This window comes from Labrus bergylta, chromosome 10, assembly GCF_963930695.1.
Source record: "Labrus bergylta chromosome 10, fLabBer1.1, whole genome shotgun sequence".
Classification (NCBI taxonomy): domain Eukaryota; kingdom Metazoa; phylum Chordata; class Actinopteri; order Labriformes; family Labridae; genus Labrus; species Labrus bergylta.
In genome coordinates this window covers 2,955,994-3,028,082 of record NC_089204.1, presented here as the reverse complement: position 1 = coordinate 3,028,082, position 72,089 = coordinate 2,955,994, and the positions used below count along the sequence as shown (strand labels likewise).

Sequence of the window (72,089 nt, the reverse complement as noted above, 5' to 3'; positions counted from 1 at the left end):
AGATATAGAAATGTATGTGTTTTTAGTGCGCTCAAAATTCAATTTACGTCTCAAAGCGCGGTTAAGAAGTGCGTGCCTTTGTGTGTGTGTGTGTGTGTGTGTGTGTGTGTGTGTGTGTGTGTGTGTGTGTGTGTGTGGAGCACCTCGAGCACTGCTGTCATCCTTTTGAGAACAAAAGCACTCAGCGTTACAAGCCGGTCCAAGCCGAGTTCTGCCCTGTTATTTATGGAAAACGAGGAGTGTATGGATTAAACAGATGATGCCAAGACGAACAACAAAAAAAAAATGAAGCCATGATTCATTTCCCAAACCATGGAAAAGGGCCAAAGGACAAACAAATCAATGGCAGTTTGGATGATATCTGGCCCTAAGCATTGACAGGCCCTGCAGTGTTTGGCATGAATGTAAATGTGAAAAGTGCAGTTTTCTTTATATGCAGAGAAGCAGGCCAAAGCTACAATATATGCTATTTTGTCCTGATTAACGTAGCTCAATACGTGCATTTGAAACAGTCATAGCTGTAGTGAAGCTTCCACCAGCATGCCGAGTGCTAAATACATTTATTTTTTTCCTCCTTCCTCAGCCGAACGGATTAAGCCTGAAAAAAAAGTGATGCTGATGATTTTAAGAGACAACGGCGAGATCCATCAAATTAGAAAGCGGCCAAAACAATCAAATAATGCACTGGATAAATGATGTCATACTGTAAAATCTATGGCTTATTGTCTGGGCAGAGGGCCAATTCACATCGCTACACTGGTTATGCAAAGCGGCAGGAATGCTTTCGAACGTGAGCTAGTCATCAATATACAGCAGCGGCAGCCCGCTACTGTTATTCAATGTAAATTTGATATGTGTTTGTGTGCTCAGGGCAGCCCCGTTAAAAGCCACATGTGAGGGAGGATGAGGAGGAGAGCGGGGAGGGAGGAAGAGCGGGAGAAGAGACGAGCTCTGGCTGGCTGCCACTCATCTGGGCACCTTCTCTAAGCAGGGCAGAAAATCAAACACGCCAGGAAAGAATTAAAGGAGAAAGAGAGGGAGAGAGAGAGAGGGAGAGAGAAAGAAAAATGATTTTTCTTATAAATAGCAGGGCTTGCCAGAAGGCAGAGGAAATGAGAGCAAGTGAGCGCCGTGGAAAAGAAGGGCTTGAGCTTGACACGGGGCTTAAAATTGAGAGGGGGCGGGAAGAAGGGACCTACTGCGCGAAAATGTCTCCAACCAAAGCAAGGATTAGTGTTCCAACCTCCTCCACCGCCAAGATCCGCCAGTACAACTAATCACCTTCACAGCTTCACTTCTCTCGCTCACTCTGCTCCTCTCTTCTCTCTGTCCTTTTTTTTTCCCCCACACTCTTTTCATTCCCCCTCTTCTTCTCCTCTTTTTTACCTCCACTCTCCTCTTGCTCTTTAAAGTATCATTTCGCCCCTCTCATCGTCATTCTGGCTAAAATTAAAGCGGAGTATGTTCTTGCCAAGAACGATTAGCCGCCGCAGCCTAACTGGGCGCAGTAAGGTGCTCGGGGTTTTTTAGTCAATCAAGAACAGGGGGTGGGGTGGGGGTGGGGGGGTGTTACAGACGCAGAAACACACTGCAAACTTCAAAAGCCATCTACATATATGATGACAAGGGATGTCTCAGATAAACCTCCTCCACCCAACATCCTCTCCCTTGCTTTCTGTCTGTCAAATCCCCTCTGTCACTCCATCCTTCACTCTTTGACCACCCCCCCCCCATCCCCTCACTCCTTCTCCACCTGTCATCCTCTCCTTTTCCTGGGTTTCTTCTTCCTCTCTCTGTCGCTGCCATCCATTTCCTCTCTCCCCAGACAGGGACCCTCACAAAGATGGCGACGATGACAAGAACGACGGCGCATAAACATAAACAAGTCAAATTGATCACACAGACGATGAGCCAGTCGGTGGATTTTTTTGAGGAGTTTGCGGCGGAGGGTTGCGGGGGGGGTGGGCATAAAACAGACAGGAGCGATTAAGCTCCTTTTTCTCCCTCTTCTTTCTCTCTTTCTCCCATCTCTCTTTTTCCTCTTGTAGAAGGTGAGGGGGGGGGGGGGGGGGGGGGGGGGGGGGAGCGGTTGCAGAACCATCCCGGAGAAAGAGCCACTTCATAAGCAGATGCCTGGCATACGATTGCAGCCGGGGGAGTGTGTGAATTCATTCTCCTCCGCTATAAATACACGACGCTGCTCTGTATAGGTGCAAGCGCAAAATGTAATTAGGCAGTGAAGGCAGAAAAGCAAGCTGCCTTTCTCTCTGTTTGCATATTTTGTCCACAAATAATGTACCACAAAGGCAAAGAGAGGAGAAATCTCTCTTGAATATTCATTTACAAAATAACGGTTTGCTGATAAGGCCAAGGTATGTGATAATCAATTAGCTAAATGTTCTACAAAAAACCTGGCAAGACGGAATCAAGGCAGCAATAATAAATATGCACGCATGCAGTGGATGTTGGCGAGGCGAAATGACGACTTCAGCAGAAGTCGCTGAATATCCATACGGCATTAGCCTAGATAAAACATCACAATGAAGGAAAGAAACGGAGCGGGATGTGTATTTCTAATGAGTTTGTTTGTTTCAAGTGTTTTCACAAAAAGAAGGAGTTAGTTTTACATACAGTGAGCATAAACGCACCTGCTGGTGCCTGTGTGGTGTGCGTGGGATTAGGAATATTACGGGAGAGGAGGCCAAAAGTGTGGATGGAGTAGTGAGCTGCACAAAAAAAAAAATGCATGTATTTTGGAGCACAGTGAAGTGCCATGAGACTTTTGTCTTTCTTTCCTGTGAAACAAATTCAAATAGTCCCGAACGATGGTTACAAGCTTAAGGTATACGTTGCACACTGTGTCCTGAGAGTCATCTCTGCAAGGCTACGACTCATTTCTGCTTTTAACAACTCATTGGACGCACTTTGATTTATTTTGACATTTTGAAGTTGTTTGAAAAAATGTGATAAAGCCTGTCAAAATGTTCTGACATTCAAAGGTGAAGTTCTCAAAGTGATCAGGGGTTAAAGGATCGATCTGTTCTGATGACTCTGTTCAGTCTTTCACCAAACATTTAGATATGTACAGTATGTTTAGACAGGCTTATGGGTAATCATGTTCACCCAGTGTACTTACTGGGAATGATCTGTTTTTTTGTGCCAGTTATTGCACCTGGTCATCGCAGGATTTTACGTTGTTGCATTAGTCTGTTATTTCTGTATGTAAAGCACTTTGTCTGTTTAAAGTTCTTTATGAATAAAGTTTTCTAATTACTTAATTTAAAGCATGAAAAAATTATACATTTATTTTATTCTTAAACTCAGAAGAGCAGCACATTTTCAAAGACAATAAGCAGTGAAAGAATTAAAGTTCAGCATCTTTGTTTCAAAGTTCACTTTCAAACAAACATAAATACTTTACAGGTAAAAAAATTATGGAGAGACTGAAATGTTCTTTTTTCAAAAATGACAATGACCAAGATAACACAAACACATTGTTACGTTAAAATGGCAAACAGGTGGATAATAAATACAACTCAACACACACGAACACACACAAACACGTCTGATATTTTTGTACAGTGAGAATGGAGAACGGTTCCCCTTTAATGGAAGAGAATTAGGGAATTTAAAGGTTTTATTTTGGGGTTTTTTATGCTTTTTGTAGAGATAGGACAGTGGATAGAGTCTGAAATCAGGGATAGAGAGAGAGTGGGGTGTGACATGCGGTAAATGAGTCACAGGTAGGATTTGAACCCGGGCCGCCCGCTTCAATGACTACAACCACTCGGCCATCTGTGCCCCAAAGTCTGTTTTATGAGGGGAAAAAGGTAGTGGCCTTCAATCCTCGTCTGAACACTTTTCTACACATTTTTGGGGAAAATATTTAAAAAAAAAATATATATATATATAAAGCAACAACAACTATGAACTTTAGAAGCTTTAACAAAGGACCAACAGCTCTATTTTATTAATGCTTTAAAATCGGCTACATCAAAAAATAATCAGTTCCGACAATTTTCACGTCATGTCCTTTCTTCTGATTGATCTGTTCTTCTGTTTGTTGATCAACTAATCGATTATTCAGTCTGATATTTTTCTATGCATACATACGAGGCACTTCCATCTGAATTCCTCGACCCTAATTGTTCTGCATGTCCAGTGTAATTGAATTGTGCTACAGGCAGAGCTGCAGCGTTATGCATTACAGTTATTACCACTACGCTGTTGTGTATGCATGTTAAACCAATTACTACACAAATAATTAGGCCTTGTGTCTATTAATAACTACTCACAAATACTAAAGTGTTAGATATCAGCAGTCGGCTTTAATAAGAAGTCTTAAATGTCACTGCCAAGGCTCTCCTACTTCTCTTGTCGGCCCTGTGCTCCTCTCATGAGCAGGGCATGTCGCCCTCTACTGGCCAGAGGGAGAATTACAGCTGACCCTGCCTCCTGCAGCCGACCTGGCAGGGAACAAAGAGGCAGCGCTGTGCCAAAGAGGCCTATCACTCTCTCCTCCAGAGGGGAGGAAGAGAGGGGAATGTTAGGGGGGTGGGGGCCAGTCGTACTGGAGCAATGCAGCTGTGCTCTGCGGTCGACTTCCAGCCAAACGGGGGCAAACTGTTTCAACGTGTGTGTGGAGAGGAGGTGGGGTATGGTGGGGACGGTGGTGGTGGTTGTTGGCACCGAGGGGGTGAGCTGGGAAGACATCTGTCATCCTATCGTCAGTGCTGTCACATCATAGGACAAATGGGCTGCAGGGATTTTTTTGCAGCCCCAAAAAACAAGGGGTGGCAAAAGGTATCAGTTAGCATGTGATCTATTTCTGCCCTCTGTGCCCCCTTTGAATAAGCCTCGGCCACCGTGCTGCGCCTCATCAAAGGGTTGGAGAAGGGATGGAGAACGGTTACAAAGTGAGAGCAAATGCATATCTGTCAAATCAAAATGAAATCTCAAAATCAACTCAGCACCATGAAGCTGTTCTGCATGTGAGCGTCCTTGGCTGAGGCCCAGAGCCACGTTTAGGGGGTCTGCAAGTCCCCCCGCTTGTGAGCGAGGACGAAGAGTGAGTGAAGGGAGAGTGGCATGTTTAATTTCCCCCCTCCTCTACCCCACATCGCACCGCCAACCCCCCCTTTTGTTTTCTGAAGCGGGACTGCCGCAGCACCGAGGCAAGGTCCTTCCATAATGACACCTTGACTGTGAAGAACTTCATCCACTCCGCCGCGCTATCTGGCGCCCGCGTGACAAGACGGCTGGCTTTGTTGCCAGGAGAGTGGAAGAGAGCTTTGAACTTGCAGACTGACAGCGGCAGGGGAAGCCGTTCCAGGCGTAAATGTAAATTACTATTACTTACACGTTTAACCCAGCACCTACAACCCCCCCACCACCACCCCCACCTCAACTCACACACCTCACCCCATCCTCTTCCCAGTTCACTGACTTGCACTTGGCTTTGGAAGGAGGCAGTGGTGGTAGTAGTGGTGTTGGTGTTGGTGTTGGGGGGGGGGGGGGGGGGGGGACAATTCTGACATCATGTTGCCCTCTTTTGGTGGGTGGCTAGAACTGCACCTCTAACCTCAAGGCAACAACTCAGCCTGTCCTCTCTTCTCTTTGTACAAAAAACAGCTGAATGGTCAATAAAGCAAATATCTCCATAATTATATTCACTTCAGGTTCATAATGAATATACAACACAAACCCACCAACCACAAAAGGTGGATACAATCTGGACCAAAATCTCTTGACAGCAAGGTGAAAATGAAATGCATGAAATCCAAGGTAACTACAACAAACTCTGTGAAGTGTTTTCCTCTCAACTTTACATTCATAAAAGCCACCGCATCTAAAGACTCATGTTTTCCACAGCCTCCCCGTGAATCACTCACACAAAAAAAACAAACAGCTACAAGCTTGAACAACAGGTTTTTTTTTTTTAACGGGTAGATTCACTGTGTAGTGACTATTTCACACATTTCAGCCTTTTTATTCACCATCTTCTCATTTCACCTTCAAATAACTGAAGTCAAAGAGTCTCATTACAGCGTCTCTAAAAGTGAGCGACAACACTGACTAATGTAAACTGGGCTCAAACAGAGATGTCCTCTGAACTATGGCAAAGCCTTTCAGAAAGTCTCACATGTTAGATTTGCGTTTAAACATGTTAAAATCAACGTTCAACATATGAATCAAATCGTTTGAGAAAAAAGTCAAACACTGACTTCCTTTCAAGTGTAGTTAACTTTTTCACAATGGAGTGACAAACCCTCATGTGATTGAATTTAGTTTTATTGTGGCTAAGAATTATATCCAAAGTGAATAATACTGTAAAACTAAATTTATCATCATCAAATCAACTTCTTCACATGTGATTTGTTGAGTGGATGTTTTTTTTATTTTTTACAAGCAGTTGCCTTTCCTCACATGTAAATAAAAAACACTTCAAATTTACGATTTTAAGACTGAATCGTAAACTTTAAATTCTCATTTTTTTATTTGATCTAATGTGGATTAGGGTGTCTACATGTGGGTTAAAGAGCACATTAAGCTCTTGAAATCGGCACGTCCGTCTGTAAATTGCTCATTTTGAATGCAAACTGCAAGAGTCACATGTCAGGCATAATTTAACTGAATATTTTGTTTGTTTGTTTTTTCATATTGATTCAAACCTGTACATAAGAAATTCAAATTGTTTAATTGAATCACACCTTATTGTTTTTCTTTCCTGATGTGATGATCCATTTCCATAAGTGGAAACATAATCCACAATTTATTTTTAAATACAAATGAAAATGTTCTTTTTTTTTGGCCTTTGAACTGTTGGCATGAAACTTTTCAGGAAACCTCTGTTGTAATAAAATGTTTTAGATATTAGGCAGGTGGATTCATAAAGAGCACACCATGATAATCTAATTCATTACTTTTAGATTTTATTTGTATTTTTAGCTTTTTGTGCTTTTATATCTGTCACACTTTTGTTTCACAAAAAAAAGAAATAATCCCATGACTGCCTTCTCTTCACATGACTCCAAAAAGGATAAATAAAGATGGCTGAGTAACCAGAGGGACACACTGCTGAATAAATCAAAACTTCAAACACAATCAGTGCCTGGGCTAACTAGCGTTAGAGGGTTACACATGCGAGGCACGTTATGAGAAGACAGGTGAAAAGAGATACCATATCAGAGCTTAATGATTGGCCACAGATTGGATTTTAAGTATAAAATGACACTGTGAGCGTGGAGCGTGGATTGAGGCTTGTGTTCTGCTGTTGATCTTATTTTGTCACTCCACTCGCCGAGCTGAGCTCACTGGCAGCGCCTGTCGTCAGGCAAAGCTCCAAGCCATTTCCCCGAGATGCATCTCCACTGAATCAATAGGGCCCTCGCAGCATATCATTAGACATAAGTATTATAATTACTTGCGTTATTAATTTTGCCTTAATACCAGGGATAACATGATATGTAATTCAACCCTGTTGAGGGAAGAGAAAATAAGATAATCACAAATGCATCTCTTATGAAAATCAATGTTGAAATGGATATTCCAATAATGCCAAACCACTGCCCCTCTGTTTTTTTCCTCATGCATATCAGCCAATAATTTTCCGCATTCATCTGGAAAAAAATATAGAAATATGTCCGACATATTTCACATGGGCGCCCCTGTCCGAGGCAAAACAATATGGATTTGTGTTGCCTCGCAAACAATTTTAATAAAAAGCTATTGATTGGGGATCGAGCGGCTAGCCTGTGGGCGCGGAGCACCAGACCCCAGTGGGTCCAGATCATTAATGTCCTCAACTGCTGGCTTCACTGGCGCAAATTTGTTCAATAAGGGTCTGGCACGCTTGCTTCAGGGTTTGATTTGGATACAAGCGCGTCAAACTGTTTGTGGCTGCTCCACAGGCCGCAGACTTGAAGACACAAACAGTCTCGACATGATGGTGGCATGTGTTGGTAATCTGTACGAGTATTACAATAAATCCCATTTGATAATGAGCGCTGATGCATAAGAGTGTCTGTCTTTGAACGCACATTACTCCTACTCCGCCTAAACACTCATCCCAAACTGGTCTATTCAGAGGAACAGGAGTAGTTCAAAGAGATGGAGCCACAACTAAATCCATGTCTGCTTTATCTCTCTCACACACACACACACACACACACACACACACACACACACACACACACACACACACACAGTACAGCTTGTCATCATTTGACATCCTCCTGACAGAGCAGAAATAAAAAGAGCAAAACACACTCCTCTTCTTTATGTCACCAAAAGTGTGTGTGCATCCACAATATCTACATGCAGGCAGACACACACTTACGTATATACTTTCTTGAGCAGGTATCAAAGCTTTGGCGCAGCGAGACAGTTTTAATTACCAGGTACTTTCCTTATGCTTATGATTTCAATTTCTCCCTGCAAAGCCGGTAATGATATTCAAAACGCCTGCTGGCAACTCCGACTCCTTATTCTCCCCTGTCTTTCCTTCCCACTAAGATGTGAATACCCCAGTTTATAGGCTTATTTGTCCTCCAGTCACTTTGTAAAATCTTTATTCGGCCGAAGATATCTTTTTAAATGCGAGCCTCGCTGGAAGGAATGGCAATAAAGGTTTTTGGGAGGGTGGGAAGAGAGATCAATGCAGAATGTATTAGCCGGCACTACCGAGACCGACTCCAATAATAAAAGCATTGATCCTTTAAAGTGAAGCTTATTCCGGGTTCGGCGTGGTGACGGGAGGATGGTCCATTCCAATACTGCACACGGGCCAGATGGAGAATCACAGCAGGCGGTTTCACCCTCCCTCCCCCCCCCCCCCCCCCCTTAATATTCACATTATATTTCAAACCCATATTAGATTCAGTCGCACAATTACTGAGGGATTCTTGTGGAAAAGCATGCATTATGGAGGAGCATGTCCAATAATACAGCATATGGAATAACATATTCAATTGGCACTACTAAAGCTTTGCCAAGTACAAAAGAGGGCGAGGAGACGAGAACAGAAGGACATGTAAGGAGGAGAATAAAGTTAAATGAGGTGGGAGACTTTTAGGCGCACTACGGAGGACATTTTCACTTAGAATTATTTTTTTTATTATAGCACGATTCAGATAACAGTTATGTGCGACACAAACTTGTTCCATTTTTTCCCCTTATACTCTAATTTTCTATGAAACGTCTTGTGTTCAAAACATGAGCCGCTAATATTTCCATTAGTCACCGGACACATGAGATCCCAGCAGTGTCTCTGTACACAGCCGTCGGTAGTAAAGCGGCAGCAGTAATCAAGCGTGAGGGCTGGATATATAACAAGCACACTTCACAGTATGCCTAACAAGCACACTTCACACACTAATCAGCTCGAGTGGACTTTGCTTTGCATCCACATCCTGCCGTTTAGTTTCTGCCTCACAGACATGAGCCCCTGGTTTAGATTATGAAATGATCTGGAAAGCATCGATCGATAGATTATTGGGGATTTTCCCAATGTAACAGGTATGGTCTTTGTATAGTGGGGAGGGGGATGGTTTCTGTATTGTTAAGGATAAAGTGCCAAAAGTAAGTTTAGGAAGTACACACAATGTGGCTTTTTTCACAGCACACTCAGTCTTAAGAGGCCTGGAAATGTTGGCTAACCTCGAAACAGCTGCAAAAATTGCCACCTTAAGCACAATAATGCACAGAGAAAAGCATGAGAATGATATACGAGACTATAATCAGAAGCAGCAATGAAGCTGCACCCATCTAGCACATTTCTTAAAGTTGAATTTGTTTTTTTTATTCATTATAAATTATAAGAAATAAGCACCAGTCGCAAGTTGGGAGAGCCAGTGGTTTCTTTAAATGTAAATAACTGCCCTAAACCAAAATGAGGGCATTCAAATCAGTTCTACAAATTTGACAATATATTGATTCAAATTTTTCTTTCTTTTTCTACCAACGGGTTCAGCTCTACTCAGCAGCTTGTGAAAGCGTCATTTTCACCTGAGAAGCTAGAATGAATGTGAGATTATTCCAGCATTTAAAAGTTAAGAGTTGTTGATTTTCTACACTCTGCCAATATTTAGATCCACCTTTAAAAGATGAGTTGTATACTTGTCGTATTTTATGGGATTCCAAAAACACCTCTTCACTTTGTTCTTCTTGTACATAAGGTTGCCTAAAATGTAAATCACTTTGCAGCCTAATTTGAATATCACATTTATCAGTTTAAATATTAAGATACAGATACACACTCACACACACACAGTGACTCCCAGCTCTATACCTATTGCTCCTCCACTCTTTGAAGGACAGGGCGAGCTGGGGGTAGAGGGACAGAAACCCGCCCCCCCTGTAATCCCATCAACTCATGTCAGACAGCAGTCTGGATACAAGCCTATCTGTGAGGCCTGTAATCCACGGCTAAAACACACCACACACACTTATCTGGAAACACACACTCAGACATACACAAAGTCAGCCGTAAACATACCGGGAGAGGAAAGTGATATCTGGTGGCTGCTTGTAGAAAAACACAATATTGAACTGTGAGGTATATAATGAACATAAAGAGGAAAAGCTCGTCACGTCAGCATGTGCGCCAGGTAATAAGCCTACTGCATGGTTTCTACATACAAACACGTATGGATTGGGATATTTCAAAAAAGAGAGAGTAGAAATGGATTAGAAATAACAGAAATCTACTATTTGAATTGAACAGGAAAGGCTGAAAAGTGGAGAGAGGGGTCAAATAATTTTAACGGTGTTAATAAATCAGAAAATCAGTTTTGCAGTGTTTCAGGCACAGAAGAAAGAAAGAAAGAAAGAAAGAAAGAAAGATAGAAAAAAAGAAAGAAAGTGTTTCTTAATGTACAACCTCTCAGACTTTGACAGATCTTAAAATTCAATTTCTGTCAGAGAGAATAAAAGTGCAATATTCTGCCTGTGTATATTTTCTGTGTGACATATGTGCACATTTAGACGCTTCCTCATTCAATGACATGCTTTTCTTTTCGGGACAGAACAATCTACCTTTCTGAAGCCCCGCACCCTCCCATTGTGGTTAGAAATCAAACAATGTAGTGTTCAGATTAAACATGAAAAACGCATCAAAAGAGATTCAGATAAAGTACATATTGAAAATAGTACTCCTAAAGGGCAAAAGACAATATAATCTACAGCTGGGCATGCACAAATCCAATGTCAAGCCATTCAATCAATCACTGGTCCACGGAACAATATGTCCCATTATCATTCAGATACATGCAAAACGCCACAAAGAAGAAGAAAAAAAGAACAAGAGAGAGAGAGAGAGAGAGAGAGAGAGAGAGAGAGAGATAAAAAGGCACGTCGGACAAGGCACCCCTGCTCATGTCTTGCTTCAAAGAGAGAGAGAGAGAGAGAGAGAGAGAGAAAGCGAGCAAGAGAGAGAGAGCGAGACGCAGGGTGCAGGACCCACACGGTGTAGTTCCAGCCAATTGCATTCCAGAGAAGTGACCATGGCCAGTGATAAACAAAGCACCATAGATCATTCCTCTCCCAGACGGAGCCCGGCGCTGGAGGCAGCGGAAGGGAGAGCGGTCAGACAGACAGAGAGAGAGAGAGAGAGAGAGAGAGAGAGACAGAGAGAGAAGACGACAGAGAGCTCACCGCCTATATGCATCTGCCCCCTCTGCTATCCTCTGATGCTACAATTTGACGCCCTTTTTTGCAACTGGAATGCCATTAAAGCCGGCCGCGCCGCACGCCTGCAGATTTGCTTTCCATGACAAGAAACGAGAGAGCGAGCCAAAGAGAAAGACAGAGAGAGAGAGAGAGAAAGAGGGAGGGAAGAGAGCTGCTGCTTCCCTCTCCCACTGCCACTGTGTTGATGCATCGCATTCAACCAAAAAAAAAAAAAAAAAAAGCAAAAACCTTAAATTGTTCCCATTTCCCTTCGAGAACAAAAAGAGGCATTCAACACTTACCCACTCCCAGACACAAGCCTCAGATTCAGTGTTCATTTGAGCCCAGTGTGCGTCACAACAGAAACCTCAGATATTCCTCCAAAACAGATGTGCAAAAAGAGGAGCAGTGAGGTTCTCCCTCTTTTGTTTGCGAGCCTGCCTGGCTAGGTTTCTCTATTTGCATCAGCCGGCTTTTTTACAGCTTTGAAGCAGGTGGATGACAAAAACATCAATCTCTCCAGGCACATTGTGTGGCATGCACGCTTTGACACACTCCCCTCACCAGCTCTGTACAGTATAATCACACATTCCTATTCTCTCCTCACGGCTCCACGAGTGAATATGGGCTCAAAAGGAAACTGAAGGACAAGTGTGCATTGTTGGAGTGTGCTTTTGTTGTAATCATGTTTTGATTGGATTAAAATGGGAATTCGCTGTATCTCCAGAGTTCCATTATCCGCATGTTGAGGCAATTTTTGAACACTGGTTTAAAAAGAGGTTTTGGCTGATGGATGAAAGTAACTTGACAATAATCATGATCCAGAATCTTTTTTTTAAAGATATTTTTTTCGGCATGTTTTGCCTTCGTTAGATAGCACAGCTGTGAACAGGAAATGCCGGGAGGAGAGAGTGGGGGATGACATGTGGCAAAGGGCAGAGGTCGGACTCGAACCCACGGCCGCTGCGATGAGGACCACAGCCTTTGCACATGGGGCGCGCAACATAAGCGCAAGGTTATCGGCGCCCCCCCCTCCATGATCCAGAATCTTAACATTATGTTGATTCCCAGTCCAATGGAAGTCAGGTCAAGCCCGGTTCAAATCAAGTTATGACCAAAGTGCAAAAGTGTTTCTTATTAATATTGTTCATGTCTATCGTATCAGAGTTGTACTTTCACAGATTTTCAGTTAAAATAATATCTCTCAAGTCACTCTTTATTGCCCAATAAGTGAGTGCGATTGTGATTGAGCCTACAAATCGTTAAACCCTGCAGCATTCATATTTCTTTGTTATTTTCATATTCTCATTCACTTGGGGTCAAGCAAAAAAAAAACTCTTACCAGTGATTGTTGGTCTGCCAGAGAGTGTGCTCATGTTCGATGACTGCAGATGATGAATCTGTGAAAACAAGTGCAAATCGAAAGAAAACGAAAAGTCTGATTTTTAGATAAAGACAAACAGCGCCTCAAAGGAAGGAAAAGCTACCTGTAGTTATCGCAATGGGTGCCACCAAAAAGAACAATACTTAATGTTTTGTCTTAATAGAGGGACCATAGACTGTAAACATTAATGTACGAAGCCTGAGTGATGTCATCCATCTGTTACTGCAGGGGGCTCCGGAGGCTCATCAGCAGCAGCAAACAAATCCTGTCTCAGTCTAACTTTCAGTCAACCTGACGACAGGCTGAGAGCTGGAGCTGAGGAGGGTTTTAAGCCTCTTGATGAACCGTTACATTGCTTCAACCTGTTGATCATTTCAGCTACACGCCGAACTATGGATAACACGTATCGTTTAAAAAATCAAAACAGAGCCGTTCACCCCCCGTACAGTGTGTGCCAGTGATGACAATAACTAATCAGGCTGTAAACATGTTCATTTCTGCTTTGAAATCGGCTTTTTGGCCTGCTTTGTGTATGTGACTTCTTGGGTTCCTGGAGCCAGCCACAAGCGGACGCTCGACGAACTGCAGGATTTTGCACTTCCACATTTTTCAAGACCTAAGGATGGCGCTTGAGTGGGACTGACCAGTATTTGTTGTCATTTTATCTTTTTCAGTTCAATAACACCATTTTAATAAACATTCTCTCGCCATACAGCAGATGTGGGTTTGCAGTGAAGAAGTGCTGATAAAACAACTATTTACTAAGTACACGCCTGGAACTAAACACCTGACAGATATGTGCCTCTATGGTAATTTTGATATACGTGAATTTAAGTAACTAAATGAGAGCAATAAGACAATATACAGGATTTCATAGCTGTGTTTAAAGCAAAAACAAACAAAATACAGTATTTTTATGCATTTCATTTGTTAACAAAGTTACATCAAGGTTAAATCTTCTTCTGAGTGGGTCTATAATGTGATGATGCAGGCCTATACCAGTTAACATCCTGGTTCCTTATCAACCTGACATCAGCAGTGGATGAAACATTCCTGGATGATTTCCTTTACAAATGATTTTTTTGGACACTGGCTCTGCTCTGAACTTTCTCTGAGGATAATTACCTTCTCTACATCCTCCTGTAATGTTAGGTAATTGTCTAACATCGTTTTTTTCTTTCTTTTATCAATACAAAAAAATGCCATTAAGCATGGTAATACATTTCTATGTCCAGCTTTAAACTTCACACATACTTGAATCTACAAGCATTGTTTCAGAGACAAGAAGAGTAAGTTTGGGAGAAAATGTTGAGAGTAATAAAGGCTATAGTATGACATCTTAGAAAATGCAACATGATTATTTGGAATTTGCCTTATTCCACACTTATTTGTTACGGGCAAAATGATTATTATTTTTTAGGCTAATTGAAATTATATAGCCAATGACAACACATTAGTTCACACTGCTTACCTGACCAGACTTTATGGCGTATGTTATTTGAACATTTAAATTAATGTTGTAATTAATCGTCTTTCGGTCAACTTTCATTCAATGTTACAACTTTTCGTTTCAAAATCAACGTGCAATACTAACCTGAGCAGGTGACTGGTAGAAAAAAATAAATCAAGCCAGAGAAGTGACGCTTTCTGTATTACTTTCACAGTTAATGAGACGTTCAAAAGCATCAAGTAAATATAATAATTCTCTATGAGTTCTAAATCACTCACTGCGTCTACGCGCTGTCTGTGTCAAAAATAACTACTAAATGGACCTTTTAATTACTCTAACTAAAATGACGAACGTACAGCCAAATGATATGGCTATAAAATGTGTTTACTTACTCTAATACCATAAGAAATACCGAGTGTGTTTTATTGGAATTCCGACATTTCTCAAGGTCTGTGAACGCAGCTGGATGACGTCGCTTGTTTTGCTTTTGATGGCGGGAGGCGAATACTTCAGACTCTCCTTTGCAAAATGATCACCGACTCAAACGAAGGGACTACGTGTTTTATGTTTTATCAAACAACATTTATTGAAATGTCTCATTCCGAAATACTGAAACGTCACCATTAACTACAGTAGTTCCTGTCCGGAAGTCAGCCGTCTTCCTTGTTTGAAATCTGCCTGAAAGTTGGATTTATGAATGTCAACATGGATAATTCGATGGCTGAAGACAACCCAATGCTTTTACCCCTAAACAAGGAGAAAACAGTCTATGATGGATTCATTACAGTGCAGGTACGATGAGGTGTTAAAAACAACGGGGGTACCAAACTACAATCATTACAACAATGATTTTGACACATTGAGATGCTATGTACAATTTGTCTTTATACATTTAACAAATGTTTATATGCAGCATTTAGATTCGGCACATGTGTCATCCTTAAACACTTTACAAAATGCTCTTATTGGCGTCATTTATTATTTGACTGGTGCTTAACATTTTACGTTGTGTTGTGCCAGAGCTGCAATCACTGTCAGTCAAATAAGTAGCGTAATGTTTGATTTTATATTAACTATATGTTAGGTTTAATGCTATGAGGGACAAAAAATGACTAAAGTATAAATAAATAAATGTTGGGAGAAATGCATACAATAATGTATAAATAAATAAATAATTAAATAAATGCATCAATAAATATATATCTATATATATATATATAAATAAATGCAACAATTCATATAAAAATTAATATATAAATAAATATATTCATATATTTATTTATATATTTCTGTGTCCATGTTGTACAAGGAAAAGTAAATATGTAAATTAAATGGGCCGTCCTAACATTACTGAAGTAGGATTGGTCAATTTTGAAAAACAGACAGAAGCAAATTTACATAAATACTTTTCCTCTTACGACCTGGACACAGAAATAAATAGATGTGTAAATGTAAAAATACGGAAATAAATTAATAACTCAATTAATGTGGAAATGTATGCATTGATACATATATAACTGTAGAAATACACTAATAAATACATGTAAAAAAAATATATAAATAGCCTTTTTTATTAACAAAGTGTATTTATTATTTATTCATTGATGTATTGTTTTCAGCATTTATATATTTATTGATGCATTTATTTAATTATTTATTTATTTATACATTATTGTATGTATTTCTCCCAACATTCATTTATTTATTTATTTATTTATTTATACTTTAGTCATTTTTTGTCCCTCATATAATGCTGAGTTGAAGAGTTGATAATGTTGGTGCAGATGTGAAGCAATGCAATGTTAAACCTAATGTGCAAACTTAACAACTTGTAGCCTATATTATTATTTGGTTAATGAAGTTTGGCAGGTCACATGTTATTAATTAATTCATTTTGGCTGTTTAACTTGAGAACTTGTGACAATTAAATGGCAAACGTACTAAACATGCTGCTCAGTGTCTGTCATGTAATTAACAGTCTTGATTTTCTTCTCATAGGAACAAGACTTTCGAATGAGAATTTTACTACCCCCTGATCGTCAGATGAAACAGGCCAGGTATAATGTTAACACCTCACCTTCATCTTTTAATATGACACTAAGACCAATTGATTCTGACAGACCTCACACTCTTTTTACGAACAGATCGTTCTCATTTATGTGCTTTATTTTCTAAATGAGTCGCTGTATTTAATCATAACTTTGTTCTTATAGGCTGCATTGCTGTTGGCAGTTAAAACACCTGTTGCGTGGATATGAGCACATAGTGAAGCAGGTAAACTACATGCAGTGAAAAACCATGGGTTGCATTTGGCTGAATAGTGTGCCCTGTTTTTTCTTTGTTGTGTCATCTGCCTGCTCTGACTGCATTAAGGCTGATTCGTCTGTGATTAACATTTTTTGTTGCGTCATTTTGGCTCCTTTTGTGTTTTCCTGCATCATGCCAGGCTCTCATACTTATGTGCCACCACTCAGGCCGGCCCTCACTCTCAAGCAGAGAAAAATATTTTTCACTGTTTAATTAACATCGCCTGGAAAATGTCCCTATTTGTTATGTGGCCCCTCAGGGTTATTTGGATGAGATTGATATTTCACCCCGGGCTGCAAAGTTCATTATTTTCACAGCCTTTAAGCTATCATTAATTATTAAAGCTGGTGGCAGCCCCCATTAATCACAAACAGTGTGTTTGATTTGAATGGCTGGCTAGAGGAAAAATAGACACTGTCACTTCATTATCCCCCCATTCAAGGATGTCTTTTCTCTCTTGTTTGACTTCTCACAGAGGCTGCAGCAGTCGGCCGAGCTTGTCAGTTTCATTCTGGAGCTGAAGACCGTCTTGGTAAGGAGGAGAAAGACACAGTGGTTAGCACGGTCACTGTGACATTGTCGCTTACGAATAGGAACCTTTAGGCTCTATCAATAGCCTTGATTGTGAGGCACACATGTACATGTATATTTTGTTAGATTAATCAAAAGTGTAGCAGCCTTTGTGCTTGCCAGCAAACAAAGCATGCGACTTATTGGCCTTGATTTATTTCTGCTGTATTAATGATGTTGTGCAGAGTGGTGAAGCTGTGATGTGTATAGTATGTACGGTTTAGAATAAAAAAGGCCTTCTCTCTGGTTTGCTAGGAAGTGTGTCTGAAGAACCGTCCTGAGTACCGCTCCATCCCGCCTCCTCAGTATTACTCTCAGCTCATCTCTGAGATGGAGACCCTTGGGTGGGACAAGTAAGTGACCACTAGGAGCACCAATATTGCAACTGGAAATAGGTTAACACAAAACATGACAAAATAAGTATTAATGCAATTAATATAGGGAGATGCTGGTATTCTTAAACCTGGACCCTATTTTTACATATTTAATGTTTATCTAAGTATGTCCACTAGAAGTGCTTGTTCTCGCCTCTGAGTGACTGTTATTACAGCTGATTAACAATATGCCACCCAGGCACACTCACACTCAAGGATGAACAGATAATAGTTTGGTGATCAAGGACTAAGATTCCGGTTTTTGAAAATGTTTTGGCCTTTCCTAAATAATTTATCAACTTGACTATGACACAATTTCAAACAGATGTCTAACTGGGTATACCATGACAAAATGATGGGATTTTATGCACAAAATATCTAATGTCAACTTCACTGTGATGTCATAAAGTCCAGGAAAAGCTCTTATCTGGTACTCATTTCTATTTCATTGTTGTGCATTAAGTGTGTCAAGTATGTATGAAAGGAATATCTTTAGATTAGGCACAAACATCTACTTGTGCTCAAGGATAAACTCGTCAGATTTAGATGGTCACAAGTCAGCGATTTAACTAAATTTCTGTCCTGATATCACAATTGCAATTGCAGCAACTTTTGCAAACTGAAAGTCTAAAGTCTAAGCAACAGAGTTTGACATTGATTACAGTTTTTGACTTTATATCAATGCTATGTGTAGTTTGACATAGTCATGGTACCAATGAAAGAGCAGAGAAGAACATACTGGGGAACAGAAAATCTAATGAAGCAGTTTCATTACATGCACGCGAGTTCACTACAGTCACAAGATATAATCATCATCCACATCTCCATCTCGCTCACTGTGAATTTTCCTGAATATTTCCTGCTGCGTTCTTTTCACACCGACTCACTCAGTCGGAGTGTAAAATCTGGCAGGTTGCTTTCACACATGAAGCTCACCCTGAACATTTCAGGAAGCTTTGGCGAGTTTTGTTTTTACTGTAAGTCCACTGAATGGTTGCTGCACAGGAAATGAATTAACCCTGTCATTCTGGTCCAAAGGGTGACGGGTATAAACTGCATCTTGACTGGTTGGTGGAAGCAGACATCTATGAGGGGGTAATTCTAGTTTTAGGAGTACCATCATCACTTTTGATGTGCTTCAGATAAAACTACAATCATTGGTACCACAGTAAAATACAAGTGCCACACTACTTCTTATGGCATTGCCACTTCATGTAAACAGTTGTTTGAAATTGCTTCCAGCACGAATCAAGTGATAATTAAATCATTATTTTCTCTCAATATACCAGTACAACATGGTAATGTTCCCATTCCCACTTGCATGGTCCCATGATACTCTGGGAGTAATTTGCTCCGTGATAGAGATCCAAAATAACCACTCGGTTGTTTTCTCTCACCTCTGTAAAAGTGCCTAAAGGAAATGTGTAGTTTACTGTAAATCTCAGATTGTGGGCCAAACATTTTTACTGTAAGTTATTAATATAGACCTTTTTTTTGGTGCATTCTCCCAAGAGGTAGGATTAACATAGAGAGGTGTATAAATGTCTCCAAACCTCCTCTGCTTAGAACAGCTTTACAGAGCTCTCCTTGTAGTCCTCCCAGCAGCGTTAACTGATTGGAGAGCCTGCAACAACACAGCTTCACATTTACAAACGGCTCTTAATGACTTCCTTATTTTTAGTTATTGAGTTATAGTTAAATCCAGGTCACATTTAATAACTCTCAGCCCACGCGTGGTGACAGGCCTGGCTAATATCGTTGTCTCCACTCATCAGGAGAGGAGAAGAAGAAGGAGGAGATGGAGGAGGAGGAGGGGGGCGGTGGTGGTTCGTAGGAGATATCTATTCTCCCCCAGCTCGGATTAAGCCTTGACTACTACACTCATTTTCCACTTTCCTATTAATGACCGCGGCTACAATTATGATATTAGCAAAATGCAAATGGCTCTAATTGAAGACTCTCAGGTTTTAATAGGAGAAGAGGGGGTGAAGGTATGCTTTATGCTGGAAATGGGACCAACATCATTTCCAGTGTCGTGTTACGGTTAGAAGGCATTATACACAGTGGGCCTCAATCTCCAAAGCACTCGAGATTCGCTTAGCGTCTTAATTGGTATGGGCCGTGCTAATAGCCACCAGGGGTTTTCAGCTGTAATTCTGTCTGCTGATTGGGCCAGGTAAGTGAGTCTTTCTCACTCTCCATCTCCCTCCCCGTGTCTCCATTTGAGAGTGTGGTCATCTTAATTGGCTGAAGATGGCATACCACATGTTAATTAATGGAAAATGAGGTCAAGTAGGTCAGCCGCCATCACTCGGTGGCCTCAGAACGTGGCCCTGGAAGCTCCGGGGCTCATTACGGGCACAGCTGGCACTTCATGTTCACAGGCTCTCAGTGAAACGTACAGAGTGTCGTCTCTTCTTCTCACAGTGTTATCGCTCTGTCACATTGTGTTGCTGCTCTTCTGAGGACAGTTATCGTGGCTCTCTGACAGCAGGACTCTGTTGGGTCAGCCAGGCCCCAGGGCTGAAGGGTTAGATGTTTTCTCACCATTTGGTTTATCCAAGAATTGATGTCACCCATTAGTTTGTAGACTGCGGTGTTGGAGCCTTGAGTTCTATGTTTTGCCCATTGCCATCTCGCCTGGAATGACCATATTCAGACGAAAGGGAGGCTGGTTGGAGGTGTGTGTTGGTAACCTCGATGTTATCAAAGTTATACATTTATACAGTCCATTTCAGGCTTGTACATTATCCAGCTAAGTATCTAGTTAACAGGCTTTCCCACGGAATTACATTCTATTTGCTGTTGTAGGACTGAAGATATTCCTGTACTAGTCTAGAAATGAAATAAGACCTTGTGGAATGTAGTAAACGTATTGGTTGCTGGCGGCTTTCTGGCAAACATCTCAAGTAGGGAGAGTCAGCTGCAGGTGAGGAAATGAACTGGGTTCATTTGGAGTCTGATTACCTGCATACACCACCAATGTTAGCCAAAACACCAGTGAGGTATTTTGCCATTATGCTGTAAAACCAACACTTCCGATTAGGGATGTAACTGTACATTTGAATATGGGGCTAAAGAAACCGCTTGAAGTAGTCTCAGCCTCTAAAACTTGTTGGTGTCATTTCTCAGTGAAATTAGTCTTTTTGTGTGTGTGTTGTTTTCACCATGTTTTTTTTGTTCCATCATTTTGTTACGTAAGTAGGCCAGCTAATTAATGACTCCTTTAATGATTTGATGTAAATACAATTACAAACAGTATCAGGATTTATGCAGTTAAGTGTAGTAATTAATGAGAGTGGCCTGGTTAGTGTAGTCCGACTGCATGCTTGGCTTATTAATATTCAGGTGTTTTTGTGTCTTATAAGATAAGTGTGCATGTTCTTCTTTGTGCACATGATCTGTACATACATAACTTACACCGCCCTCCACTTCCTTTTACCCAAACCCTGTTTATACCATTGCATGGATATTCATTTCTAATGCCCTACACACATGCACTACATATGTGTTGCTATCACTGTTCATTAATCATTTTGTCGACACAAAAAAAGAAGCTATACACAAATACACACAACACACACAAGCACAAATGTGCGTGGTGTGCTCTGTCTGGAAACGGCTCACTTGGCTGTTGAGTTGCAAATGGGATGCTCTCATCAGTCTTCCCAGTAGGACGTCTGACTGTCACGCTGTTTCCATCACGGCCAAGTAGCAGCGGCAGCTAGTCTCTGCTATCATCGGTGTAAGAGCTCAGAGGAGAGGAGATGTGTGTAGGCGATATACTGATGATACTTTTTCACTTTGATACTTTTTTCTAAAGTGGTAAACTTTGATAAATGGTCGAGCACTGGTCTGACTAGTCCGCTCTTTATATAGAATGAAATACTTTTTTGAACTGTTAAATGTTGTTTTTTCTGTCTGGTCAAATTCAGTTCAACTTATTGTTGAATTGTTCTTTTTGTATCAAGGCATCAGGTCAAGCCAAATTGTAGGGGTTAGAGTTCGGTTTATCACAATCTGGGAACCCATTGGCAACCATTGTCTGATGGGGATATATGCCTCTGGAAATGGATGTCAGCCGTGAGACGTTAACATTGAAGACGTATGCTGTAGTGTCTTGGTCCATTACATCCTCTGGAGTAGTGCCTGTTCATCTGTTTCTCTTGAGTCTCCGTTCAGCAGTAAATAAGAGTTACACAGAGACTTCACTCTGGCTTCCTTCAGTTGTTTCACTTGTGTGTTGATGTCTGTTTATAAAGACTGGTGATTTATTGTCAGAAAACTGCTGATGGGAGCTGGTATGTCAATAGCACAGTAGTGTTCTGGCTGCTTTGGCTTTCCTTATGGACTGATATCCCTGCATACACCAAAGCCTGCTGATACTTTGTGTGATTGGTCACTTCGGACCACAAGCAGACTGCTGAAAAGAGACCTCTTCCCATGCTGAAAATCCAGACACACAGGTACAGATTCTACAACTTTGTAAAATCTGTAAATAAAAAGTATAGTCGTTAGCAGAATATGGTGGTGGAGAAAAGTAATATTGGATTTCTGCAGCCCCAAAAGTAAACAAAATAGAAACTACTCAAGAATGCGTAGTATCCAGTTGCTGTACCAGTGTTCTGCTCCTGCAGCTATTTCACTTCTAGGGGCGGCTGTGGCTCAGTTGGTAGAGTCGTCGTCTCTCAACCAGAAGGTCTAGGGTTCAACAACATGTCCAATGTGTCCTTGGGCAAGACACTTAACCCTGAATTGCTCCCACTGCTTCGTCGGTGGTGTATGAATGGGATTAGATAATACTATAATACTAATGGTCTCACTACATAGCAGCCTCTACCATCAGTGTGTGAATGTGTAGGTGTGACGTGGTGTAAAAACTCTTTGAGTAGTCAGAAGACTAGAAAAGCGCTGTACAAGCTCAAGTCCATTTACCATTTACTTCTGGAGAAGTACAAGAGCTTGGGTGTTTGTCTATCTTAACCTTAGCAAAGAACAACCCAAATTGTGATGTTGGTGGAACTGCTATGGTGCACTGGATGAGATTGGATTATGAAGATAACACTTACTGGCCATAGGGGGCCACTGTCATTTAATACACTGTGGTCACAGAATAACTTTGTATTGCCACAGGCCATTGGCCTATGGTTAATGAATGAAATCATTTTGTCCTGATTGGTGACATTAATACATTTAAGTGGGTGTGCACGAGTGTTTGTTTAACAGGGAGGTTTATTTAGGATCTCTTAATATAAAGATGATTTAAAAAATAGCGATGGGTGTAGGTGAAATTGCAGAAATTTAAATGTGTAGTTTCCCATGTAAGAAGGACAACCAGAGTCAAGTTGGCGTTATCGTGATATTGTGATGAATTGTAAATGTAAGTTTACATATGAACTTCAGAAGCGTTGCCCTTCACTGATGTTTGGTTTCATAAGTGTGAGCGAGCAGGAGCCTTTGTGAATCAGGCACATTGGACTCCATTATTCCATCACTTCGCTAAATGTGTGTGTGTCATTCCTGAGCACACCGCTCACATCACTCCTCCTTTCTAACTGGACTCCATAAATCCTTGGCAGATATACAGCCCATGTCAGCCTCGGCACAGAGCGCCCGTCGTAAAGTACTGTAAATCTGGAGGAGGACCATCCACGTCCTTTGTCTCAGATCAGTCTTTTGTCTCCGGGTCTTCAGTAGACCAGAGAAGGACTCGAGAGGGGGAGGAAGGAGCGACTCCTGCATAGTGTGCAGGAGCAGCAGTAAATCTGACTGCAGTCTTAAGAGTGTGTGCTCTGGCCTGATCAGTGTTTTGTCCTCGGCCTCATAGGTTATAATTAGCTGAGGGAGGAGGGGGTGTGATTTACAGGTTGACTCAAGCCTGAAACTGTGAACCAATGCTAAAGTCACCAGGGGACGGATGATTTTAAGTAGGCTCTGACTGACTGCCTACTTAAGTCCCTGTAGAGTGAGCATTACATTCATTTACTCAAATAGTGGCAAGTTTGTTCAGAGTTGTATTACTGTTAGACTGTGCACATGTACTGATAGTCTTGATCACGCCGCTACAGCCTTAATAACATACTGTCCTCTGGTTAAATGATTCTCCAGGCCGTGTGATTGGATTACTTTTTTCAAGCTTTGTACTAAGGCTATCTAGAATTTTTCAGTACAACATATTGTAAAACAATACAATCACCGTTATTTTAAGGATCAATAGTATCGAAAAGTACTGAAGCTTTAAAAACAACCTCAGATATTCAGTTACTGTATATCTTTGACCCAAAGCTGCCATGAGTTAGAGAGAGAGAACTGTCTAAATTACACAAATTCATTGTGAATCAAAATGTTGACAACATATTTTTGCAACTTCAACTGCAGAGTGCAGCAGTTGCCTGCCTGCATATTTGGAAAGCAACAAACAATTGGTTACCCAAATTACAATGTCTGGGACTTGTGTTTTTGTTGCCATGGAATCATAAAAATGGTAACTGGTAAATGAACTTGAGCTTATAAAGCACTTTTCTAGTTTTCTGACTACTCAAAGCACTTTTTACACCGTAAGTCACACCTACACATTCACACACTGATGGTAGAGGCTGCTATGTGAAGTGACCATCAGAAGTAACTTATTACAATAATACACATTCATACACCGCTGGCGAACCAGTGGTAGCAACTTGGGGTTAAGTGTCTTGCCGAAGGACACATCGTACATGTGGCTTAGGATGACTGAAGGTTAGGCTGAGACAGCATTTGGCGGCTACTGCCGATGAGCCTCCTGAGCCCCCTGCAGTAACAGATGGATGACGTCACTCACTTCATCCATTAATATTTACAGTCTATGTATGAAGCATGATACTGTATATGGCCTATAATTATGATAATATCCTGATACAGTAACTCTGCAATTATTGTTATATTGTAAGACAATGATACATCCATTATCTGATTGACTTAAGAATACAGAATGCTACTTGAAGGGTCAAGTTGCATTCTTTATTTATTCACCGCAGTTTCAACTCTCATCACAAATCATCTCTTGACTTTTTTTACCTGCTGTCTGACATTTCCTGCTGTTTATCTTTAGTTCATGTTACCCCCATGTATGTCATTAGCACTGCCATGAGGAGTCATGAATTGGTGACGCAGTGAGTCGTAATTGGCAGAGGAATCTGTTTAGAGCCCCAAATATTTATTTAATGAAAATATTGATATTTGGGGTGCCGGTAGCCTAGTGGTTCCTCCTCCAAGCGGGCAGCCCAGGTTCAAATCCAACCTCTAGTTCCTTAACTCACATGTCATTCCCCTCTCTCTCTCACCTGGATTTTTTATTGCTCTATCTTTATTTTATCCGTCCCAAAACATGCATTCAGTGTGTTTTATTCCAGAAAGCATGTCCATGATGTTTCTGTGTTGACTCAGCATAAAAATAAATGCTCTCAGCCTAAGTGTGATTGGATTACATTCCTCCATTAGAGCATTAAAAAATTAGAATTTAAAGAAAGAAAGCATGTAACAAATTGCGTATGTTTATAAAAGTGAAGCCGTCAACTGATGCAATGTCACCGTGTTGGTACCCAGGGTTATAAATCTAAAGAGTTGATGTCTCAATATTGCTCTCTGCTGCTGTGATTAATGACAGATGATGGCTGCTGTCAGTTTACACTGTTAAGTGTTCCCTGCTCTGTGTACGGATGTTGATTTATCGTGTTATATGTTGTGTGTGTGTGTGTGTGTGTGTGTGTGTGTGTGTGTGTGTGTGTGTGTGTGTGTGTGTGTGTGTGTGTGTGTGTGTGTGTGTGTGTGTGTGTGTGTGTGTGTGTGTGTGTGTGTGTGTGTGTGTGTGTGTGTGTGTGTGTGTGTGTGTGTGTGTGTGTCCATCTTCAGGCTGCTCTCTATAGACACAGAGTTTAGGACGGTGAAACTGAAGGTAGAGGATTCCTCTGGAAGGCAGCACGTCCTCACTATTAAACTCAAGTCTAAGGTAAGACACACTCTCTCCTGAACACACACAAACACACACATAGAAACAGAGTTTACCGAAAGGACTTTTCACACTGAAAATTATCCCCCATCAACTGGAAAACTCTACAATTTGAGGTTGACCTACAGCCAATCCAAATCCAAAACAGGCCAACTCCACTGAACGCATATGGGTTGTTCAATTTGCTGATAGCAAATCAGTGATTTACATCTGCACCCCCAAATCTAGGTCAAACTGGAGAGGCTGTGGAGAGACATGATAACCCACTGTGACTGAGATGTAGCACAGATAAAACATCTCCACATAGACCTCAGCGTGATGGAAAACCTTCCTGTATGCATAAAGAAAACCAATACACCCACACTCATCTGCATAGTGTCTGTTTGAGCTCGCTGCTGTTGAGGGGGCTATGTACAACCTCTCCCTGCTGTAGATAAAGGTAAATGTAGGTTTTTTGGAGTATCAGGATGTTTGAAAGTTTCCATGTCACAGATCTCTAAATTGTCAGACACGAGGTGACAGAGTGTGTTTTATAATCCCAGGAACGGAAAATTGTTGATTTTTTGGTATGAATTGTAGATGCATGTCGACCAGACTCCACAGTCATCTGAGTGTACTAGAACATCATTCTCAGAATGTGATAATTTTGTGTGAATTCAATTATTGTAGCATTAGAGTCGCTGGTAAGTCCCTCTAATAGGCTCAAGGATCCCCATGAGTCCCCCCAGCCCCATTATAAAAAAAAAGCACGAGGCTAGAGAAAGACTGTTAATAAAGAATAACAGTCCAATCAGACGTTATTGCTTCTTGTTAACCTTAAAGGGTAATTCCAGTTCATTATGACTCGGATCTCATTTTGAGCCTTGGCCATCATTTCTGTCAGTTAAGACGAAATTGTCCTCACCATATTGTTCTCCTACTCACCAGCTTAGAATGATCGGCTGCCCAATGATGTCCGGCAATTAAAAACACTTACAAAAAAGTATGTTTACCATCGTAAAATTGTTTATTTAAGGGTGACTTTCAGGTCACTCTAGGTCACCGAGAATTTTTTTTTAAAAATAACAGCACACTATCAGGGTGCTAAAAGGCGGAAGTAATACACAGTAAAAAGCAGAAAAGGGCATGAAACAATGATAAATGTTGTGTTGTGCCAGGATTTAAAAGTAGAGAGAGAGTCAGGGTCAACGGATGGCTTGTAGGAGTTCCAGAGACAAGGGGACTGTACAGCTGAAAGCCGGAGACCCCATAGGGGTTAAGCAGGCAGGAGGGAGAATGAGGAGCATGGAGGAGGAAGATCACGTGTAGGTCTGTACATATGAAGGAGATCAGAGAGGTACAGAAGTGATGCAGAGCCTTGAATGTAAGAAGGAGAACATTAAAGATATTTGATAGATATTTGGCAGCAAGTGAAGTTGTCATTTTGATGTGATTGAAATTGCATTAAAGTCATTGTAGATATAAAATGTTTACAAATACTTCTTAAAAGTAACCTTCACATTTCTTGTAAAAAGCCCTTTTCTCATGGGATAAGTTTAACTTGGTGACTTCCTGTAATTTGGGAACATGTGCACTGGATAAGCAAAGTCTGTAATTCATTTCAATTACTTCTGATTGTAAACATTGAGGCGCTGCATGACACCCATCATGTAGTGCACCTTTCGCTTTGCAGGCGTCAATGCCTTAATGAACACACACCCCACTGTTAGCACGATTTGAGCTCGAAAGACAGAAAATGTTCTTTACGGCATGCTGTAAAACATGTCATCCATCAAATCACTCTTCCACATCTGGTTCTTCTGACTGATTTTAGTTTGCTGTTTTGTTTTGCGGATGGCATTCTGTGAAGCCCTGGAGACCTTTAAAAAAAAAAAAAAAAAAGTATCACTCCAAATGACTAAGATGCTGATTCGGACTGGATTACTGCTATCAGAGGACTTCTTGGTTTTGCTGCGATCTGGTGGGTAATTTGCCCTGGTAATGTTTTTGATCACAAAAAATTCAATTCAAACAGGATTAAAATCACAGACGTCCTCTGCAATTATTACCAATCATCAGAGGTCCTCAGGTTATAGTAATTCAGTGTGAGTAGGGCTCAAGTAAAGGCACATCTCTCTGTGTTTATGAACCACATGTTTGTAGATCCTGGCAAGAGCACCAGTATCTCCCAGTGCGGTTGTGTATATTCCAGGCGTAGTGGGAGAGCAGCAGTGTGAGGTGGTGCTTGCCTACTATAGGCGCAGATGACATCCACTAGAGACAAGGGAGGGTGGTGGACCCCACTCTGAGCCCACCTGCCCACCTGGCCCTCCTCACCCCTCTGGCACTGGGTAAAAATAGCTTGAAGTCCTCCAGCTGCTTCCGCCAGATTCAGCGCCAGGTCATCCCTCACCAGGCACAGCCAGGGAGGAGGCAGCACTGGCACGGACTCGTGGATGGGGCTTGGACGACAGGGGAGGGAGAGAGGAAGAGCTTGGGGAAAGGACAGAAAGTCGCTGGTTGGTGAAGGTGAACAGAGAGAGAGAGAGAGAGAGAGAGAGAGGAAATCTGGCTCATATATTCTGACCAGAGCCTCTTACAAAGGAGCTTAAGGAGGTTTGGCTGCATGAAAGCACTAATGTTTATTGTTATTTCATAGAAGACGGGCTCAACACAAATCATGAAGAAGTAACCAGTAGAAGAAAACGGCAAGGACAGACGGAGTTACCCTTTGTTATAATGGCTCCCCTGTAAAATTCAGCATTATCATTCACAGAACTAACTGGTCATTGGTGCCTTGTTTTATCAGAGACTGTCATTTAGTAATTCTAGTAAGAACTATACCATTTTCTCATACACCCACAGCATCCTGCAGAGGCTCCTGAATGCTCAGCTGACCTGCCCATCCCTCTGGCCTTAACGTGGACACCACAGGTACAGTATGTGTATGTTCACACATCCTTTCACCAAACTAATCCTCCATCTCCAATTAAAATGACTAACTTTTATTTTTAATTTGTTTAAAAAATCCTCACCTAAGGCCACAAACTTTCAACTGTAACATCAAGGTGTCAGCTTATCATGCAAACTCTGTCACTTAACTATCGGTCATATGCAGATGACAAAATACAGTGTTGTTTTTTTTTTTTTGCCTTAACGTAGGGTCTCTAATGTGTACAGGGATGTGTGATGTAAGCTGATGTTATGAAGCCCTCTGAGACTCCATGATTTAAGGGATGGCTAGTGTTTTTTTTATTTTTTTTTATCAACACTACGTGTACAACATGCAGAACACAACAGTCTGTCAATTAAATGTTGTCTGACATCAAGGACTTTTTTTGAGATACATTACATGTTTTCATCAACCACATCTGCAGCAATACATAGCTAAGTGAGGGAACACCGGCTTCTCTGTACAAATAACATGAAGACTTTTACCTATTGCACGTAGTACACTTACTATTGAAGTACCTCATACAACTCCATTTAAAAAGAAAGAACCAACAAACTATCCTTTTGAAGGTCACATTATACAAAATCTACTTCACAATGGATTTCTGGCTGTAACATATCTCCCTAGTCTGTCTACAAACCTTCTCAATTGTGAGAAAAGTCCATCCTCTTCATCTTTTGCCTGCTCCACTTTTTAGAAAATGTGTGCTCAAACAAGTCGTTTGGAGATTTTCCCTTCATGACATCACAAAGGGAAGTAACCCCTCCCTCAGGTGGGTGGCACTCCCACAGCTGGGAGTTTTTTTTCCTGCCGTCTGAGTCTGCCTTCTCACCATAAACAATCGTGCATGGAGCGAGAAAGTCCAAGCCATTCAAGTCCTTAAAGAGGGGCGTGGTCAGACACAGCTCATTTACATATTTAAAGGTACAGACACAGAAACAGCCTGTTCTGAGCAGGGCTGAAATAGAGGGGTTTATAGACATGATCAAATACAAGAAACTTCCCACATGTTTTGGGGAGTTCTGAGACTTATGTTAAACTTGTTAAAAAGGAGGATAATATGTGACCTTTAAGGGCGACACAAACACACTTATCCGTCTTATCCTGTGCTATTCATTATTCACCGGTTGTATGAAGACATGTAGCTTTCAGCACCTAAAGTGTAGTCCACTGTTTGCATGAAACTATTTTGATTGAAAAACCAGCTCTGCTCTCTCTTCGTCTCCCTCTGCTTCCTAGTTTTTTTTTTGGTTTGCTTTCTTGCTTCTTTTACTGTGGCTCTGCTTCTTCTCTCTGTCACTGCCTTCAAATATGTGTGTCATTTAAACACATACACACACAAACAGATACACATACTGAGGTATCCAGTTTGATTTCATTTTTCAGTCACACCGACAGATTTCTATCATAAAAACTACTGCTCCATGTCTTAGCATTGCACTGGACCGTTCTATCCAATGTTTCAAATGTATAACGGGGGTGTCTGTGTGTGTGTGTGTGTGTGTGTCTGTGTGTGTGTGTGTGTGTGTGTGTGTGTGTGTGTGTGTGTGTGTGTGTGTATTGAGCTGATACATGGCAGGCGTACAGTGAGGACCAGCTTAGAACAGCGCTACCGTATGGAGCCTGTCTGCCTGCTGGGCCGTTGATGGATCTCTCCCACACCGCAACATGAAGTGTGTGTATATTTGTGTGTGTATCATATGTGTATATGCTTGCATCTGTGCCAAGTGTGTTTCTTTGTCGTATTTCTGAAGGGTGTGTGTGTGTGCGTGTTTGTGTGCGTGTGTGTGCGTGCGTGCATATTTGTGGTGGGGGGAAGGGCCTGTCTGTCGGCAGTACTGACATGTTCATTTGAATGAGTAATTATTGCCTGCTCTGTTGCAGGGCCAAGACATGCCACTCTGTGCGTTTGTGTGGAACTAGAATGGCAAGAGAAATAAACCTGTGTGTGTGTGTGTGTGTGTGTGTGTGTGTGTGTGTGTGTGTGTGTGTGTGTGTGTGTGTGTGTGTGTGTGTGTGTGTGTGTGTGTGTGTGTGTGTGTGTGTGTGTGTGTGTGTGTGTGTGTGTGTGTGTGTGTGTGTGTGTGTGTGTGTGTGTGTATTTGTGTAGTTTAAGTCCTCATGTCCTGCTTGCTGTCCATATAAAAGGTGATTTTTAACAACCAAAAACGGCATAAATTTAGAAACCAAGGAGGTTGCATTGTTAATAAAAAATAAATAAGGCTGGCCCATTGATCCAATGTTAAGACTAAGTGCAGTAGCTGTCAGATCTTTTTTGTTTGTTTGTTTAAGTTTCAGTTTTGCCGACCTGGTTCAAAAAGCTTTAAGGATTCACGTCTTTATATCAGTTATCAGACGTCTTCATCAGTCTGCATGCTTCTCATATTTTACCTGTAAGAAGCTTGTTCATCAGAGTTTCAACTGCACCATTGAAAAACATTTACAGCTGTCTACTTTCTTTGTGTTTCAAGCTCTCAGTAGTTAAAGAACAAAAGGTATAGTATGTCAAACGTAAAGTGGGAGAAGTCAATAAGATTACAGATTCATTGTAATATTAACATATAATGTAACTACGAACACAAATACTCTGCTCCCTGACAACGGTGAAAGGGGCGATGGCTGTGGGTCAGTGGGTAGAATCGGTCGTCTCTCAACCAGAAGGTCGGGGGTTCGCTCCCCAGCTCCTGCAGCCATATGTCAGATGTGCCCTATGGCAAGACGCTTAACCTCTAACCTCTAGTTCTAATCTCCACCACTCGAGAGTCTGAAGAAGATAGCTGGGAGAAAAAAATAACAAAAGTCAAATCATTTCATGAAGATACTTCCCAATGTTTCTCGCCAGCTGTGTCTGCTGTGTCTGCTGTGTCCGCGTTCCATCTGCACGTTCACTTCCTCATGCACTTACCCTACATACTGACATGTCACAAAAAGATGAAGCATTTCTTTTTTTTTTTTAATGCCTTTATTTAGAGATAGGACTGTGGATAGAGTTAGAGAGAGTTGGGAAATGCCATGCAGGGGAATGGAGCCACAGGTCAGATTTGAACCCGTGCCGTACACTTAGAGGACTGTAGCACATCGTACATGGTCGCGGGTAATAACCCAGAGGCTACCAATGCCCCTGAACTCTTAAATTTCTTAATTTCTCAGAAAAACATGAAAATATCAATCATGTCAACATTTATTCTAACCATTAATATATGAATTAAATCTTGGTTTTATTCTTCAAACTAGGCACCAATACAGCAGATCACACCTCCTCCTTTTAGTGCATGTCAACTCAACGATCATAATCTGATTCAAAATTTGTAATTATGTTTCTCTTTAAAAAAACATGAATGTCTTCTTACTGTTGGTCCCTTGGTGTTGGCCACTGGGCCTTGACTGCTCTCTGTCAGAGGTTGAGCTCAGGTATTAGAGACGCACTGTTCAGGTGACCAGACCTGGTACCTCTTCCTACACTTGTTGGCCTCCTTTTATTGGATCAGACAGCAGTATCTTTTTTCTATTTATCTCCCTGTGGGACCTTATGTCACTAGACTTGCTGCTGTTTTATCTTTGTGTCTTTGCAGACCCTCCTCTGGCCGTTTTCAAACAGAGACCCTAAGAGGCCTCTTGATGTTAAGGGCCTAAATCAGCAAGTGTCCTCTGAGGGGCCTTATTGGACGTTCTGCATTTAACTCAGATTTCTGTTTTTTCATACCAGTAAAGTTTACTAGCATCCATTTAAAGAGGAGTGAATTCTTCCAGCCCAGCTGCTTTAAAGAGCCAGATTGAGGTCATTCAGAGAAAGCATAAATAGATAATATCTCCGCTCCGTCTTCTTTCATACCATCTTACAGCCCTCCGCTCTCACTCATGGTCTTCTCTCAGATACAGCACGAATTCAATTACCAGCTCTTCTTCCCTCGTTTTTTCTCTCTCTCTCTCTCTTTCTGAGCTGGGCCTTGCATAGTTATCCTGAGCTGTAACCGTAATCATGCCACTGGCATTAATTGGGCTGTAATTGCTGAAGCTCTCAGCACCTGGACGATGCTTAATTGTGTGCACTGTGCTGGCACAATGACCCATAATTTTTGGTTCATTTTTTCCCTTAATTCTTTCCCTCTCATTCCATCTGTATTGCTCTCCGACACCTCTATCAGCCTCCCTTTCTCTTCTCTGTGTGTGTGGGTGTAAACAAGGACGTGTGTGGGTCTTAAGTTGTTACAGTTTTTTTACCAACTGGTCAATTTCTATGTATAGTTGCCTCAAATGAAATGTAGCAGTAGCGTTCCTTTGCATCTCGTTGTATGAAAAAGCTGATGATAGCTTGTAGTCAAGGCCAACATGGACGTTGTGTTATAAGCCAGTTAAGGGACTGTAGCCAAAGCCTTGTCTCAGAATGTATTTCATAAATCCAGCAGACAGGAGGAAGCAGGACCACCTTCTGCTCTCTAAAGCCTGGCTCACTCTGCAGGATAATCGGGCCGATTTGAGCTCCGATTCTTCCTTCCCAACAATCTCAGGGTCTCTCCCGACTCGAGGCTGCTCGGACCCGATTATCTGTTCAGATTATCTTGTAGTGTGAGCGGTACAAAGATCCAATCTTAACGTCCCTGATCTGCCCGGCGATCGTTGGGGACGCCCAGATTTATTTCAAACGTTTGATATTTAGAATTTAAAATCTTGACGATTACGTCATGAAAAGGGTCCGAGAGAAGTTGTGTGTGACTACAATATAATCACAAGAGACAAGGGAGGACTGTAGTCATGACGACCAGCGGCAGGACGTTTTTTTTTTTTTCGTTTTTTTTTGGTATAGATCATCAGTGCAGCACTTTTCTGAAACTTGTATCCATATATCTACGATTGTATTTACTCTCCTATAACCTACAACAACTTCCACTTCCTTCTATTTCACCAACCGTCGTCCGTTATTTTTTTCAAATGAAACTTTATTAACAATTGTCAACACTCCGTCCCAATTTCACTCGTACAGTGTGAGCTCTCCAGCCGTGTCCGACAATCAGGTCATACAGTGTGAGCACATACATCACAAGGTCTGGTCGGGCGTGGTAACAGATTCAGTCGTACAGTGTGAGCTGACATGCCACCCCGACTTTTATACAATCAGGGAAAAATCGCACAGTGTGAGCCAGGCTTTAAGCAGTTTTTCTCATATGCACTCAGTCTATGCACCGTGCAGCAGTCACAGAATGTGAATCCCTTATGCTCTTTTGGAAAGCGTCTCGAGAGAACTCTTGTTATGAATTGGCGCTATACAAATAATGATTGCTTATGGCTGTAACTAAGCTTTATTTTGAAAATCAACTAGTCATCAGTTATTGAAACTATTAATTGACTAACTGGATAATAAATTAATACCAGTTATGTCTCCTATCAGCAGGTCAACAGACAACCTAACACTGATGTCACTGCAGTGAATACATGTAATCATTCATGTTTCCAGGAGCTGTTCTTATTGTGTTATTGCTCATATTGTTGTAATGTTCTGTGTTATGATGTAAGTCATTATATTGAATGTTGTCCTGTTTTTTTAGTGTTGTTTTGATTTTAAGTGTAAGATGTCATGACACAGTCACTGTATAGTTTGTTGTCGACCCTAGGAAGATTAGCTGCAGCAATGCTAAAGCTAATAAACTCAATTGCACAAATACTTTATTGCTCATATTTAGCCTTCAGCTTTTCCTCTTTCAGACTCAAACATGCCATTAAAGCCAAATTTTCATCTTGGCTTTGACACAACTAGTGTTATAGTAAGAAGGATATATTTTTTAATTTTGTTCTGATTTGTAGAGTGGTTATTGCAGTATATGTTAAGGGTTTGCGTCATTGTTTAGTAGTAGAAGCAGAGAAAACAAAAGATGAAAAAGAGAAAATAAAACTCCAAGTAGTGCATTTTCAGTCAAGGATTAAGTACTTGTAGTAAAATGTTGTGTTTCTAAGGCCTTAATAAACACCCGTTCACCCCTTTTGAACTGCTCACACTTCTCTTGTGTTGTAAGTGACTGGTGTGCTCGTTCTGTCCTGGTTTGCTAGAGTACTCTGGAGCAGCTCCACACTCAGTTCCTGCTGGTTTTGGAGTCTCTGACAGAATTCTGGGACGTCGTCGATGAGATTGACAGTAAAACCTGGATCCTGGAGCCAGAGAAACCCAGCCGTTCTGACACCATGAGGCGCATTGCCATCGGTAAGGAGGACTTGGCACTGTCAAAGACGAGTTCTTAAAGTTTTTTTTTTTTATTAAAAGAATCCAATTGTTGTTGTACATCTGTGTCTGTGTGTGCAGGAAACAACGTATCCATCAAAGTGGAGGTGGATCCCAGACACCCCAAGATGCTGCCAGAGTGCTGCCTGCTGGGGGCTGAGCATGGTGGGTAGGACCGCAAACACATGGCACCACTTGTCAGTGTTTCAGGCAGAGCCCGAGTACGAGAACTGTATCTGCACTAATACACACCAAGAACTGACACACTGTGTTGTAGCAGGTGAAATCTTCTTGTTATGATACAGCCATCAGGTGCACACAAGGTATGTGAGTGAAATGCTTCCCAGGATTCTTGAAGGAATCGAAGGCAACACGCCGAGATGAGAATGAACCCCCTTCCTCATGAAGTGGATGCTGCTGCAAACTTGGTAGCTCATAGTTAAGTTATTGGAGTGAGATCTACCATAAAATCTAGCTTGTATGACTCACTTAAATACCTGTGTTTTCATCTAAAAAGCTGGCTGCACGTTATATACAAAGTGTGACCAATATACCAGTATAAAATGCTGACATATGCTGTCATTACCGAGAGTGCAGCCACCACAATCACACTCCGCACACGACCTGAGATGTTTGAAAGTTCTCCTACATTCATTGTTGCTTTCAAGCTGTGGGAATACATACTGTAGCGACGTAGACCAGGCTGGCAGCGCCTCTTTTTAACATCTTTTCTCCCTCATTGGCACCAAATCATGCATTTAAAGAAAACGGTGGGATACTGTTCAGTAAATAAACTTGGATTGCTGGATTGATTTAAAGACTCCTCAACTCAAGTCAACAGGTGACCAGTGAAGGTGAAAAATTCGACTGACAGGTTTGCAGTCGTACTGTAGCCAGTAGGAGTGCAGACGGTGCTAAAAAAGCTACAGAGCCGAACAGAAATTTCACTTTGGAGACTTTGCTGAGCGCAGATAAATCACCATGTAGGAAGACAGTTTAAACTTTTCTTTCTCTCTGAGAGACCCCCAAAAAACAGACTGCGACTAATATACCTGTGTGACTAATATTCCAGATTTTAGATGTGTTTAGTGTCAGAGCACAAAACGACCAAATGAATGAACAGAGATGAATAAGAAAACATCCTTGGGACCAGGCGTGTCTCACCTGTGGGTGTTGTAGGTGTTGCGACACCCACACTTTCACTGAAACGTAATTTCATCCCCCTCACTTTTTACCAGTGGAGTCATTGATGAAAACCTATTGGTCAAGTCAGATTTATTAAGTGACAATTAAGCCAATCATAGCTGTTCGGTTACAGTTGCAGCACGGTAAAGTTACGTGCATTTAATCCTCCTGTCACTCATCACTGTCTGAGTCAGAGCTCAGAGCTAACACATGGAAACATGCTACATGTAGCATCCTTCTGAAAGAAAGTTAGTCACCCAAACAGTTTTTAAGATAAATCCACCTCACAAAACAACCTAAGTGTAATATTTTCTCCTCTTGGTTGTTCTTTTAGCTGTATTTATTTACTCCTGTAACTTTACGATGTAGCGGAAGTCCCCTTTGCAGTTTTTCAAAATAAAAGCACATTATATTTGAAGACCCGAAATAAAGAGACTGAGGCATAAGGCAATAAGAAAAGCAAAATAAAAGTATCACAAAGAGCAGTTTTATAATCTTTTGTAACTTTGTCTTGTTGTATGATGTGTCAGCTAACATTAACATTATTAACAACATTAAATGAACCAGAATGTGTTGACTTGCTAGAGGGTGGTAGTATACTAGCATTAGAACACCCACACTTTTAAAATCGCTGCTCCACCCCTGCTTGGGATGCTGTCATTTGCTGCATTGGGCTTGATTATTGTTCTGTCTATGTTTTTGACTTAAATTGATTCAATTATTTACATACAATTTAATTTCCATTAAAGGAAATATGTGTTTTTGCGGCTGATTATCGTTTTTTAAAGAAAAAAAATAGAAGGTCAGACCTTGATAAAAAATCTGAAATCACAATCGGGCATGGACTTGCAATCCCATCTCTAATCTAAAATTATCTGCAGGGCGCCGGTAGCGTAGTGGTTAGCGAGCACACCCCATGTACAAACACTGTGGTCCTCCAGGCGGGCGGCCCAGATTCGAATCGGACCTGTGGCCGATCTGTCCCTGAGTTCTGATTTTTTTTCACTAAATAAAGGCACAAAAATCTGCAGCCTGTAAATCAAAAAGGACATATTACTCAAATAAATTGAAAACTGTAATGAAGACCGCATCTCCATATTCACAAGAGCTTTTTTCACAATCAAACATTTTTAATTAAATATAGTTCTTGTAATGTCCTGCATCATGGATCTTCTTTTTGAGATACAGCAGATGTTCCTGACATTAGTTAAAGAGTCATTATTTCATTATTCACTCAATTGTTCCGTCATTCTCAGGATCTCCTGTCCTGAGCCTCTTCATAAAGCCCGTATCACTGCAATCAGACGTCTGTTGTCCCGGAGTAATCTGCCAGCCGACGATCAACCCAAGCAATAAAGTACAAATTGTGCCTGTGCCCAGCAGTATTCAGATCAGATCAGTGATGAGCCATCAGACGTGAATGAAAAAAAGGAGTAATGCTGCTTTTCCACTCACTCCCATGTCTCAACATCAACCAGGCTACTTCGTGTGGACTATCGTTTGCCGTCATGACAGAGGACTTGCTTCCAGAATGACACGTTTTCATTCTCACCAAACGCCAACACCAGAGCCAGCTGGCGAGCTTCGGCTTTCTATTTAAGTCCCCGTCAATTGTCGGCCATTGTTTCTGTAAACCCAAGGTCATGCAACTCCTAGCCTGTTGCCTAGCAATGCAACTCAAAAGATATTAAACACATACACACCTCAGCCACCAAGACGGGAGGCGGGCGGCGACCCTCAAATACGAGGGGTCGCACAGAAATATTGCTTTTTGCATGTAGGAATAACAAATAGTGAAAGTGATGAGCGCTGCACGGAGACAAAGCTCCCCTGTGGAAACAGAGGAAGCAATGATGGTTCATATGTGACAGCGGTGACGCCGGTGTCTGTGCTGAACCGGGCTGTTGTCAAATAAGACGAGACATTTGAGGGTATGCAGAGTATGTTGTTCTGGGAGAGTCTAATTTTCTGAGGCTTATATACAATAATAGTGAATCTGCAGGTGCTCGTAATGTGTGAAAAAAAGAAAGATTCAAATCATATTTAAGGTTTTATTAGTCGCACAGTTTACATGTGACACCTCCTCATTTCTTTTCTTTTGTTGCAGTGGTGACTCCGCTGAGGAATAAGCTCAACGCCAACATGCACTTGTGGTAAGGTATTCTCCATCGAGCTTTAACGCCTGTGTGTTTTCACCTGCGGATAGTAATACAGTATGACAGTTTATCTTTTCAGGAGTTTCAAATAATCACATCATTTTCCAAGGATAAAAGCTCTTAAACCCAGTGTCTGTGTTTCACACAGAAAAGTCATTTAAATTATATTGTAAGGTGGTTCTTTTCTATGATTTTGACTTACTGTCAACAGATCCCATTGAAAGGCCAAAACCAACAGTTGCCCTTTGATACAGAGATAACACAGTATTTCTGTAAGTCAGGCCCAAACAGCACTTCCATATCGCTGTCCCAGTTTGTGTTTTTGGAAACGATAACTGAAATGAAAAATGGTTTCATAGGCGTGATGTATAACACAGCAGTAACATGTTCAGCATCAATACTTTATGGTCTCTTTTTAAAAAGCTGTCAATCTTGTGTCGTTTGGAAGCTTCCAGACCTTTTTTTTAATTCCCAATTTCAAACATATTCAGCTGCTGTGTGTGAGCTGCTCATTGTGTTTGTGTGTGCGTGTGATCAAATTTGACTTAATTGCGATTCACTTACACATTTACCAATACAACTAGCACGGTAGAGCCTTATAATAACAGAATAGAAAGATAATAACAGGGGCGCGGATGGCCGGGCGGTTTGGGTCGCGCTACATGTACGGAGGTTGTCCTTGAAGCGTCCTCCACTCTCTCCCGATTTCCTTCTCTATCCACTGTCCGGCCTAAAAAAGGTAAAAAAATAAATAAATGAATAAATAAAGATTAAACAAGAATAATTTAGTAAACTACTTTACCTTTCTAGATCATTTTAAGTGAGAGAGCTTTGATTTACCTGCTGTATCCGATCTGGACATCACTAAACAGCAGATGAGGATAGAGTTCAGGTGAACATGATGGAGAATTCAGAAGGTAGAGAGTGAGATGTATCTATACACAGCTGGTGGAGACAAAGCAGAGCTACAAGCAGATTGGATAAATAAATTAGAGTTATAAGATTGACAGAAACTGTACTTTAACTGAGTGGTAGCGTTTCAATCTGCTCCTCTCAACATGACATATGAAGTGTTATTTGGTAGTGCTTATATAGTTAGAGGTGGTGAAAAAAATTGATTTAGATGAAAGATCCAGATTATTATCTTCTGAGATTTTAAAGCGATTCACAACTTCCAAAAATCATTGTTGTTGTTTTTCCGCCTTCCGTCTCGACATGCACACTTTGTGGCCTCCATAGAGCAAGCAACAGGCTGATCAGTCACTCCCTGCTAAGTGCTAAAGCTAGCTCTTTAACTCAGTAGAATGCCAAATAGAGCAACAAGAAATTCAGCCGGTCTCACAGATGACTAGAGTAGATCCTGAAGTCTGTACTAAATCAAAAATAGACACCCAAAGAAGCCCTATTAATGCAGTCAGTCATTTCCATGGATTGTATTTTTTTTAATATAAATGGTACTGAAACAGGAGAGAATAGGATGATTTCCATCAGCAGTACTGAGTGGTACATCAGCAGTAAGGAGTATGTTGGATGTAGTTCAAATCAAAGACAGTGTGTCTGTTCCAGTTCTACTAAAGTGCAGCTCAGAGATGTTGTTCCTGAGAGAAGATATCACACATACAGTGACAGTTGTCAACATCACTTCATCGTTGGTTTTGGTCTTTTCTTTGGGGATTTGTTGACTTTTAGCAAATCTTCAGCCCTCCCCCCCCCCCCACCCTACCACCACATGCATCAGCGACTGATGAGGCAAATTATGCACACCAGTTCCTGATTATCACTCAAGAGGAAAAAAAACGACACTTTTTTAAATAAAGTATAGGTTTTACATTTCACCACAGGTTTTAACATTTGCCTCCCTGCATGACACGTCTGAGGAAAATCTCCCTCCTCCTCCGCCACTGTTCAGTTTCAAGCAGAAAAGATAAATGCACAGGCTCTTTTTTTTTTTTTTTTCTTTCATACTAATGGTGAAAGTCTCCTAATCATCCCCCAGTGTCTTTGCAGGCTCATTTGCATGTGGTTAATTAGTGTGTGAAATAGCTGTCTGTGGTCTGCTGGCAGGAACCCGGACTCCAACGTCTTGCACAACCTCCGGGATGTTTTGGAGATCGACTTCCCGTCACCTGCCACCCACGAAAAATCTGTATGTCACACAGTTTGCCCCCTTTTCCATTTCAAACATGTCCATTCCCATCACAGTTACCTCGAGGAGCTGTGTGTGTGTGTGTGTGTGTGTGTGTGTGTGTGTGTGTGTGTGTGTGTGTGTGTGTGTGTGTGTGTGTGTGTGTGTGTGTGTGTGTGTGTGTGTGTGTGTGTGTGTGTGTGTGTGTGTGTGTGTGTGTGTGTGTGTGTGTGTGTGTGTGTGTGTGTGTGTGTGTGTGTGTGTGTGTTTACATCTTTGCATGCATACTTCTGTCTGTGTGTTTGAGCTTCAAGTTATAAGGGGGCGGACATACGCTGCTGCCTATTTTTCTGAACATTTCCATATTTTCCTCTCTCTCTCTCTCTCTCTCGCTCTGTTTAGTTTTTTATTTCTTCCATGAGGTGGGCACAAATTCTCCCTTTAATTGGGTTGTTTACAGAAAAAATCATTAGAATAACAAAGATGGCAGAATTCTCTGCTCTATCAAATTGCTTTAATCTCTCTAAACCATTTATCTCTTTTTTTTTATAAAACACTCTGTCTTTTCCCCTCCCCTCCCCTCCCCTCCCCTCTCTCTCTCTCTCTCTCTCTCTCTCTCTCTCTCTCTCTCTCTCTCTCTCTCTCTCTCTCTCTCTCTCTCTCTCTCTCTCTCTCTCTCTCTCTCTCTCTCTCTCTCTCTGCGGATGGGTTAAAAGGGCGTCGTGTTTATCCGCTGTCGCTGCGGTGATTAATGCCTCGGCTTCATTAACATTCAGAGGAAGTGCAAAAAAAGTTGAGTTGACCAGATGTTGATTTTTTTTCTCTTTTTTCTCTTTTTTACCTGCCACCTTCACTCTTAATGGATAGCCCCACAAAAACAGGAGCTTCTCATTACCCCGAAATGCAAACGATGGTAGAGAGAGAGAGGCTAACCCTAGCCTGTGAGAGAGAGAGAGAGAGAGAGAGAGAGAGAGAGAGAGAGAGAGCTCAGGGGGGTACAGGCCAGGGTGATGTCAGCACTGCAGTTCTAACTTAAAGGTAGTTCAGCACTTTGTGGCTACAAAGCGAGACTGTGTGCTCGTGTTAAAGTGTTAAAGGGGAATTCTGGTATTTTTCTCAACACATTTCGGGGTCTAGATGACTTCTAGGTACAAACACACCAGAAAAAGATTCTCCTCCGCCAAACGAGGAGAATCCTTATTTCCTGATCAGATAAGGATCAAAGAGGATGTGGGTACAAGAAACAATCTGTGGGCAGCAAAACTATGGGGAATATGGTACATTAGAAAAAGAGCGCTTGTGACGTCAACAGCACCTTTCTGAAAAGATTTTCAACTTGAGCACTCGGAGCAGCTGCACAAAAAGAGGCTCAGAAGAAAGACACTGGGCACTGCGTTTCTTCTCTGGGCGGCCGCCTGCTGCTGTGAACGCTCTCTCCTTGTTGAATACATATTTTAAAAAAGACACTAGCTGGACACGTGGCTTTAGATTGCTCCTTTCAAAGCCAGAAGATTTTAAACAGAAACTTCTCCTTGTAGAAGGCGGGACATGCTCGTCTACTGCTGTCTTGATCCAGGTAGTTTGTGGTACTGTGTGTTAGTTACCCAAATCTAACACCAAAGTCACACAGTAAAACATTAACAGTCTCTTTGTTCTGCAAAGGAGTGAAGAAGGAAGAAACCAATGGAACAGCTGTTTCTCCTTTAACCCAGATATACTTTACTGGTAAAGATGAGTCATGATTTACAATATTCAAACAGACGGAAATCTAAGAGATCACATGACTTTCATCTCATCTTAAATATAGAAATATCTTTTTCCATTATTGGTCCTGGTTGTAATGCAGCAGTATCGCCAGATGGCAGCTACTGTACAGCGTATCTTAAAGCTGTTTGATAGCCGCCATTAGAACACAATTTTTTTTTTGTAATTGCCACTGACTTTCTGATATGCACATCCCTTGTAACAAATGATTCTCCTTAAGGGATCATTTCTGTGGAGTTGTCAGAGGCTCTGGATATAAATCAGAGTCTGTTTATGACAAAGTTAAAGTGGATATATTCCTTTCACCCTGAGAGATGACTTTTCCAGAAAATTACAGCTCATTTAAGGGGCCGCCTGCTTAAGCGATCAAGTGGAACAATTCAAAAACGGTTTGTACCTATTAGTCATTAACCCATCAAAACATGGAACATGAGGCCCAGCTTCAGAATGACTAGGATTCCCTTTGAGTGTGTGTAACCATGGTGCATGTTAGAAAGCATCCTGAATATGTCTTGTGTGTGTGTGTGTGTGTGTGTGTGTGTGTGTGTGTGTGTGTGTGTGTGTGTGTGTGTGTGTGTGTGTGTGTGTGTGTGTGTGTGTGTGTGTGTGTGTGTGTGTGTGCAGAGCTTCAGCGTTGAGTGTGGAATCTGCTATGCTTACCGTCTTGAAGCTGCGATCCCTGATCAAGTGTGTAATGACCCTCGCTGTGGCCAGCCCTTCCACCAGCTCTGTCTTTATGAGGTATGTACACAGGGTTGTATCTTTTTAGAAAATACTTTTTCAATCCCCAAGGGGAAATTCTGCTTTTACACTGTTATTCACACACACACACACACACACACACACACACAGTGGGGTTGCTACACACAGCTAAACAGTGTGGTCCATACTTTGGTCCACATCGGGACTTGAACCGGCGACCCTCCAATTCCCAACCCAGGTCCTCACAGACTGAGCTCCTGCCACCCCAATGAGCAGCATCTACCCACAATAAAAGACACACTGACTGATCAGCTGCTTATTCTATTGATCGATTGCTTCATCAACTGTCAGGATGTTTTATAAATCGTCCATCACAGATTTAGAGAAACCAACAGGATGTTTTAAAAATGATCATTCGGCTTCTAAACTGACTGACAGTGATAGGATATTGTTGCCAATTAATTTTCAGTCAATCATGGGATCAGGTAATCTCTTCAGCTCAAAGTTACCATGTATTAGATAAGCGAGCAGGATATGATGTATCAATCAGTCGATGTATGGCAGACATGATGGATCAGTTTTAGTAGCAGTGAGAACATCTGTGAGAATTTGAGAAACTGATTTAACTCTGAAGTCTTTGTCACAGTCATTTCAAAGTCTGCCAGTATTACTTAAAATGTTCTCCAAAGAGTTTCTCTAATTCTGGACTCGATGTGGCGATCAGAAAACGTAATCCTTAATCAAAATCAGAACATGACATCATATAGTCAAACTATTTCACTATGGAGAACATCAGACTTTCATGATTCTCTCTTGAGACCCCTGGATTATCAGTTTATAAAATTGATGAGCAGATTAATCTAATCTCTTTTTTGATAAGGGGGGGGTTGAAAAATGCAACAATATTTCTTCCAGTAGCTTTTTATTTTATTTGTCAGAACAGGTCAGCAATGTATTTTTGGAAGGTCAATCAATCAATCAATTTTTATTTGTATAGCGTCAACTCATAACAAGTGTTATCTCGAGACACTTTACAAAGAGCAGGTAAAATACCTTACTCATTGTTATGTTACAAAGATCCGGCCTATCCATCATGAGCACTTTAGCAAAGCAGCAAAAGTTACAGTGGTAAGAAAAAACTGCCTTATTAAAAGGCAGAAATCTTCGGCCAGATCCCCGGCTCATGACGAAACAGCCTCCTTGTTCTGGCAGGCCGTCAACCGACGATCTTGAGGAGCCTAAGAGAGCTCAAGAGCTCTCAGGAAAGTAGGTGGTTAGTATTAAAAGGTCAAAGGTCTTAGTTGTTGTTATGTTCAACAGGGGACTGAAGTGACAAACTAGAACTTTCACACAGTATACAATATGAAACTTCTGTTTATTTGGAGATTAAACATTTTGACATGTTTTTACATCAAAAGGAAAATGAGTTCCACCTGTTTCACTGATAACCAAAATATCATATCAGGGGTTGAAGATAAAGGCCATCAAACACATCAGAACAAAGTCATGAGTCCTTGTTAGGTGTGGTACGGTTGATTTGAGTGTTAAGACACATGTCGTCCTGTCTGGCTCTACGTGGTAAAGACACAGGACTGTACAGGAAACAAGCTTGTGAACAGAGATGACTTTATTTATAGACTCTTTATCCAGTCAAACTGTGTATAACACTGAGCTCTTTTTAAAAGCCTTGAACAAGTGGAAGGAGAATATGCTAAAGTTCCACATAAAAGCCCTCCAAATGCTTCAAAGTACCGGGTAATCTTGTACATTCCTTTAAAGTGTGCAGTGATAAGTGAGCATTGAAACAAGCGTTATTATCACTTGACACTGACACATCAAATCCAAGGTAATGATTTTTATAAAGCTGTCTTTTTTTCCCCCCCTCCTTTTCCTTCAGTGGCTGCGAGCGCTGCCCTCCAGCAGGCAGAGCTTCAACATTGTTTTTGGAGAGTGTCCTTACTGCAGCAAGGTATGTGTGTTCAGCCTGAATGTGACTGACAGCCGCCTTCACTCAAAGGCCTTCAGTAGAGTCAAAAGATATTCACATATCTTAATTAGCACCGCTCCATACATCACGCAGCCTTCTCTGCGCTCAAAGCCCGCCGAGTGCGTTCACCACAATGTGCAGCATTCCGTCACTTTCATTCCAGCTACTCCAGCTGGTTAGAAAGTAAAAGAACAGAGATCTGTGAATACAGCGTGCCATTGAGCCACATTCAAACACACTTCTTACTCATGCATACCATTTTTGGAGTATGTTTTTCCCCAAGTCCTTCGTTTCGCAGTCCAGTTAGAATTAAGTGCCCTCTTCATTTTTCCACAAAGCGATCCTTCATAGCACATTTAGCTACACTTACGAATTAAAGGGAACTTCTGGAATTTCTTTAACCGCGGCTGCATTTTTGTTCATATTTTTGGTCTACATTACGAGAACGTAAAAAGGAAAACGATGAAATCGGAACTTCGACCCAAAACGAAATGATAAATGGGAAGTATTTTTTTCTAAGCATGTCCAATAACAGAGTGTGGATCTAAAAAAGGGCCGGATGTTAATCTCTCTTATTGTATTGTGTAAATGATCCTCATAGATATAGAGATTTTTGCAAGGTTAAGTTGCTTAATGTAAACAGGAACATCCCTCTTGTGGTTTGACATGCAGTAGACAGGAGTTGTGGTTCAACAGCTGCCTTGTAGTATGCAGGTGGTTTTCTTTTTTTACTGTGTGTGTGTGTGTGTGTGTGTGACCCCTGAGGCCTGTACTACAAAGCAGGGTGTTCGGTCAGCAATATAACTTCAAGGTTAACTCTGCTGTCAGGGACTGACCTGCTTGGGATAAGAGATCAGTTTGTACACAGAAACACACACTGACCAAACAGATGCTTGAGAGCTGAAAGAGTTTGTCTTTCCTGGATGATGTTACAGAAGAAAATGTGAATGTATGTTATTAAAGTGTGCTTTACTGAGTTCATCCTTAAACAGAAAATGAGAAAACACAAAAGCCTTGTTGACATAAAATTATTTCTACTTATCGCTTTTAATTTGATTATAAATAGTTTTCATCAGCTCCGTATGACATCCAAGACTGTCGCCACAAAAATAAATCTGAGCACTGAATAGAGTTATAGGAGTACATGCTGTCAGGGGGATTGGGAGTTGGACACACTTATTGGTCGGGGGCGGGGGCGCTTCAAGTTATCATTAAGGGATATCAAGCCATCGAAAGGTGAAGTACCAGAAATAGGAAGAATGAAAACAAAACAAGCTCTACACGAAAATGAAGTAAGGCTCACAGACAGTTTCAAAAGCCCTTTATACATAAATCAGAGGGAGAACCTCTCACTGTCTCTGATGGTGAGACAATGAGTCAGCACAGAGCACTGTGTATGTGTAAGCATGTAAAAAGTCCAGTTTGCAAAGTTATCACCAGCTGTAGTTTGGTTACATCTGCTATTGCACTAATCTCATATAAACAAAAGTGATAGCGTCCCACAATTTATTTTATTTTATTTAACCAGGTTGGTCCCACTGAGATTAAAAACCTTTTTTTCAAGGGAGACCTGGTCAAGACAGGCAGCAGCAAAAACACAAAGTTACAGACAGATGTTATCTTATGATCACATGATCTGACCCCCCATGATCTGAATGATCACACATTCATGTGAAGGCACTCAAAAAAACTCTGGGTTGCTTCATGGAGTCGATGACTGACTTCATGTGACCGTTCAGCGTGACCTCTTGTGTCTGGGTTAGTGAAGCCAGAGAACTAAAAGATACCAGGAATATGTTTAACTCGCTTCCTAATAAATGCCTCAGTTTACTTAATATAGTCAAAAAATAAATCACCAACAATCGTCTGGTTGGTGGTAGATCAGCAGGCTAATGTGTTGTGTAGAATGAATGTATTTGTCAATGTGCCCCAGTGGCAGTGAGAGAAAGACAAAGAAAGACATGTTAGGTTCAGTTTTTTGATACTCTTGACTCAAGCAACCTCCCACTTCTATACATTTCTGTATCCATCAGTCCTTTAGACTACAACAAATCTAAAGATAAAAAAAAAAAGGTCCAAGGTTCAAATTGATCAGAACTTCTTGTTTCACATTAAAATGATGGTTCTCTTTTCATTTCAGCCCATAACTGTAAAAATGGCGGCCCAGAAGTCCTGAGGTGCCACTTTGCCTTCCTTCTCAAAAGAAGGGATTAAACTCGCTTTGACAAACTCCAAGAACCGCACCCAGGAAAAGGAAGACGCTCACAAAGATGAGCCGAGACCACAGTCCCCTTCGCTGCACAGGATCAGCCTCCTGTTTTGTACCTCTGTGAGCAGACTCTCCCCGTTCACTGCGGCCATCTCGGTGCTCGCTGTCCCACCACTGTTGATAGCTGTAGCCGTCTCTGTGGTTCAGCAGCCTTTCATCGAATCGCTCATGAGAGTCCATGTATGATTGATACTCCTTTTTACATTCTGACTGTTTGTGTTTTCTCCTTTGTGGGCAGAGTCGTCGCTCTGAGGTCACAGTGAGGTTTTCTCCTTCCCAGCAGCTCCAGTTGGATTTAGTTTCCTGTTGAAGAAGGTCATTTATGTGTTTGCTTCTTCATGACACTAACAACAAAATCTCTGAACTAAAGTAAATAAAGTGTGAAAAATTGAACGAATACACGAGTCATTCCTTGCAACCTTCCTGAGAACAAGTCATAACAAAAAAACTCTTCTGATTTGGGCATCTTTAAAGGATTACCGGTGAAAAAAATACAACATCTAAAATGATTCCTTTTTTGTCTTTGTTTTTTTTAGCGTTGCAGCTTTCTTGTCCTCACACCTGTTTTGGTTGATTTCTCGGGCCTATTGGGGGGCCTCTCAAATAGCATTCAGGTATGGGTCTGGGTCTGGCCGTCTCCTCCTTCTCCTCTTCATCCTCACTGTCATCTTCTTTATAATTCACCCGAGGTCCCCTCTTTGGCCTCAGTGATCTGCTGACAGTTGGTAAAGCATCATCGTCCTCCTGGGAACAGAAACAGAACGTTGTTATTGACTTATTTTTCATTGTTTCACCGGATGATTGGGTTTCTTTATATCCAGAATGTGACACATCTGTGTTAATGGTCTAACTGTGCCCTGATGTTGGAGCTTAATGTGTGAGCCGAGTGTCCCTGATGCTCAAAGACTCCAGGCCAGCTGATTGAAGGTTCTACTGCCCTACTTAGGCCAGTTAAAAAACTGCCCTAAACATCAAATATCAGTAACATAAAGTTATAGTTTCAAATTGTTTTCCTGTGATACATATTTGTCATAGTTGAAAGGCAGCTTCACTGCTGTCACTCCTGCAAACATGCTCACTACACTTGGGCACACATCATAGATAAGGGTTTCTGAATCACTGGTTCCTGGACAATGGTTGGGCAAAAGTTAAAATATAAAGAAGAGAAAATACCTTGAAGAGTCAAGAGTGAGATAGAGAGAGAGAGAGACAGAGTATGAAAACCAAAAAGAGAGAAAGTTCCAGCCACACTGGCAAGACCACTGGAGTTGGCTGGAACACAATGCAGCGCCTCATTTTGGGAAAAAGGTTTAAACTGTGTTGTTCTAATTCTACCTGTTGGGACTGAGGTTTAGTGATGGGAGGTCCTCTTGCGTTGCGAGCTGGTACAGGTTTAGACTTCCTCTTCTCCTCTTCTGGTTCCTCATCCACCTCTGTGGCTGCAGCCTTCGCTTTGGATGCCCCTCTGGCTCCTCTCGCTTCCTGTTGAGACAGAGACGGGATGTCCTTACTGATACTGATGCTGAGTGTCCTCATTTCAAAAATACAACTTTTTCTTTAACAAATCTTTGCCTCACTACATAACTGTAATTATACTTAAAACAGTTTCATCTTTACACAACACTAGTGGCAACGACTCAGTGAAGGTGCAAACTGAATGGCCTTTATCTCGGCTGACATTTACTCCCCTCGCTAAACCGCCGGTAAATGGCCACTTCTGCTTAACTAGGGATCAAACTGGCCAGCACTTTAGCATGGAAATGAAATGGCACAAGAAGAGGAAATCAGGAGTATAATTGGGGACGCCCTGCTCTGTGTAAAGTGTGTGTCATCAACTTCTTCAAATTGGGCCGTTGAGAGGGCGCTCGCTGGGCCCCGAGGGGTCAAGAAGTGATTGTGGCAAAATTGAGGAGAATCACAGTCCTCCTCCAGCTTAAGACCTGCACACCCCTGGTTAACATGTTCATAGAGGGGGTGAGGGGGGGAGTAGAGTTTGGGGTTAGAGGAGGATTAGCCCTCCCCTTCACTGCTGTCACGTTTCTCCACTCTGGGGTGAAGAGACTCAATAGAGGAAACAGTAATCATTGTGACCAACGCTCAAGTTGTTGAATGTTCACTGAATATAAAAAAAAATGTCCTCTCCAACTGACTGCATCTCGTTTTATATTTAAGATTTCATGTTCAGGCTCTGAAACCTCCGATGGAGCAGGTCTGTTCATTACTTCATTACGGTGCTACTGTAATGTGTTAGTTCTTCAGTATTAAGCCATCATCACGTTTTACTGCAGCCCTCCATCCAGACTAAAAAATATATACTTCTGGCCCCAGACCAGCTTCTCCACAACAACCTCCACAGTATGTGACTCCCAACTTTTTTGCTTTTCCCAACTGATGACTGATGCTGATGAGGCGGTCCCTGTTGAGCTCTGTAAGGTTGTTCACGTGTTTCACCATGAATATTAGTCCGTCTTAATCTATCTAAAAAAGCTCATGTGGACGGAGGCAGGGTTTATGACCGACAGTATACTGCAGTCAGTCTGCAAAAAAAACCTGGAGGACATTATACAACAATTAAATTCCTCCTCCTGCTGTCTTGATATTCTGCAAACAGGTTTTTTCAAAAAAGTTTCCCAAGTCATGGCTCCAGATCTATTACAAATTGTAAACCTGTCTCTTCTCTCAGGTGTCTTCCCACAGGCCCTGAAAACAGCAGTCATCAAGCCACTATTAAAAAAGAACAATCTAGACAAGTCAATAATGAACAATTACAGGCCTATATCAAACCTTCCTTTTTTAAGTAAAATAATCGAAAAAGCTGTTTTTCAACAGTTAAATAACTTCTTGACATTGAGGGACTGTTTCGATGTCTTCCAGTCAAATTTTAGACAAAATCACAGCACTGAGACAGCTCTGGTTAAAGTGTTTAATGACATCTGTTTAAACACAGACAGGGGCAGAACCTCAGTCTTAGTTTTACTTGATCTCAGTGCTGCGTTCGACACAGTTGACCACAATATATTACTCGACCGACTGGAAAACTTGGTGGGAGTTTCTGGCATAGTACTAAACTGGTTTGAATCCTACTTAAAGGACAGGGACTTCTTCGTGTCTATAGGTAACTTTAAATCTGAGCAAACAAAAATTACTTATTATTATTATTATTACGTGGAGTTCCCCAAGGTTCCATCCTGGGGCCTCTTCTGTTCAACCTCTACATGCTCCCACTAGCTCAGATTATAAAGAACAATAAAATAAGTTATCATAACTACGCAGACGACACAAATATATACTACAATGTCACCAGGCAACCATGGTCCCATAAAAGCACTGGGTAAATGCATAGAGCAAATCAATGAGTGGATGTGCAAAAATGTTCTCCAGCTAAGCAAAGACAAAGCTGAGGTTGTTGTTTTTGGAGCAAAAGGAGGAGCGACTAAGAGTCAGCAATCAGCTTCAGTCAGTAAGATTTAAAACCACAGACCAGGCAAGAAATCTGGGCGTAATGATGGACTCAAAACTCAATTCTAAAAGCCACATTAAGACAATTACAAAGTCAGCCTACTATCACCTGAAGAGCATATCAAGAATTAGAGGACTTATGTCCCAGCAGGACCTGGAAAAACTTGTCCATGCTTTTATCTTCAGTCGTCTTGATTACTGTAACAGTGTCTTTACAGGTCTGCCTAAAACATCAATCAGACAACTACAGCTGATCCAAAACGCTGCTGCTAGAGTCCTCACCAAAACCAAGAAAATGGATCACTCTGTCTTGATGCTTTTGATGTCTTGTGTGAAGCAATTTGAATTGCCTTGTTGTTGAAATGTGCTATAGAAATAAACTTGCCTTGCCTTGCAGAGGGAGTGCTAAATATTTTGTCTTCACTCCCAGGCGGCTGTTTCCCCGTCCATCTCAATATACAGGATATGGCTCAGACCAACTTGATGAAAGCTGTACTTGAATGAGTCATGACACAGTTCTTGAAGTGGTGAAATGAACCCAAACGGTTTGAATCTCTGGGTGATATATGATATATATATATGATATATTCGCTTGTTGTGGTTAGCCACAAACAAAAAATCCTGTGTCCAACTTAAGCAAGATGGAAAAGCCAAACTTGACTTTGATTTTAGTTATAACTCAGCTGAGCACTTTATGGCCTCTTTCATAGACTGATGACTGGAACTTCTCACCTTCTCCCTGGTTGGAGGATCTTGCCTCTTGGTGGTGGGCTTTTCAGCAGGGTCTTTAGGCACAGAGAGGTCAAGCTTTCCTTTGACCACACTTCCCAACAGTTTCTTGACATGCATGTAGTCTGGCTTTTCCTGGTAGTCCAAGGTTTTGACATAAAGAAGGAATGCAGCCACCTCATCTGAAGACAGAAACAGAGTGAACTTCAAATAAAAAGTCAAAGATTTAAATCTTACATTTGTAGTAAATCACTGATTGAACCATCTGATACACGTGTTGCTGTTATCAGGCACTGCACTGATTTTACTAACTGAGACTTAATATTTAATACAAGCACCGCCTTCAGTAACGCTGCATCCTCTGTTTTATTATTTCTGGCAGACCTGAGTCATGGAGCAGCACAGGCAAGATGAACCTGAAGGTCTCACTGTCCAGATAATACACCACTTGGCAATGTTTCTCCCACAGAGGGTAGATTAGGCATGGCACAGCTGTGGATATGCATTTGTTGTGTGTGTGTGTGTGTCATACACAGTCAGCTGCTATGCATCACACACTGGCCAGACGACGCGTATGACACATACTGCACTCCAACTTGTATCTCTCACTCACACACACACACCGTTGATGCATTCCCTGGCTCTTATCTGAGGCGGGCAGCTGGGCCTCGTCAGCAGAGGAGCACCCGGTCCCAACTATACATCACACACTGTGAGCCTCCACACAGGAGTGACCTCTCCATAAAGAGGAGAGATAAAACACAACAAAGTTTGAAAGGCGTGTCAATGGGACAGCTGTTTTAACAGGTACAAAGTTATCGTAGATCGTCTCGGTTCTGTGATTCGGGAGAACCCAGAATGAGGCTGTTTTTGAAAACGCCTACTACACAAGTAGAGCGTACTGATTTGACCAGTATGAGAACAAATGTGAAATCTGCAGAATGACAAAAATGTTGTACCGATTCATAAAGATTTCACAGTATGCATCAGAACAGTCCTTTTCACGTATTGTTGTTTCCCAAAATTCAAAGCACCAGGTCAGACATCAAGGAAATAATCACAATCAGACCAAACCACACAAAGATACCACCGGTTATCTTTTTTGATTCCCAAACTCGTGAAAATCAAAATGAATCTGCTTTTTTTCAGACCATCAGTGGAGGCTCCACTGTAGCAGCGTTTGCTGTCAGCTGGACTGTTGTTTACTTCTGCATTCCAAGACCAGAAACCAGCTTACTGGCATACTGGAAAATACACACAGACTGCCATTCACACTACATACTACTGTTGCACGTAGTATGCAGTAGGCAGTACATACTGCACACTGCTTTCGGCTGCAGTACATAGCAGGGGGTTTTTCAGAAAGTCTTCATGCAATAATCTATTTTAACATTCAACCCATAAAGAGTGTTATGAGAGCGAAAGTGTAATTCTCTTTAAATGATTCCTGCATTTTGAATTATAAAATACTGTAATTGTATTTGCTAATTAGAATAAATATATACCATGGTCAGTTTGTGTTTTGGATAAAGTTCTAAAACATTCCACTACCACTCATTATTTAAATGATCTCTGACCTTTTTCCTTGTTCAGAGTTATTTTTCCATGTTACATGTAGCGGAGCACTCGGCGACTCTCTGCTCTGCCTGCACGTAATAAAACTTTAACAGTAAACTCCGTCATGTTGAGGATTGTTATTTCCCTGGTATTTTTTTCTTTGGTCTGGTAAATAAATTGCGCACCGGAGCCTAAAAAGAAGTCCGGACATGACGGGCAGTGCACGCTGATGTTCACTACCACAATAAAAGCCTCCAATACACCGAGCCGACTTCACGTAGCAGATAAAAGTTCTGACTGTAGCCTACATTGAAATGCCACACTGACGCAAAACTACACTTGTGTTACAGGATTCAGATAAATGCCTGACATTAAAAACAACAGTTTGTACATTTGTCACTAACCCACATTCTGCTCGACTTTTTTTTTTGGTCTGATTGACACTGACTAAAAATATTACAATTTTGGACGGAAATTTGTCGTAGTGACGGACAACTTTCATCCCTGCATGTATACAGGACGACACATGTAGAACAGCTCTGGTAGACCCTGTGCATGTCGGCCTGGTTTCTAAATGAGTTTTGGCTCTGGCCTTTCCTCTGGCTCTCCATTAAAAGAGCAGAAGATTAGACACACAGATTCCTCCCCTCTTCTCCACAGGCTTGTCGTCTTATTTCCAATTTTCTATTTTTCTTTTTCGATTAACCTAAGAAGTGTAAATGATGTAATAAAACCTGAAGAAGCCCTGTGGTCCCTGGCTTACCTGTGCTGGCTCCACTCACAGACAGCTGCTGGACCGAGCCTGGCAGATTATCCATCAGCCTGAGAGAGGAGGAATGAGAAGGAGATAAAGCAGAGATCAACAGAGTGCTTCTGAACGATGGAGTTCAGGGGTGGCCTGTTGCTCCAGCTACTGTATGGATAAGACCTGTCACACTAAACCCTACAAACAGTGACGAAAATGTACTGTATGTAAAACATGACACAGCATTATGAAAATGTGATTGTAATGACTCTGCACGTTGGGGAAAAGAGAAATGTTAAATAAAACCAGATGTTTTTGGCAAATGAAAGATATTTATTAACAAAGAAGAACAAATTGTGCTTCAAGAAAAAAGGGAGGTAAAATGTAACTGTCCTCTGATTGGTTGATTGTTTCACTGCAGCTGCACACCGATCAGGCTTCACCAGAAGAAGCCTAAATATACTACTTTGGCTTCACTTTTCACATCTGGAGACATACATGTATTTTTTTGAAAGGGATCTATGGCAATGCAATTCATCTGTAGAAAAATAAGCTTGGTAATGGAAATGTTAACATATTTATGGTATTTTGTGGACATATACAAACTCCCCCACAGAGTACCTGGCTAAACATGTTTTCACCAGAGGTCTCTGCTGTGAAAAATTCACAAGTGACTTCTTACCTGGCCTTGGCCTCTTGGACCTGCACTGGGTTCTTGAGATCGCTGTCCCATGGCAGAGATCCAGATAACCAGTGTAGAAGACAGAAGCCCAAGATCTGGAGGTCCCCCCGTCTAGATGGAGCTACATAACGACAGGAAGATGAGGCAGGGAGAGTTTAACATTTAACCTTAACAAACTGCTTCTAACTTTGACCAATGGATCATTCCTGACTCCCTTATATGTGTCAGTTTGTAAAAGCTTTGTTCAGTTATTTCCTTGGGGAAAAAAAAGATTTCTACAAAAAAATCAAAAATGGTTCAGAAAATTCAAGAAAAAAAAAGAAAAATCAATAGAAAGGTAAGACTTTTCACAAATACACTCCTAAAATAATTTCTAAATAACAAATCTTTCCCCAGAGGAGTCAAGGTTGGACACAAAGCGACAGTTTGCAAGGTCAAGTAGAAAGGTAACTCACAAAGAAGTAAAAAAGTGAAGAAACCCTCTCACAAAGTGTCACCTGACATTTTTTTTCAGATTACAAAAAAAGAAACTGATTCCATCTTTTGATTTAATCTCTGTTATATAATTTCAGCTATGAAGGAATCACAGTGAGATGACCTACAGTAGAAACGTAAGAGGATGATAATCAAAGTGGGGGCTGGATTCTGTGAAAATGGGTCTTAGTAGTGTCTGAAGCTGTAACCAGCTTTTTTGTATACTTGAAAGTCAGCAGTGTTGAAGTCAAGACCACAAGAGGGGTTTTCTTTCTAATCCCAGGAATGACGTTGAAAAAAAAGCAAATCAGTGGTGGTTTTGACGGGTCTTGATCTAAAATTTTGAGTCCACCCAGTGTGAGACTGAGACGAGACCGGGTCAAAATGCTTTTCATTACAAGACGAGACCTTCAAAAAGTGGTTTCCAGACCGGTCTTGGATATGCAGCCGGCCAGTCAATCTGCAGCAACTGTGTGATGCTGTCATGTCATTATGGACCAAAAATCTCCGGGGAATGTTTCCAGCACCTTGTTGAATCTGTGCATCAAAGAATTAAGGCAGTTCTGAAGGCAAGAGGGGGTCCAACCCAGTAATGGCAATGTGTAGCTAATAACGTGGCCAGTGAGTGTTTATGTAAGGGCTGCACGTCGTCCATTAGTTCCTGATAATGGACACCTCGTTGGTCATTATTCTTTGCTTAATGCATAAGGAATGACGCTTATGCTGAAAGGCATTAAAATCAGTTCTGTAACAACACTATGAATACCCTCAGTGCTATTTTATGAATAAGATGACTGTAAACAGATGTAGGTCTGTGTATTGAGTACAACGCTTTAGTTAACTCTAATTTCTCAAACACAGAAGAAATCACATGTAGGACATAGTTTTGATTTCTCATGCACTAAGTTTTCTTCAAGCACAAGTCTGGAGTGTGTTTGTGTCTTATAGTGAGTGTGTTTGATTGCAGGGGTCTACATTAACGTGTGAGGTCTATCAATACTTGTCGACCAACTCCATCCAGAGGGGTCGAGCTCGGGGGAGTTTTAACAGCTCAATACTGTAACGGTCGCCACACGTCTCTGGAGAAATTACCTATCGACTGGCTCCATCAGAGGGGAGAAATCTCCTCCCTGAGCCACAGCACGCATTGATCCTCTCCATCCAGGCCGGTCTAAAGAGGAAGCATGGTCACTGCCACGCTGGACCAGATTACATGGAATGGACCGGACTGTTATCTGGTTACAGGTTAACCACATTTCTGTTCATGAAATATGAGTGTCCAAACCCCGAGTTAAGATATCCAGACATAGGAGATATTTTCTTTTTAAAGAGAAGAATAGATGTTTGAGTAATTGTCCCTGAACAAAAAAAACTTCAGGGTAAGCTGGGAAAAACAAAACATGAGAGGGCTAACAGGGCTTTCACACTCCTGAAAAACTCCTGATCTTAGCAGGAGTAGCAAACAGACACATTAATTTACTGGCTTTATCCGGAGTTCCTCCTGTCAGCGTCAATTTTTGTTACGTCACGTCTTGCCTCAGGAGACCCCCCCGCCCACCCCTCCAGTCTGAAGGGCATAGTCTTTGCTGTAAGGTACAAATGTGAACAGCCAGGTCAGGAGAATTTCCTGAAATGATCTAGATATTGTCACTTAAATGATCAAAGTGGACAATTAGAATAGTAAATAAAGAGAATGTTGAAGGGGTTTGAGAGGGGCCATGTCCACAGTTGTCCTTAATGGGGATGTTTCTAGCTACAATGTTCCCTGTCGATTTAAACCAATATTAAAATTCAGACAAGTCGGCCACTCTAATGTAAAGAAAACACTCAGAAAACAGTCAAAACTTAGCAACAATTTATGTAACACGCCTTAACATGGGATCACAGCAGCTGAAGCTACACAATGTCAAATTGGTTTGCCGAGTGTGGCTAACGTTAGCAGAGCTAGCGACACAAGCCTTCAACCCTCCTTGGAGGTTAACATTCCTGTGGTTATGTGTACAGTATTGCTCGAGTCAAGTCGTTGATTGCTAGATTAACCTGACACGGCATATGCACAACTCTATATTTGTCTTTTTAACAAATGTACAGTGTCTTTGAGTTTCTGAACAGTTCTTATAAATAAAATGTATTATTATTATATTCGTTAGTTCAAAATACTGCAAAAACCTCTCTGTGCTACGAGAGGCTATCTGTCCACTGGTCTGGTTAACATCGGAGTAGAAGTAGATAATTATGGCATTAAAACTTTGGCCATTAACCGGGGCTATATCCTCAGCTAGAGGCGGCTGGCTGCCTGTTAGCTTACACACATTTAACCAGCATTGCTTGTCTGAATTATCTAGTAGCTAGCACTAGCTAGTAATGCCACCTAGTGAAGATGACGATGCTTAATTAGTCAAATCCCTTGTCCGTCCATGTTGGTATTTTAGAACTTTGAAGGTATGAAATCATGTTGAGGTCCAGGCACCTTTTTCAAAATGATCAATGTGTCTTTGAAATGTGGTATTGATGAATAATTCATTATATCTCTGTGTAAAGCAGGTTAGGCCACAACATCAACTCTCAAGTATGTCACTGTCTGTTACACTACATCTGAGCCACTCTGATGATGAATGAAAGGTCTTGTTGCCCTTGTGGGATTAAAGTATGCGTTCACTCAGCATTACAGCGGGGGCTTCCTATTGTTGTAAATAATTACACAACTCTTCATTGCTACTGAGAGGCTGTTAGAGGAGAATAAAGATGAAAAATACATGTGATACTGACACTGGAAAAAAAAGTGTTGCAACTCCCAGAGCAACATAATAGATTAACAATTAAAAAGATCAACAACTACATTTAGCACTGCTGCCCTCTGTGCGTGCTTTGGGCACCTTATCGCAGCTCATAATACTGTGTGTGTGTCTGCTCTTCTGTATTTAATGTGTTTTGCCCTCACATGAGGGGAGACAAAGGACAGTGGAGCAGAAAGATATGCATGTGCATACGCACTTAAACAGCTCTCAAAGGGAAGTTCCTTGACACACACACACACACACACACACACACACACACACACACACACACACACACACACACACACACACACACACACACACACACACACACACACACACACACACACACACACACACACACACACACACACACACACACACACACACACACACACACACACACACACACACACACACACACACACACACACACACACACGTTTTCTACATGCTTTAGACAGGGAGGTGAGGCAGCGGCGGTGTTGTTGTTAATTATCTCCTATTGTTATTCAGATTCCCTAAAGCATGCTGCAGTGTCACACTCTTAACCCTTGTGCTTCACAGTCTTGTCGTTCGGAGCTGGTCTTCTGTCCGCTGGACGCCCACCGAATAGTGGTAATTACACCGTTTAGCTCGCAGTTCAAAGGCCTGCCAGTCGGCAGCTGAATTCAACCAAACCTCACCATGGCAACCTGTCAACATCTTTATAGGGATTGGTGCCATCAGGTCAGAGAAGGGTAGGTAAGGGTCTCGTCCTCTGTCATAATCTCCGCGCAAAGTGGAAAGTACACTCGTCTGTTTTTAAGCAGGTGTTTGTGGCCTCGTCAAATGAAGCTCAAAATACAAAAAATGCATCACGATTTGGATTTTCATTTGTTTTCAGATGACAATATGAACATGTTTTCTTTCCAATGCTGGAGGTGTGTACAGTTTTTTAAAAGACGGATGTAATCGATGACTGGATTTATGTTTAAACAATGCTCATCTCTTTTGGTTTTACCACGTTTTCAAGGCCATTTAGAGATGATCATTATAGATGTCTTTAACCTTTGGACATTTAAAAAAAAATATCACCTGAAGAAGACCTCTGGTCAAAACGTTGTGATTAATAAAACCCTTTTTTTGTGGCATTTGAGCATAATCTTGTAAATTCACAAGTTTTAACTTTTTAAAGCAACGTTACCATGGCGCTGGTAGCGTAGTGTTTAGTGCGCACAGAGGCTGTAGTCCTCTGGGTGGGCCGCCCAGGTTCTGGACTGTAGCCCCTTTCCCGCATGTCGTTCCCCGGTCTCTCTCTCCCTGATTTTTCTGACTCAATCCAATGTCCTATCTCTACGATAAAGGCACAGAAAGCCCCAAAAACAAAATAAAAAGTAACGTTACCCAACACTGCCTATGAGAGCACATTTCTTCATTCAGGGTGGTAAAAGGTGAATTCTCTCACTCTTTCCCTTCTCCTTCCTCAATCATATTAAAATTGACTTTCATCTCATAGTTATTGCTGACGGGGACATTTTTCTGGCCCTCTTTTACTCATCGATCCTGTTGATAGAAACACTACCGAGGCGATTAGGCAGTCTGAACCATGCTAACTCACAGTATCGAACCGGAGGAGGAGTGGAGTTGGCCTGTGTGGAAGCTCACAGAGGTTATCTGTGGCTTGGTGCCTCGCTCTAACCAAACATCAAAGCTCTTAATTAATGGGGGATGAATACACGATGCAGGTTATGACTTCAGCTAATTAGGGAATTGTTAAACAGAGACGGTACCGGGGAATTCAGGAGGGGCTGCGGATGGAGAATCGATGGTCAATGAAGAGAGGGAGCATGTAGGCAATTTGCCAGTTAATGTGTTCCCAATATCAGCCGAGGGAGGCAGAGGGTGGCGGGGCAGGGAGGCTATTTTACATGTATTGACAAAGCAAGACTGGGAACTAAATGGGACACAGTCCATTGCAGAGTTGAAATAAATACTGTCAACATGTATACATTTTTGCTATAGTGTCATTCATCAACAAATTACTCAACACCAGAATCAAAACTCTTCTTAGTGAAATCAGCAGTTTGAGACAAATCAGAGTATATCTTTGTTCTAGTTGTTATGTGTAGTTTTTGTGTGTGCAGATGTTTAGTCCTGGCACCTACAATGACATATACTCTGTGACTTGTTAAGGGAAAAAACAAAAAAACCATTGGGGGAAATATGCCATTCAGTTGAGCTGCTGATTGACATGTGAGTCATACTTTCAGTTTAACTTTGATGGGAGTATTTTTAATGTTTGAGAGAACTGCGCATGCATTGTTTCACAGCATGCCATGAAGCAGCTAACTGTCTACCTCACTGTTGTTCCCTTAAGAGGGGAAAAATAACTCTATCACCCAAAGATGGCTGCCTGTAGCAGCATTGCTACAGGACAAATGCTGCCTTCATGTGCTCCTGGGAAATATCGCATTTACTTTATTAAAGAGTTATGAGCATAAACGGCCCTCCGGTCGTAATTACGAGTGGGAAATTGTGAAATTTTGATAATATTCAAGTTGCTGAGTTGTAACTTATGCATTGAGTTTTCATGGGAGAATGGTAGAAAGAAAAAAATATAGCTGTTGTAAATAGAAGCTCACATTTATTTTTAGTGTTCTATTAGCAGTAACAAGCAGGCACGCCTTAACTATAAATCATGCCAGTTGAGTATATTAACATTGGTAATGACGTTTACCTGAAGCTCATTTTTTGTTCTTCTTTCTGCAAGAGTACTTGAACGCGTGCATGCCGTTTTAACGACTGTACAACTGGCAGTTACGATGTTTCTAAGGAGCACGTGAAGGCAGCAATTATCTCTGTTCATGAACCAGACCTCTACGTCTCATGCATTTTAGAGCTTACCAAGACCTTTGTGGGCATCAAGGCTGGTGTACTCCATGGTTCCGTTGTGGCCCTTCTTGGGGTTTTCTTTGTATTCTTTGTGGTCCCCATCAGGACAATATCTGTAAGACAGCCCATAGTCTGCCAGGTAGACCTAAAACACACAACGGGAAACACATACACACACTCATTTGAGCAATTATTTCAAAGCCATTAAACTGATAGAGTGAATACTTTTGTCATCTTAAAGAAATAACCCTGATTAAAACAGATACCTGATAACTTCGTGTTCTGTAATGTGCAAGTGTATACTGTAGAGTACAGCAGACCTCACCCCCGTGCACATGCAGGATTATTTGTAGTGATCAGCTGTGGACTAACCTGTTCAGGGTCTCTGTAACCCAGCATGAGGTTGGCAGCTTTAATGTCTGCATGAACGTACTCATGTTCATGAATATATTCCAGAACGGACACCTGGTACAAACAGAAACAGAGACACTTATAATGAGGAGTTTGTGAAGGTGTTTGAGTGGATGCACAATATCCAGATATGTTCTGTTACTCTCATGGTTTAAAGAGTTTGTTATCTGTTTAAGTGACATTTGACCCTGGGTTTTTTTTTTTATTATCTGGACTACACAAGCTCGAGCTCCATCCAGATGCTTTGAACAACAATCAATGAACAAAAAAAAAAACAGGGTTGTCCTTTTACTCCATGAAGATGAGCTCACCAGTCCTTGGCTAAGTTGCAGCACGGTGGCCTTCTTCAGACGACCTCCGTTTTTCTCACAGACTTTCTGAAGGTCACTGCCCAGGCGGTCCATAGCCATGAAACGATACCTGCAGAAGAGAGAACAAAAACATGTGTTTTTCAAGTTTCTTAAACCCCTCCCAGTTTCTAATTCCTGATTAGAAAACAGCTGTGTTCAAACAGCCTTGCATGTTATGGTGGAATATTATCAAAGTGATCACACAGTGATTTTAACTTTGTATGCTTTCAATTGATGTCCTATTTTTTACCAAGTCCCCCGAAGTATCGATCTGACCCATAGACTGTTTATCAAGAAGCACAAAGCAACAGCAGCCTTTCAAGTGAAGCCAAAATATTTAGAGCTCCCCCTATTGACTGACTGCAGTATAGGTCATAAGTCCATGTTAACAGATGGGAAAAAGGTCAAACTATAAAGTTAAAATACACATAAAAAATGTTTGTCATACCTGGATTCTATCATTATAGTTACTTCCTATCATTCTGATTATTAGTTTAATCAATGCTATGAAGAGTGGGTGAACATCACTATCAACAGCTCTGTTGATAAATGCGGCTCCTGGCAGAGTTCTTCACCAGAGCCAAACCAGTCAACTCTCTGGTTTGGCCAGCCAGCTCCCTACTGCACATGTCCTTTTGATGAATAAATTTATATTTTTCCACATGACATATCAGCATTTTAAAAAAAAAATACATTACCTGAGGTTATTATGTTCAGCGAGCCCTGACCCCCAGTATGTCGGGATGCCAAGGAAGTCCAGCTTCCTGCTTGTCTTCCATTTCTGCACTGTTATGACAAAAAAAGAAAAAATAATGTCAAGTTGTGTTGGCACATATCTTTTCAAACCCTTAAATTATATTTCTGAATAGACTGAATAACAGGAGTCAAACCACCAGCTACATTAAACTCAGAGTCACAATGGATGTATTGAAGAAGCAGAAACCTGTGGACCATGGAGTTGTACTAAAAAAACATTTAAAGGGAATGGCTGGCAACTATACAAACTTTTGATGAGAGTCTGATGGTACCATAACCTTGAACTAACCCCAGGCAAAACACCTCCTCAATTCTAAGAGTTTTCTGAACAAAGGCCCTCAAATTCCGTGGAAGGAAGCTGAAGTTTTGTCCAAATTCCAAATTGTCCTTGAAAGGGTATTAAAGCATATGTGCAAATATCAATCTTACAATATTGAGGATGAAAACAACTGCAAACACACACAGACACACACACACACAGACAAAGCAGTAGGCCTGGCTCAGGGTTCTATGGCGGCTGGCCTGACTGGCGCTCAACCAGGCTGGCAGGTGGTCAGGGGCTCAGCGGAGGCCCGGCCATCATTACGTGTGAGTGGCTCCCTCTCATAACGAAGGCGTTGGAGAGCTCAGACAAGCACGGAGAGGGGGGGCTAACTGCCACCGAGGTGCATGTTTGCTTTGGCTTATTATTAATTACGGTGCGGCAGGCAGCTAAGCCTCTGTGTCTGCGGCCACTTCATCAGTCAAACACACTCATGCTCCGACGAGCTGCTGTGGCGCTGGACGGGAGGTGCTACTCACTGCTCTCTGGTTTGGCTGCCCTCTGGTAGAACTTGAGCTCCGAAAACAGGGGGCCATTCTCCTGGTACTCCTGCACATAGAAGCACACATACATTATTAAATACCTCTTATCCCTGATTAAAGAAGCACAAGGATTGACAAAAAAGAAACATGTCTGGTATTAAAGTCTTAGCAGATTAGAAATGATATGTTTTTCTATTTGTGTAACTAAAACTGGAGGCGCATCATGTTCTTTCATCGAGCTAAGGGGATTCAAACCTTGGCTCTATGTTTATATTTTTTATACAAAAAATGACATCAGAAAACATCAACCATGGGATTATAAGGCCCTGCCTAACATAGATAGGGTGTCTATGATTGTGCAGAACAGATTTACTCACCACTTTTATGACAAAGTCCGTGTCTGCTGCAACAGGGCGGTCTACATCCTGGGAGGCTTTGAGACAACAGGAGACAGTGAGGGAAAGTACAGACAAACGCAGGCTACAAACATATGCTAAACCTTTCTTCTTTTTTTTATGGATGTGTAAACTGGAATAGTAGCTGATTGTTAACGTCTTCAGACATTAAAGAGAAAAAGTACTCAACAAGCTGGAGGGTTGAAACTATCCTTAGAAATCAGATCGGATCAAAAAGCTTTACAATCAAGATGAACCTTGATCAATCAGAGTATAGGCACTCTGAAATAACATTTGATTTAGGCAGTAAGAGAAGGAATTTGATTCAGTTGGTTAGCATGTATCTACTTATTTATATTTTATGGGACAGATTGTATATTTAAAGGGTATGTTTTAAGGGAAATAATTCCTATTACCGAGATAGATCAGTCCAAAGCCCCCTTGACCGATGATTTCCCCAAGTCTCCATTTCTTCTTCTCAGTGTCCGTTAGTATGAAGCCCTGTGGGAGCGGTTTGGGTAACGCTGTCTTTTTTGGTGCCATAAAAACTGCACAAACTCAAGGAACTGTGTGGAAGAAATATTTTTATGAAAACCAACGACAGGTATGAATGTAATGTCAGTAAGTTATTTAAGCAAACCTGGTTCAAACAGTGAAGAGGCCAAGTGGAACATAATGCTATGTACCATTATACCGCCAGTTCTAAAATAGAAACAATGTCATAGGTGACAATATTGTTGAAAGCAGACTCTGACTCTGAGTGTCATCATATAATCATATATAAGATAGAAAATATGAGACAAAATGTATTAGGAATAACATGTAAAAATATGGTTGTGCTTTGTTCTACCTCGGGTAGGGGTCTCTCAACTTTTAGGGGCCCAAGTTCCTCTACTATATTGAAACATGTGTCAGCTTGAAGTCATTAGACTGACTCATTAAGAAAACCACAGCACTGTAAATGATGTGGTAACTGTCTTTATGAGAGGGGTGCTACTGGTAGCTATAGTAACAGTCGTTATTAGCAACACACTTACTTTATAATCACATATTTTATCTTTTTTACCAACCAAAACCCCGTAAAAGGAGAGGAAGTTAAAATATAAATAACTCTGCTGTTCAGCATGTAGTAGTTCTACCAGCTACAAGAAGCTAATGTTATTTATCATGCTCATACATACACCGACTTCCGGAGATAACTCAAGCAGTAGTACGTCGTCAGTGGACCTTTTCGTTGAGAAACATACCGACGAACTGCCCTTATTTATACTTTAAAGAGACCAATCTCCCCGAGTCTCTTCCCCTGCCGTCCAGTGCAAAGCAAAAACAAAAACCGAAACCACTTCCTGAAAGTTGTCCCTCCCCGCTACGCCCCACAGCCAATGGCGTGAGGGGAAAAGTTTCTCAACAGTCCAATGACCAATAGGAGGAGCAGAGGAAGCGGAAGTGTCAGTATCATTCTCTCAGCAAATGTCATTCATTAATAAGGCATTTAAAGGTAACTCTGCATTAGCTCTTCTAAACCACGGGCTTCTTATAAAACCACATATTTTTAATTAGTTGATTAGGTCATACTTACAGTAAAATTCAAAGGCAGAGTAGTTTAAAATCAGTTTTAAACAGACCCAAAATGAAATATGGCAGTACTCTTGCCAATTTGCTAAAATAGAATGAATATAAGGAGTGAATGTAGACTCTAGCTTCACTAGTGAAACCAATGAATTAGTGCATTTAAACTGTATTGGTTTTCAGTGCAAGCAGAAGACTATGTAAGTCTATTTCTTAATTTATTTATCTTAACAGTTTATACTGTATGTCATCCTTACGGTCACATGAGGCTCCAACAAAGATGGCAAGGAGAGAAAACAATCTGAATTCATTCTATATGAGCTGTTTACCACCCAGGGGAACAATTGATCCTGGTGTTGAGGACTGCAGCATGCTAAAAGTAGACAGAATTTAAAAGAACTAATGTGGGATTTCTTCTCTATTTCTCAAACATCCTGATCTTCAAAATATCATCCATTAAATCTGATCAAATTCAGTGTTGAGTGGAAAGATTAGCAAAACCTCTTCAACATAATGTTTTTTTTTCATTCTATGCCATGATCCCTGAACTCATCCAACTGTTCACATAATGACATTAGCAGTGATCCTCCATCTACCTTGTTTCATTTAAAAACACCAGTGAATCATTAAAAGTCAAAAGATTCATCTCATATTCTCATTTGAATATTTACTCACCCAAACCCAAGTTTCATAGGCCGTTCTTTTATTCATCTTTCATTTTATGTAGTTTAAAATAAATACTTTATACAGCTGCTCTGTGTCCTTCACTTGCAGTATGATGCAAGTATAAAAAAAGAGTGATTCATTTATGTTATTCATTAATTTAATCATTCAGAAACATTCAAAATATGTTTTTATCAAAAGGCCTAATTATTGCTTTAGAGTCCCTGCTGTTGAATAGATATGGGCCCTCCTCCTTGAAAGAGAAAATCTGACCCTGCTGAAAGCAAAATATAGTTTCATACTGATCCAAGTGCGTTGAATACTCGAATGTGCTCAACTGTACTCAAATGTAGTCAATAAGGGCAGCCGATGTTAGCAGCAACATGCAGTAAAATGGAAGCAGAGGTAGTGCTTGGTCCTGACATGGGGCCTCTTGTATACTGCTTATTCAACTTACTTACTCAAATCAATACCAGTTTGTTTCAGGAATTCTGGCGTCCCTGTTGTAACCCAGCTTGATCTCCGTTTTGCTGTACAACATGGTCAATACCCCGCCTGCCTAATGAACACAGGCTGCAGGAACAAGTGTAAAGCCAGGAGCCAGTGGTGGACAGGAACTCACGCACTTCTCCCCACTCATCGCTCCCAATCAAGCTTGTTTTATTCGGATGAAAGGGGGAGAAAATGCCTTCTCTTGTTGTTTCTGTCGGCGTGCACCTGCAGTGAGCCTATCGATCTGCAGACACCCCTCAGGGCCTAATTTAAGACTCAAGGATTCTGCTATGAAAGGAAGAAAATAAAACATCACTGGTTGAACATCAGGTAGTCACAGGGAAAACTGGGGAAGTGAGTCTGCTTTGGATTGAAGATGAGCTTTAAGTCAAGTGTGCTCTTTGTCTGAAGATCAAACGAACAACACTTCCAATGAATGGGGCCTAATTATTGCAATATAGAGCCTATAGCATCTAAATACCTGCTATTTACTGAACTTATATCTAATTGGCCCGGGAATATGTAGAATTGCATAGTTCTCCCCAAACATCTGTTTACAAATGTGTACATATTTTTTCAGTATGGTGTTGCAGCATGTTCTCACTCCCAACTTTTCAAATATATCACAAGTTGTGAGTGCAGTATGATTCAGTTGCCTCGTAGTGTTTGTCTCGCAAATCCTAGGATTGTGCCCCAGTTAAGTTAAGTTAATTATAAATGTTCTGTCAGAATTGTAAATTACATTTTGATGAGAAACATTTCACATTTTTCGTTTTGGATTTGCCAAAATATTGAACACTTCACAAACTGTCAAAGGTTTAGGTTCAGCGTATAGGCTCCAAAATACCCTTCCGGGGGCTTTTATTCCTGTTTGTTTTGGTCTATTATTGGCACCTGACCATTAGCAAATGTGGACTCCTCTTACCAAATCAACATGAAGCTACAAGACAGCAACCAGAAATAGTTTTCAGAAGTCATTGGCCAATCTCTCTGAGGCTGTTTACACCTTGTGATTAACATCCATCTTGGAGGATCTGATAACAAGTGGAAAGTCTTGATGCTAGGTGTGAACATATCCACATGTTTCCTGAGGATCAATTGAGATCCAACAGCTGAGACCACATATAGATCAGATTTGGCATTAAGGCAGGAGGGAGGGTGCTAAGGAGTTTCCATCCCCTTGATGGGAAATGAGTTTCAACATATCTCCACAGCAATGGAATGCAATTGACAATTATTTATTACTAATATTGGAATGATGATACAGAATTAGGTGATGTTAAGCAACTTGTCGTTATCGATTTGGGGACGCTTAGAAGGGGATCTGTCATAGCTCCTGGGCACAACCAAACACCCTCAGGCCCCTAACAGATAGAAGGACGGACAGAAATAGAGAGAAAGAGGTGAGAGGAAGGGGTGCAGAATCCCAGAACAAGAGGAGAGAGCTCGGTGAGGTGAGGTGGGGTCATTCTCCTGAAACTTTGGTTTATATCATTGCTGAAGTGCTTGTGAAAGGAAATTATTCTGACATGATATTCATTATGAGTACAGCAAATCCAAAAAGAAATATGTAATTATCTTGGCGTGACTGAATGAATCCTTTTCAGCCAAAAGTTGAAAGTAGTAGCTGGTCTCCTCAGGTGCATTATAAAGAAATCATCTTGTATTTTACATTCCCTTCAGACTTTTTCCTGAGTGTTGGAGATGTGTTTATCTGTGAGCAGGTGTTGGTTATTTTGTACTTTGCGGACATCAATCTGTTTGGCTCAGCAAGACACTTTCAAAATGTCAAACTATTCCTTTCCCAGAACAGAGACTTCACTTCAATGGGACCATTAGAGGTTAAATGACTGACTAACCCCCCCCCCCCCCCCCCTGTCCTTGTACAGTAGGACATCCACACACTCAATCCATCCAAAAGTCACAAAATGTCAACTTCATTGATCCTATAACCTCTCACTGTGATCCAGGTTTTAACCCCAGACCTCTTGCATCTCTTGTCCATTTTGTCTCTGTTTCTTTTCCTCCCATTCACTTGCCCTCGACCTCTCTTGCTCTCTCCTCTCTCTCACACCCGCCCTCCGACTCTGCCACCTCACACCCGGGGTAATTGCTCTGTGAGCACGGCGCTGCCTGTGCAGCTTCCTCCCGCCGCCGCCTCTCATAGTCTGGACTTGGTGACACCAATCTCGGCGAGGGCGCGACACCATTTTGTGCAACCGGCCCTTGTGATGGAGATGGCGTAATTGTCCTAATTAGGGGGGCGCAGATCGGGGCGGCCGTGGCTCTGACCCCACCCCGGCCCGAGTCCATATGGTGGGAGGTTGATAATGAGCCTGTTAATGTGCTGTGTCCATCAGTGAGAGATACTCAGTGTGGACGTTGTGCCAAAGAGATGGAGGAGGTTTCACTCTCCTTGCCCTCACTTCTATTTCCTTCCTCTTGCTCACTCGTACACACATACATTTACATTTTGGCTCCAAAGGAAAAAAAATGGACAAAAATTCACTCAATACCTGACGTTTTTAACTGCTTAATTACCCACAGCAGTCAAAGCTGTCAGCACATTAGTGGGCGTTACATTTTGTCAGTAACAGTCTGCCCCTGATCATAAACGACATTTTCAAACTGTTTCATTTTATGAATCATTTGTTCCTGGCCCTGTCTCTCAGCTCCCATCATGCAGCTGTGTCACTATTTCATGTTGTGACTTTGTTCCGTTTATGAATATGAGATGTATTGCCAGTTCAAATGAAAGTAATACAAATCTAATGGCCAGTAATGAGATGCTGTTTCGCCAGTATTGGACGTGGGCTGGGTCTATGCCAGTGTGTGTTTGTGTGTGTGTGAGAATTCTCAATGCTGCGTATGATTTGATGCTAATAAAACCCTACTTTCTGCTCCAGGGAGCAAGCACTGACCAGGATTCAGATTAGGCCTTAATGGTTTCCAGGCCTGGGGCTAAATTGAAATGTAAAAACCCCAAACCAAACATCATTTACTCCTTACGTTTCTTGATGTGGCCCAGCGAGCAAAAATTAGAGTGATGTAGTTGTTTAACTGTAATTTGCTTTATTTCATGCAAACATTGACTTGAGGAGGCCCTACTTCATGAATGAAGATGCACGTCTGGATTTGCATTGAGATGCTATAACTGTTAATCTGTGTCCACTCAGCAGCTTCCCTATTCAACACTTTTTACTCTTGTGTGTATTAGCCAGACAATACCATCTGGCCTCCTTCAGCAACATCTTCACAACATTTTCATTCAACTCGTTCTGAAGAAAAGTCAAAAGTAGATTCATGAACACGTCCTTAAACTGCAGGATTGTTTGCATCTGTGTTCTTAAATTGATGAATGCCATGTCCTCCTAATCATTCATTCAGAGAGCACTGTCATCAGAAAACGACGCCTATGGGATGAAGTATAAAATAACTGTGATCATAAGTCTGCAGTTTTTTTTCAGAATGAATACTATCTGATAGTACATTTAGAAGCTGCTGCTGCAGAAAGATGGAACTTGAGACAGATTTAATACCTGTGTGTAAGATGGGTTGTTTTTGATGTGAATGAGTGCATCATTTTATGTTGTGCAGTTTGCCCATTTTTGGCCTGATCTCTGTTCAACAGACAGTTGAAAACACAGGCGGTTAGCTTGTGCTAGCTTGCTGAATTATCAGCTTTTCTATTGCAACAAAGGTGATGTTCTCTGGTAGCGTGTAGTGTATAGGCTCGTTACAGTACAAGCAGTAAAAGCACCTCCTAACCTCTGCAGTGGGCATGCACCACACAGGAGTTGGGATCTATAGTTTGAATGTTTACAAGCTGCTACAAACATTGTTACTGACTCATATGTAAGGATGTGAATTCCCTTTTCCATTATTGGGTAGTCATAGTAACAGTGACATGTGAAGATCAATTAAAATGTTGCATAGGAGTCAATTCAGCTCAGAGGCTTCTCATAAAGAACCAGTACAAATCAATTCTGCAATAAAATCATAATGTGTCATATTCATCATATTAAAGGTGGACGGCTCGGACTGGACCAGATGTGAGACCAATGTTGTTGGTCTGACAGATCAGCTATTGATCACATCAATACACTGGTCAGTAGATCATAATTGAATCTGTTAAGGGCCAAAGCATAATCAGCATCCTCAAGTGGACTTTCAGGCTCTATGTTCTCATCAACTGCCTTCCTTCAGACGTCGTGTTTCTGGCCAAAATAAACGATGAATATGATACTATATAAGGACAAGTGCCATAAACTGCAGTTAGACAGTATTGGGCGGGGTATAGCCTCAAAGTTGCCAGGATAATTTTGACTCAGTATCTAAAAGAAATCGGATTTTCTGAAATACTACCTCTCAAAGTCAAAAGGTTCTCTCAGATGAAATCTATGTGATCAAATAAGCAATCAGACCATTCTCCCTCTCTGGCTCACTGTGTCTGTTCAAGGTCTCCCTGACTGAAGCCATAGTCTCCGACAGCTAGAGACCCCATATCAATTATCTCTTTGGACAATGAACAATACAAAGCCACTGAAAGCTCTTCTGGCTATCATTACTCATCAATCTGGGGAACACACACACACACACACACACACACAGAAAAAAGTATTAAAAAATGATTGAACAAAATGAATTGTCTTTTTGTTTGGAAGGTGCACAGAACTCTCCAGCTCTTGACTCTTTCTCAGCTTGATAGATTCCCTTGGATGACCTTGTCAAAAGAAATGCCCAGTCCAGTGATAACCGGTTGAAAAAAACAAAACACTTTTGAAAACAAAAGATTTTAACCTTGGGCAGTATTGAGTGGTTAATGTTTATAGCGTTACCATGCCTCTGTTCACTTGTGAATGTGGCTCTGTCCAACAGTTCATGAACTTCAGTCACTGCTATCTTTGCTAGCTTTTTTATCTTTTAAAAAGCATTCACACATCACATCAGTTTCTTCTTATTGTTTAATTGTATACTAAGTAAAAGTTGCATCAGTCTTAAGAAAAAGACAGTGTTCAACGACTTCTCTGCACTTTTTCATAAATAAGTCCTGCAGTTTAAAACAGTGGCTTCACCAGAATATCCAGGATCATTTCCTTTATTAGAGTTTTCACCAAGCAGCAACCCCCCCCTTGTTGAAGAAGCCAATGCGGATGTGAAAAAAAAATCCAGTTCATAAAGTGCCCACTTGAGGTTGGCTGCAAACATTTAAAATATCCATTTCAACATCAGAAAGTAATGTGTTTACAGCCTGGTTCAAAAAAGTAATTAGTTCTGGATGGCTCATTACTTTATTGGCACACATATATTTTTTTAACTCATCAGTTTTAATTTTGGAAATGACATGGCAACCACCATCAACAGGTTATGTGAGCCGTCTTCAGTAACCAATGAGTGACGTCACTCAGGCTTTGTTTGATGTTTAATTACAGTATGTGGTTTTCACAAATGCACAAAACTTCCCAAAAATATCGGGGTGAGCTCCATGTGTGGGGGGTTTCATACCACAAAATAGGTATATTTTTTAATGGTTAATTATTCAGTCTTACAGGAGTACATCAAGGAAGTTGTTTATCTTCTTCTGACTTGTTTAAAACAGACATGACTAATAGATAGAAGCCCTGTCTTGGTATTTGTTTATACATTGGAAATATTTCATCAGTTTCTGAAGAATAATCAAAATAAAACTTCATATCGTTCAAAGGCTCTTCAAGCAGCTTATTGAAATGATGCTTTATTGGTCCTGAGGGATTGTATGAGCCATAAATCAAGCTGTAAACAACAGCCCAGCAGCACTAATTTTGTCTGAGGTAAATTTAACCATGTGTCATAGCTACCGCTCTAATTGCTCCTTAGGGGTTCTGAGAAGACATGATTCAGATATTATAAATATATGTAAAGGATGATGCCCAAAGAGGTGTACGCTATCAGTAATTTATGGATGACGTGGAGGCCACAACTGTCCACCAAGCACTGGAGGATGGTTGCTTCCACAGGCCATACAATTCCTGATTGAGCATGCATACTCCTTCTTGTACCATGGTCATTTGCAAAAGAAAATGCAGTTTCCATGCATTTTGCACTCAAATGTTAAAGTTTTAAACAAGATCTCAGCTTCCCTGTTAATCGCTGAGGTTTGCCTAGTTAAATCATCCCATTCAACTTGATTGTAATGCAACAAACAATTGTTCACTACTCCAGTAGAGAGAACATTGTAGATTCAACTTGGAAACCAAAATATTCTTACTTTGCGCAGGTAATACATGTATTTTGCCCAGTCGTTAA

General features: G+C 41.2%; 2 protein-coding genes across 3 annotated transcripts; one reads left to right on the top strand and one right to left on the bottom strand.

Annotated features, from left to right (window-relative positions):
* Window positions 1-14,975: 14,975 nt before the first annotated feature.
* Window positions 14,976-47,460, top strand: fancl (FA complementation group L). The gene is made up of 14 exons (XM_020651083.3): window positions 14,976-15,293; window positions 16,500-16,558; window positions 16,715-16,775; window positions 17,284-17,340; window positions 17,634-17,731; window positions 25,640-25,736; window positions 28,581-28,649; window positions 34,711-34,861; window positions 34,961-35,044; window positions 38,172-38,217; window positions 40,285-40,366; window positions 42,734-42,850; window positions 44,709-44,780; window positions 46,939-47,460. The coding sequence occupies exons 1-14, from the start codon at window positions 15,195-15,197 to the stop codon at window positions 46,972-46,974; spliced, it is 1,128 nt and encodes a 375-aa protein (XP_020506739.1). The 5' UTR covers window positions 14,976-15,194; the 3' UTR covers window positions 46,975-47,460.
* LOC109996791 (serine/threonine-protein kinase VRK1) lies at window positions 46,103-64,419 on the bottom strand. Of its 2 annotated transcripts, none has more exons than XM_020651081.3 (14): window positions 64,268-64,419; window positions 63,497-63,646; window positions 63,063-63,118; window positions 62,683-62,752; window positions 61,824-61,911; window positions 61,087-61,195; window positions 60,737-60,829; window positions 60,377-60,509; window positions 54,240-54,360; window positions 53,576-53,634; window positions 51,259-51,437; window positions 48,403-48,549; window positions 47,629-47,811; window positions 46,103-47,370 (listed from the first exon to the last, which is right to left on the bottom strand). In XM_020651081.3, exons 2-14 carry the CDS (start codon window positions 63,621-63,623, stop codon window positions 46,996-46,998), a joined length of 1,740 nt encoding a protein of 579 aa, XP_020506737.2. In that variant the 5' UTR covers window positions 63,624-63,646; window positions 64,268-64,419; the 3' UTR covers window positions 46,103-46,995. The 2 variants fall into 2 exon arrangements, with proteins under 2 accessions (XP_020506737.2, XP_020506738.2); XM_020651082.3 differs by having other exon boundaries at window positions 64,262-64,412.
* Window positions 64,420-72,089: the final 7,670 nt, after the last annotated feature.

Excerpts from the sequence above, each read along its gene's own strand:
- fancl (XM_020651083.3), top strand. The coding sequence starts at position 15,195 with ATGAATGTCAACATGGATAATTCGATGGCTGAAGACAACCCAATGCTT. Across the intron at positions 15,294-16,499 it reads ATGGATTCATTACAGTGCAG|GAACAAGACTTTCGAATGAG; the intron begins GTACGATGAGGT and ends TTCTTCTCATAG. Across the intron at positions 44,781-46,938 it reads AGTGTCCTTACTGCAGCAAG|CCCATAACTGTAAAAATGGC; the intron begins GTATGTGTGTTC and ends TTTTCATTTCAG.
- LOC109996791 (XM_020651081.3), bottom strand. The coding sequence starts at position 63,623 with ATGGCACCAAAAAAGACAGCGTTACCCAAACCGCTCCCACAGGGCTTC. Across the intron at positions 53,635-54,239 it reads GTCCAAGAGGCCAAGGCCAG|GCTGATGGATAATCTGCCAG; the intron begins GTAAGAAGTCAC and ends CTCCTCTCTCAG. Across the intron at positions 48,550-51,258 it reads ATCCTCCAACCAGGGAGAAG|GAAGCGAGAGGAGCCAGAGG; the intron begins GTGAGAAGTTCC and ends CTGTCTCAACAG.